We start from the raw sequence: 71,592 nt of genomic DNA on the forward strand, positions 1-71,592 counted from the left end.
TGCCTGCAGGCAGCTCCCCTGCGGTGTCCCTGTGCTATAGCGGTGTGTGCCTCGAGGTGCCTCAGGAGGTTCTCATGGGGACATCATTTCTATTTGCCTGTGAACATGTTTGGGGCTGTTTTTTTTTCCCGAGAAGATCCTGCAACACCTAAAGTGCCAAACCCGGGGTAACGTTTCCCCAGCCCGTATCTGCCCGTGCCGCCCCTCGGGCGGGGAGCTCGGCCTTGCCCGCAGCTGGAGGGGCCCCGCGCTGCCCCCACAGCGGGGCTTGCCCCAAGCAGTGGCGTTTTTGGTGGCGCCGTCCCCTTCGCACCAGGACCCCGCTGCTCGGCTCCCTCAGCGCCGGCCCCGCCCCGGCGCCGTCCCCCGGCGGCCGCCGCCGCGGCGGGGCGGGAGGTGCCTGAGGCGGCCGGGGCGGGCCCGGCGGCGGCCGGGGCCGAGGCCGAGGCGAAGGCAGAGCGGGAGCGGCGGCGGCGGGCGGCGGGCGGCGGGCCGGCCATGGTGGGCCTCAAGGAGGAGCTGCTCAAGTCCATCTGGCACGCCTTCACCGCGCTCGACCTCGACCGCAGCGGGAAGGTCTCCAAGTCGCAGCTGAAGGCAAGGCGGGGGGCGCGGGGGGCGCGGGGGGCCGGGGTCGGACCGAGGGGGCCGGGGCAGCCCCACGGCGAGGCTGGGAGCAGCCCCGTGCTGCCTCTGCTCCGCCTGCAGCCGCCTGTCCTCGGTGCCCCTGTGGCCGAAAGCCGCCGTGGGGCAGCCGCAGGGTCCCGTCTGAAGGGGTTGGCTGCGTGCGAGGGAAATGCTCAGCTTGGCAAGGGGAGAGCGAGGTCCCACAGTGCGCTCTTATTCGAGTATAAACAGGAGAATCAGTCAAGAGGCTCCAACTGTGCCGTTCTTCCCCGGCTCACGCTCTGAAGTGATGTTTGTGCTCCTAAAAGAGCTCTCAGGCAGCTCGCTGAACCCAATCCCATCTTGGCCCTGCTTTATGGGACCGGCTTGGCCTGGGCATAATAGCCAGCATCCGACTAAATAAATATTTTGGATGAGAGCGCAACACCTGTTGACACCCGAGACTGAGGGCCCTTGTTGGGAGCGCTGGGGTTGCGCTGGCTGTGGCAGCAGCTCCAGCCCCAGCCCTGTGGGAGCAGCTCCCGGGCTGTGCTCAGCGCCATGCAGCCAGCGCCCGCAGCCCGCAGCTCCTTCCTCTTCTCCTTTTCTTCACCGTGAGACCAGCCTCGCTCGGCCAGGCGTGCCCGTGTGCGTGCAGGAGCCGGGCGAGAGGCCAGCCCGCACAGCCAGCCTTCGCCTTGTGGTGCTGGCGGGCTGGCCGCATGCAGCAGGTTGCAGAGAGGTTTTTTTTCTCATCACGTTTTTTTTAAAGGAGTCCTGTTTTCCTGTCGTGCTGCCCTGCCTGGTGCACGCGGCGGCGATTCGTGTGCTTGGTGCCATCTCCCAGGAGGTGTGTCTGCAGCACGTGTCGCGGTGGCAGTCGGTGGACAAGCAGTGGCCTTATAGCCCTCGGTGCTGGGGGGAGCGAGTGGCTAAGGCAGAAGCCAGCACGCAGGTGGGCTTGTAGGGCTTCCTCCGACAGAGGCGGCATCATTTCTTCTTTAATATTTTTCTCTGAGCTGGCTGGGTTTTAAACTACCAGCTATCTTTCCAAACAACCACGGTTATCTGTCTCACTAGAGTCCTACGCCTACAAAAGCTTGTGTTTTAAAAAGCTTGAAAAATAAAAAGGAGAGAGGAAATTAAATTTGTCCCCTCATTACCTATCAGACGTACTCTTAAAGCGCTCTGCAGTTCCACAATATTTGTCTCTGTGAGAGAAGAGGCTTGGAAAAAAAGTGTCTCCGTGGATCTGTGCAGTTTATGATATAAAGGTTGCTGATGGAAGTGTCAGCTGGGGGATCTGCAAATGCAGAAGCAGGTCTGAAATGAGGCTGCTGCCTTCCGCCGCCAAGAATTAGTTTTCCAGGAAACCTGGGAAGAGGTGGAGAGTATTCTTGTGAAGCCTTTTGTGGCAAATGATGAATGTGGGTGTTGAGCTGACAGTCCCATTGCAGACAAAAAGGACGTGTTATGGCCACAGCTGTTGGGATAGGCAGGGCAGAAGTTCCTGCGTGATTGATTTAGGGCTGTATTGTACTGTAAAGGTATTTCACAGTAACGTATTCCTCATCCACGTTGCAATGACTAAAAAGTAGCACCCCTATAAGCTGGAGAGAAGAGCCTTGAAGGTAAATGGGTTAGTACAGATCAGCAGTATTAGAAAAAGAAATTTAATAATATAGTGAAACTCCTATTATCAAAAAGCTTGGTAAAAAGCAACTTGCTTTCTGAGAACAGCGTACGGTTTTGTAATTTGCTGAAGTCTTCAGCCCTTAGAAAGGAAGCTTGCTGACAGCTTTGTCTTTGAGTTGTGCAATTCAGTATAAGGAATTGCCATCATCATGCAGAAGGTCCTCAGTATAACACATTGCTTGCTAAAGGCAGCAGCTTCTAGTTTCTCCACCCAAAAGTGATCTTTATACCATCCATAAAAAAGAAATATTTTTTGTGAAATACAGTTATACAAGTGAATGTGTTACGAAGGTTTGCATCATACATTGGTTTTAATCTATTCAGAGGAAGAGGATGGAGATGAGTGAATTGGTTCTCTTTTGTAGCCTGGAGATACAGCAAACACTCGGAGGAAAAACCAGGACTAGCTTGGAATAGTAAGGACTTCAAGATGCCTTTTATGCATTTATATCTTCCATATGTGGTCTGAGCTGCTAAGGAAAGACAGTAAAGTCAGCCCTCTGCGTAATTGTGAATTTGATCTTCTTCCAGAGTGCACTGATTTTTTTTTAAATTAATTTTTGGTCTGATCAGTAATCTCCAGAGGTTTTGTTATTTTGCTGGCTTCAGATCTTACCCTTCTTTTCTGCAGAAACATTTATGTATTCTTTTCTTAAGTTTTGTGTTTAAATATGGACACAATTGTTCCTTTGTCAGCACGTTTCAGCACTTTCAAACACTGATATGGCAAGGTAAAGTATCATTTTTGTGGTTGTAATTATAGCTGCTGTTGTGGTTTGAGCATGAGCTGTGTGGAAACGCTTGCTTTCCTATATTTAAATCCAATTTCACCTTCCTTGCAATCTACTATTTTAAAATTGACTGATTTTAAAAGTTTCTCCTCTAACGTGTCAGCATTGTCTGCTTTTCGTCTGTATCCCAAAGTGGTGGGGTTTAAATGGGTTTAAACACGTAACAACCAATAATGCTCCTCCCTGGTATTATGTCTGTAGGATTGGAACTAATACGTAGCAGGTTTTTTACACTGCCTTTGGCAGCTCTCCCTGACATCGCTTGGAGAATTGTCTCTGCTTTGGCAGTGGGGTTACCTGGCTGTTTTGTTTGCTGTGCTGCCTTTGGGGTGGATTTGCAACGTCTTGGGCTCCTGGCGTGTTCCCCGCAGGATGCGGATGGCGAGCACCTCGTGCAAATGTGCTCGCGTTGGTGCCTGTAGGATGTGGGTGACCAAAGTTACCAGGCAGGCTTAGAAAACCTAAAGCGGTCTTTAATTGTACCCGAGCCATGACAGGATTTTCCTACCTCTTATCTTTGCTTTGCCTTCTTACTAAATGGGAAGTCACCGGCCGGTGGGAAGAGGAACAATGGCGCAATCAGGGGCCGGGGGTGGCCGAAGGGAGAGGAAGACCTCGAACAATGCAGCAAGGCGCTGGAAAGGCTGAGAGGCTGTGACGAGCGGGCAGGACCGCAGGCGGACAATTGGCTTTGTCCAGCATGGAGGGACGGTAGGAAATTAGTCACTGTGACTCACCCAGGGCCCTGCCGCCGCGTTATTCAGCGGGCTGCGGAGCCTGGGGCTCGGGGACCCGGCCTGAGCACACTCGTCCTGGCTGGGGAAGAGGAGGCTGAGCTGCTGAATGGGGGGACACCAAATCTACGCTGGTGAAAAAAGGAAAAGGGAAAGTGCTTGCGAGGAGCCGTCCCTTGGCTGCCTGGCCGCTGACATGGATGTCAGGGAGAGATGAGCCAAGAATGCCTCGCAGTGAATGCACACGGAGCCGCTGAATGGGGCTGGCAGGACCCGCAGTGCCAAGGTCTGCAAATCCGAAAAAGAGATGGGGGAGGGAGGAGACCCCCTGAAAGATGGAAAAGAAGGGGAAGAAAAAGTACTGAAGAAAGTGATAATAGCCACTGCAGGACTAATCTGTCCTCTCAATGGCCCTACTATGAGCTGGGCCAAATTTTTCTCCCTGAGCAAGAAGTAGCTGAGCAGGTCTTCACTTCCTTCAGAAAGACAGCTTGCCTTTCGGGATGAGGTTCAATGGATCGACTCATTTGGTAACAGTTCTCCACCTGCTCAATGTCCTGTGAAGGTCAGTGTTTTGGAAACCAGCACCCAGGGGTAAAACCGCACCGACAGCGAGCGCGCCGTGCTTGGGATCCTCTGCAGACCGCAGGCAGCATCTCGTGGGTGGCAGCCTGGGGCCCACCACCGGGCCCGTTTGCTGCAGCACGGAGAGAAGTCGCTGCCCTGGGACAGGAGCTGGCTCTGGCACAAGGGTAGGTTGCTGAGCGTGGCAGCCAGGGCATAACAAGTGCTGAAAGACAAAGCTGCCTGGCAACCCCGCCGCGCTGCGGAGCAGCCCTCACTGGGGCAAAACTTCCTCGTGGCTGACGGAGCTTCGGCAAGGCAAGGCAATTTTCTGTACCCTAATTAATCTGGTACTTGGCTATTAACGGCGTGGGATTTTTGGGGGGGATTTCGTTTAGGTTTTGTTTGTTTAAAATAAGGTTAATCATTAGAGTATACGATGGTCCAGATAATGAGATTTGGGAGAACAAAAAGAAAGGAGACCTCAGTCGCAGGATTTTTCAGGCTTGCCCCATGAGTGATGAATTCATCTGGCGCTCGGCCGTGTTGGAGAATGGCAGGCTTTGGCAGGCGCCGAGGAATTTCCTGAACCATGAAAGAGCGCTGGGCGCAGGAGAGGCCGCAGATAAGGCAGGTCTCAGAAAACGGCTGGAAGTGGAATTCTTCCCTGGTACTTGGTTGTTTGATGTGGAAAGCACCTAACTTTCTGACAGCCCCAGCACAGCAAGAAGGCCAAGAAAGGGATAAAAGAAATACGTAGAGAGGACATGATGAGAAAGTGTTTCGTGGAGAATTTAGGTGACCTTGGTAATATGCTCAGATCAGCCGTGTTTGGTGAACTGTGGTAGCTGCAGCCGAGTTGCAAAAGTGGGATCACGTTTCTCTCAGAAAGTTGGTTATCCCTTGGTCTTCCCTAAATAGCAACAGAAGCCTTAAATACAAGGGGAAACACGCATGCCAGCATGTTTTTCCCCCAGCAGTAAACCACACGAACTCAACTACCTGGTATAATTTGTTTGTTAAAAATAAGGATAGATTGGAGGGAAATCGGGTGCCCGTGGGAGGCAGCCTGAAATGTGGTAACTTACCAGTACTGTTTTCCTACTCTGGGAAATGCAGCTTTTGGTGTGATCTGCCTGATGTTGTTTTCCTGTTCTGTAACTTCTGGTTGGATCTAGTGGCTTCATGTTAGCATGCAAGCATGAAAATACGCATTTTTTGTGGAGCTATGTGCTTTCCTAGCAGAAAGGGTCACTTTGGCAGTGTGTAGACAGGAGTTCTCTGAATGCAATTCCTGTTTTGGGCTATCTCTGTAGTATTTCATGCGAATTAGTGCTTAGATTCTGCATGTCTCCTTAGCACATACAAAGGTAAATGTATATGATTTTATTTGGGGAAAAAAACAACCATGTTTTAAACACAGGGCACACATTTGATTTCTTAGGACACCTCCCACCAGCCCAGGCTGCCCAAAGCCCCATCCAGCCTGGCCTTGAGCACCTCCAGGCATGGGGCAGCCACAGCTTCTCCGGGCAGCCTGTGCCAGGGCCTCACCACCCTCTGAGTGAAGCATTTCTTTCTTCTATCTGATCTAAATCTCTCTTGTTTTGCTTTGTTTTGTTAAATCTTACTTTCTTAGGAAAGTGTTGGTGGCAGAGGAGCAGCTGTTACTCTGGTTCTGCCTTCCTGTTGGTCCTGAGCTGTCAGTTTGGGTGTGCAAAAGTCGGCCCGCGCCGAAGAAGTTCAGATGTGTTGGCTACCAGTTAGTTTTCAACAATTCTGTACTTCCTTAAAACTAGCCAAGCATGTAGCTTCTTGAGGGCGATTTCTGAAGAACAGTCATGAGAGGTGGTGGGTGTTAAGGTCTTGACATAATTCATGCAAATACCCTTTTAAAATAAAACTTGGAGAAGCACATCTCAGCCCTTCCTCTTTCCGTAGCGTTGCTTTTCCTTTACGGTCTAAAACACGATGAGAATATTGAAAAGTAATCCAAAAGCAAGCAGGTGAGAGAAATCTGTAGTTAATACTGGACGTATTTGTAATCACACTGCTTTTGTGAAACTGGAACTGTGGGAAGCAGTCGCATTCTTGGAGATGACTTTATATACCTTTAGATACCTTTATGTATCTATATATACATATATAAAGATATAAAAATTTGACAGAAACCTTCAGGGCAGAACTCATGCTGATATGAAGGTGTCGCTTTGTTCTGGGGGAGACAGCCTGGTGAGGTCGACAGTGGTGTCACTGATTTCTGTTCTGTCCCTAGGTCCTTTCTCACAACTTGTGCACGGTGTTAAATGTTCCCCACGACCCGGTGGCCTTGGAAGAGCACTTTAGGGATGATGATGAAGGACCGGTTTCCAATCAGGGTTACATGCCATATTTAAACAAATTCATCTTGGAAAAGGTAAGTTTGGGGTTCTTGTGTTTCATTTTTCCCTTTACCGGGTTTTGTGTCATGGCATCTTTGCTTAGGGTGTTGTCTCTGCAGTCGGCCTGTGCTTGCAGGAGGCCTCCTGCTCTGAAGACCTTTGGTTGTGAGCGTCTCTGCTGGGTGGTGGCAGGTCTGGTGATCTGGAGAGCCTGTGCCTTAAAATGGCAGGGTGCACTGCTCTTTGCTTCTTTCCTCTCTCCCTGGTTTCTGTTTCCTGTAACATCTGGTGCTTATCTGAGCTGTGCTCATGCAGAACCGTGTTCGTAAAGCACCACACCTTAAAACGATTCGAAAGTGTCTTGGACCTATAGGTTGTCCCACCTTAGACTATGGCTATAACAGAAAGTTCCCATGGGCTCCTTTGCCAACAGGATGGGAAAAATATCTGCAATGTCTATTCATGAGGGATTTTAATAAACAGATCCCCCCAGGTACTGACAGTGGGTAACGTCAGGGAGTGCTGCTAAGTTTCATCTCACGAGTTTGTTCCCTTGGTGCCTGAGCACTCCCTGGTCTTCTGTGGTTCATGTTGTGTGTTGTTCTGGGGGAAGCTCTGCCAGGCCAGCAGGGTTTCCCTCCCACCGCTCTTCATCTTATTCTGAGTGGAGGCAATCCCTGGGCCAGAGCTGACCTCGAGGAGCTGCGTGTTTCAGATTTAGGTTAAAATTCCTGAAAGTAAAAAGCTGTCTTGCTTTCTTGCTGACAAATTCAGCTGAGCAACTGGTCTGGACAGTACAAAGCAGCCTGTGTTACAGTATGTACATGCTAGCTTCAGTACCACTGGTTTCTCTTACTCTTGGTGGCTGGCCCCTGAAACCCTCAAGCTTTGCTTTTGTGGCTTCAGGGATACACGGATGGTTGCTTTCTTTTATGGTAAGTCCTGCTGCTGAAAAGTCCAGTGTGGCAATTGGGGATTACGTGAGCTCCAAAGCAAAGTTTGCTAATTTTTGCTCTACTTTAATCTACATTTAATACAGGTGAAAAATACGATATGTACCTGAGATGCAGTCTGTCACCCTGGAAACAGGAAAAGCTTCATATGTCTTAAGCTCCTCTACCTCTCTAGTCTGTGCTAATTTGTGTGTGGCCGTTGTTGGCCATTAATAACATAATTAACACTTACAGGGTACCCACTGGCTGCCTTGGCTATTTCCTATTGGAAAATCTTGTTTTGATCTCATTTCCACTTAGTATTGGTGATTTGAGCTCCTGTGATAGAGTCCAAGCAGCTTGTATACAACTCTGGGGGGGAGGAAGGCCGTATTTTATTCTAAGTGAAGGATTCCAGAGGCTGAACCACATTTTTTTTTTTTGTTAGTACCATTTGTAGGCAGCAGCAAGCCATTAAGGCAAATTAAAAAAGAGACAGCGGGCTTTTCCAAGTATAAGCATGCTTTATTGTTAAAAGGCATTTATAGGAAGAAAGTTATGGAAATGAGGAACAATTGGATTTATTAAATAATTTAATTTAATGTAAAAATGAAAGACCTGGTTACATAAAGCAGTCAGTGTGAACTTACAGCATTTGGCTGCTCTGGCCGTCGTCCTACCCCATGGCAGAAGCACAGGGCATGCTGCCTTGCTTTCTTATGAAAGGAAAGACTGCGACTGTGTATTTTTTTATTATTATTCATACCCTAGGTTTTTTTTTTTATTCATACCCTACTCTGGTGTCTCATGATCGCATGATGTACCAATAGCATTGGTTTATCTTAACTGTTAACTGGAAATGGTAGGGGACAGTATTAAATTGCCAGTAACTTCACGTTATTTAATCCTGACTAAATGTCTCAAAACAGTTTATATATGTAGTATTAAAAATCAGAGAAATTCTTCAGACAGAAGGCTACCTTTGTGGACTGGTTGTGGCATCACAGCTGTCAGAGATGACTTCACGTCAGGCCAAAAGGCAACATGCAGTGGGATGAGTCACTGAGTCATGGCACGGCTCCTTTGTTCAAAACAAGCAAACAAAAAAGGCAAACAAGAACCCTCTTCTTTCTTCATTCTTCCAAGGCATAGTCTGTTCTTCTAGATGAGGTGACTGTAGGACAAATGGTATTAATTCATATTGCTGAGTAAAGCTGCTAACGAAGGACCAGTACTTCATCACCCCAGACAGAGAGGAAGTTCTCTCAACCCCAGTTACGTGTTTTCTGGTTTCTTGAGCAACTGGCTTACGAGAGAGCTTGATCTCAAGGCATTTTGCCTTAAAATGCCAGCAAAATATTTGAAGAATGAATCCTTATATTTCTTTTAAAAGAGATATGTAACTGTGACTCTAGGAATTTTGTTATATTTTTATTGGGTAGACTTTGTAATCTTTTAAAATAACCCTTGTGATACTCTTAAATGCAAGTGACACTTTTTATATCCTTTAGTGCCGGCTTACCTTGATTTACTGTGCAATAGAGCCTCTGTATATAAAACCAAATAATCATCAAGAAAGGCAAAATTGCCAGTCTGATGAGACAAAGAGTTTGCAACGATTTTCTTTATCCAAATAGGAAAGTTGAATAAATAATTTGAATAACTCGTGTTGTCTGAATGATGTGCTCCAGTGCCATGCTTCTTGTTACTCAGCAGGCAGATAACGTCTTCACTGTTTGTTTTACCTGGGTTCATAGCTGCATTAGATGTCTTCCAGTGTTTACAATGCGTGTTTTTTAATACCAATTGAAAATGTTGTTTCCTTCCAGTAATGCTGGCCGTGGTGCTTTACAGCATGCCTTATTTAGCAGGGGAGAGTCATGGGGGGGGCAGACAATGAAGGGCATCATTTGAAAACCCTTATATTGTTATATGGGTATTCTGTTGTTATAAGGGTAGGTTACTGATGATGGTCATTTAAACTTTGCCTATAGGTATAAATTTAAGATCTAGAAAATTGTATGGGGCTTGCTGCATTTTTTCTTTTGACTATTTTGTTGAATTTCTCAGAAGGGGAAAGTAGGTGTCTTGCCAGTATGTGTTACCTCTAAGACCCTAAGCAGTTGGCAGCATTGGTTCATGTCGCATGTTCCATCATTCAGACAGATTACTAAATAAAAGCAATAGCTGCTGTGCAGCTGTAGTGTACTGTAGAAGTTTCCAAATAATAAGGTGACTTCAAATAATGTGGACAAACTCTGTGAAGTACAATTAAAATCAGGTACTAGCGCCCAGGAAAAATCTCTTTGCAAGGATTCATTCCTGCATTAAGCAATGGAGTTGTGTGATGTTTGTGCAGGTTGCAAGCAGGGTGAGTATCCTGGCCGAATGGAATAGAAATTCTGGTTTCTCAGCTGAGTTTCATAAATCTCCCATTTTAGTTTCACATCAAGACGGCATCAGCATAAGATTCGTAGTAGAGTCTCACAATAACTAAAGCCATTTGGGAAATTCTTCTTAAATTGAAATTCCAGTGTAGTCTTTGACCCAATCTGTTTTTTAGAAATATGTTTTGCCTGTGTCAATAAAAAGCACCATGTGTATGTGTTTTTGACTTGGGTTTTTTTGGTCATCAGTTCCTCCTGTTTGAAAATTTTCTATTTTTACCGTTTCTTAGTTAAGCCAGAGGGACTTTTGCAAATGAGTTGAAGTATAACTTCAGAAACTGTTCAAATATTTTACATTTTTGAAGCAGTTTAGAAATTATTTCTTATACATCTGGAGAGTAATTATTCCTGTGGAGTAATTATTGTTACAGCCAGCTGGAGTGCAGCATTGCCAGCCAAGGAGCCCAGCCAGGGGTTGTGTGGCGTGGACCTTGCTGTGAAGTTGATTTGGTTTTCGTTGTGGGCTTTTCTCCTCCCTTCCCCTTCCACCCTGCACAAATGAACTTCAAGAATTTATGTACCAGAAACAGACAGCATTGCTATATGAAATTGTTCAGGGAAAATTTTTCCCTTCTTTAAAGAGAAGCATTTAGTTCCACCCCCAGCTCCCAGTAACCCCAGAACAACGCTTTGGTAATTATATCCTTTATGTATGTAACAGCCAGCCAGTGATCACTTCGGAAAAACAAACAAACAAACAAACAAACCACAACAGAGGTGAGCTGGAGGGTTACTCTGGAGAGCTGGGGTTTGTGTGCTCATCTGATCGTGCCGCGGGTGCCACATGGGCACTCTCTGTGAAGTCCCTTTCAGAATCAAGGCTGGATTCTGACACAAAGGCAGACGTCTGGCATGGGGCTGTGGCGTGCTGCCGCCCAGCCAGAGCCGTCCTGAAACCAGCTCAGCCACTGCCTGATCCTGGTGGCAGTAAGTGCTGGGGGTGACTTGGGTTGTGATGCCCCTTTCTGGCACGATGCACAGAAGCTTCTGGCTTTTACCCCAGCTGTGCCCGCGCGTGAGGCACCTCCTGCCGTCTGTCTCCCCGTGGCTGCTGCCGGCTGCGCGTGCCAAGGTGCCCTGCCTGCGGTGCCCAGAGGCACCTTTCAGCCCTGGAAAACTGTGCTGTAAAGTGCTGGTGGGCAAAGGCTTGGCTTCCTGTTTACCTTGGCCTTCTTTTTTTCCTCCACCCACATCAGTCAATCCATTTCCCTCGTCTAACTTTGACTTCAGCCACTGTGGCTCACCCTCCATTATACCTGACCAGGTACCAGCCTGGATAGGAAATTGTGCAGCTTATGATGGTGTCCTTGCAGCATCCAAACTTGGCGTATCATAAAAAAATGGCCAAGAATATGACCAGTGTTGTTCCCAGATGAGGTGCAAGACCCTGTTTCTTACACATGCTTTCCAAAATCTCAAGAGACTTCCATGACAGTGCAGGCCGTGTCTTCGTTAGGTTCATGTCAGCAAAGAAGTAGCATGGCAAGGCTACAGGGAGATAAATATATTTAATCTCTAACATAAACGAGGGTTTAAAAACAAAATAGAGGAAATGAGAGCTTTCGGATATGTAAATAATTCACAGATGCGTATATACAGATGCTAGGTATGGTAAAGGATAACACAGTTGAGGAACTTTTTTATCAGTAAAGTGAAGATTTGGGAGTCGGAGAAAGAGAAAACATTAATGGTCTTTTCCAATTACTGTTCCTATGTGACTTCTGGCGTGTCCACATGTAGCTTTGGTTATAATGGCTTCCAGATTGACTATGTTGTCTTAGTGTTCAACAGAAGGGCAGCAGGGGCTAAAAATGTTTATGAGGATGGTTTGGGAGCTAAGGCTAATGAGCTAGCGGAAACGCAAAGTGCACTGTAGCCTCCTTCACATGAAGTCAGGGTGTTATTAACTCGACCAGAAATTGGAGGTTGGATGCAGATTTGACTGGCAGAAATTCTGTAGTTTGCCCGGTGCAGGAAATCAGATCGGGCTGTGGCAGTGCTCGTTTTGGGCCTTGACGTTTCTTGCAAACCAGAATTTCCTTGGTGCTTTTAGTACGACTTCGTCTGTTAAACTTTGTCTGTCTGTTATCCTGTGCCATTCATGCATATTAATTTTTTTTGGGTTCAATTTCTTCATTTTAGGTTCAAGGAAACTTCGACAAGGTTGAATTCAACAGAATGTGCTGGACTCTCTGTGCTAAAAAGAACCTCTCCAAGAGTCCTTTGCAGATCAGTGATGAAGATGCATTTAAAGTGTGGGTTATTTTTAACTTCTTATCAGAGGACAAATATCCATTAATCATTGTACCCGAGGAGGTAAGAAAAAAAACCTTTTGCCATTTAACATCACTTTGCCTAGTGCCCCAGCTGGGCTATGTTAATGGGTGTTACTCCCTAGAGATTTCAGAGATTTTTTTTCTTTTGATGTAAAACTTTAACTCTCCTCCTTTAATAACGTAAGGCCTCAGGTGCTTTGCTTTGTCTTCTGGGATGCATATGTGGGGATCCTGCAGGATGCTTTAGATACTGATGGTTATTTTTGTCTGTCATTTAAACAGCCCAGAGCAAGTGGGATGTGCTGGCTGGCCCCCAGTACACAGCTTATTTTGTGGTCTCTGACAACTGTCCAGTACAAGCACTTGGAGCTATTCAGGTTCTCATCTCACTCACGAGTAGTACATGTTGGGATAATTAATCACTGCCCTTGCCTATATGTGGTTAAAATTTTGCACAGTGAGTGCATCAGTGTGATTCTAAAAAAAATTCTCCTCTCTGCTCTGTGTTACCACGACTTGCAAGATGAATCTTTAGTCTCATGTCACCCTCCTGATAAAAAGGAGAAGTACAGAGGTTTCAGATGATGTCTGTTTCTGAACAAAAGCAGCCACCGTCTGAACACTCTTGCTTGAAATGGTTGGAGGAATCGACTGTAGTGAGCAAAATGCCAGGGAGATCTTTTCATGCCTTAAGCGCATGAGCAAGTAGGGGCAATACTCAAATAGGTATTTTAAACCTAAAGCAAGATTTTGGAATCTTCACAATTTAAAGCTTTTCCCTCTGGGGAGGGGTGAGGCAAGAAGGAGAAAGATCAGAATTCCAGGCATAAACAGTCTTCTGCAAAACATTTTGCAGGAATCCCGGGGTTAGCAGGACAGCACTGGAGTTACCAATTAACACATTTTTAGAAATTTTTGAAAAGTTAGAGTCAGACGACATGGCATAACTAGGTGACTCTGAGCTGATGTGCCAAACCATGAAGTAGAGAGAGCGCCTTTTGCCTATCGAAGTGAACCACTTGCTTTTGCCTTACTGCTTGCTTTTTCACAGGAGCCTTTCGCTCTGCACATCTGTGGTTTTGCCAGGCTGGTGATGATAGGGTCCCACTAGGCCTTTTTACATTCCCGGGAGAAATAGGACAGTCTTCTTGCTTTCTTCTTGTTGTTCTCAGTTCTAGGAGGTGGAGATCGTGTTCATAAAAACCAGCACAGCTCTTCCCTTTCTTAGTGGTGGCAGATTTGGCCTTGGTAGGAGGTGAGAGCCATTAATGGCTGTTGAACCTGGGACTCAAATCTGCCCGTCTCTGGTTTGTCATTGTGCTCTGGGCTGGGCAGCCTGGCTTGCCTGAGGGCAGCTGTTTCACATCTCCTTCTTTGTTGGCATGGTTGGATGCTTCCGAGCTGCCAGCTCTCAGGTGCTTGCTCATGACCCCTCCACCAAGGCAGCCCCCGGGCTGTGCTGCCGTAGCCAGCTGATGCCAATGGCAACTTGCTGCTTGGTGGCACTCAGCGCTGGGCCCAAAGGAGGTTCTCCAGCTCTTGTAGCTACTGGTGTCTGCTTTTCTTCTCCGTAATGCCCAGGGTTAACCTGTATTGCTCGGATTATTTGTAAAACTCCAGGGTGGATCTATGTCTGCATATCCTTGATTACGGCAAGATTTAAGCTATGCAGTGGTCTTAAAGGACACTTCGAGAGCCTGGCAAAGAAAGGCTGCTCTGTTTTTATCACATACAATGCCTGTATTCACTCTTTAACCTTTTGCCTTAGACCACACAGGTAATGTGGCAGCCAGTGGAGGAATGTTGTCTTTTCAATGCACTCCTTTCTGCTTTGTCGGCCCTCCTGGAGTTGTCTGTGCTTCCGGAAGATTCCACATTTACTCACTCTTTTACTCAAAATTCCAAAAGTAGAGATGCAAAGTTTTACTTTAGGAGTGTTTATCAATATGCTGATAGGTGCTTTATAAATATAAATATATATACACTGCTTTCTGAATATCTATCTCTATATATATTGTTTTCTCTGTGTGACCTTCCATATCTGCCTTTTAAGTTCTTGCGTCTTTGGTTTGTTTATTTCTGTTTTCTTTTAAATGTTACGCCTAAACTCCAGATTTCCAAGGCCTTTTTTGTACAAACTTGCAATTTTTTATTGATACTGAGAATTTTCATCTGAATAGATCTCAATAGTATTCAGAGAGGCAGTGATACCTAATCAAGGTATTTTTCTTTCCATTTACTTTTTATGCCTCTCAAGTTAAAAAAAAACTTGGTTATACATCTTTACCACGTTATAGCACTGCCTGTCATTTAATTAAAAAATGACTTCCACATCACGCATGAATGAGCTCTGAGAAGGGATTTTTGCCAAGTGTAGGTAGAACAGATGGGAGGGTGATGGAACCCTTGCTGTTCTGCAGTATTTATGTTTGGGTAAGACAAATGTAAACCTCTCATGAGTCACTGTAACTTCTCAGCCAGGGAGCAAGCCCTCCTCCAGCCCTGTTTGTTTCTCTTATCGTTGGCTGTGAATATTGCAACACGCAGCTTCCTGCAGTTTCTGGTTGGCTTTAGGGAAACAGTAATTGGGAAACTTGCATCATACTTCCAGGTTGGAGAGGTGACTGCTTTTTGCAGCCACCTCTTGCGGATGGCAGGATTATGACAGAGGGAACTTCTTACACCCGCAGTGAAGGTGTTGATACACCTTCATGTGGCTGTAAGGATGCCTTCTCATCCTCCTCCTCCTCAGAGGACCCGCTCCTTGAGATCTGTCTGCACATCTGATATTTTATTTTCTTATTTTAATGAGATGAACTCTTTCTGCACTCGCCTGAGCAGTCTTATCTGGAAAGCTCCCTGCCTTGAGTGTGATCTCACCTTCTTTGTGCTACTTCGACTGAAGGTTGACCCTGCTGCCTTTCCTTCATACCAGCGTTGTGTACATTTGCACTCGTGCTGCTGCGTTAGGCCTTTCATATCAGCAAGCTAACAGTGGAGGGGCTGCCCCCACCTGCAAAGCATTAGGGCTCGATTCCCTGCCCAGGTGTTGATAAGGCAGCAAATTGGAAGCTGCTGTCACAGCTGCTCAAACAGAGAGTGGGACACAGTCTGCTTTGGAAAGTTTTCAGAGCTGCGAGCTGAGGAGAGCTTTAGAAACTGAGAGCAAGGAAAGCAGTTACAAAGGGGAAATTTAGAAGCAGCAGCAAGGTGGTACAAGGGCCAGAAGCTGCCCCAGTTGCTCGCTCAGCAGAGGCTGGACAGAAATCCAGAGGCAGCGCCTGGCCTGGGCTCCTCACCTGCTGTGGAAGGTGGGATGGCAGCCGGGCCTTCGAGGGGAGTAAGGTTAGTGAAACCCAGCATGGGGAAGGGCCTGGGTCAGGGTGTGTGGTTTCGGGGTGTGACCTTGTGCTTACAAACAGATGCTGGGTCACAGGCACAAGAGCTTTTGCCCTCCGTGTGGGCTGTGGAAGGCCCCAGGCTCAGCTGCTCACAGCTTTGGACTGCACTGTGGCTTTTGCTGGCTGCTGGTTGGCAGCTGGGAGCAGGCAGGAGAGCTGGGAAGAACAGAGATCCATAAGTGTCCCTAGGAAATGCGAAATGGCATCAAAGCTGGAAGCTCCCTCTCCTTTCAAGTGAGAAGCTGGGGTATGTGCAACGTGAAACGTTTCTGTAAACTGAGCAAAGGCGGTATTTCAGCTGGACTGGAGAAGAACAACGCTGGATTTTATTTGCTTGAGTTAAAATTAGTCCTGATGGACAGATTTCAGAATTAATATCATTCTTGGCTAACAGCAGAACTGTGTCCTGTTGCAGTGGGCAGCACTTTACCAAGCAGCTCGTGTGCCCAGAAGGCAAGAGCCCGGGTGGGAACTGCCTCCAGCCCCACAGCTGGTCCCTTCCACTAGATCATCTGAAATGCAGGCATCCAAATATGTGCTTGCTTCAGCTCTCACAGGGCTTACCTCTGCCACAAGAAGGTAAAAATTAACAGGCAGAGATGTGGAGAGAGCTGCTGGCATAGAGGAAAAATATTTCCAGTCTGCTATGAGCTTTCTTTATGTCTCCCCTTTTAGTTGTTGCAGTCTTGTTTGTGTGCTTTCGTGTTGTTTAACCAGATGTTTTCTGTTTTACAAAAAGGTTTCCAAACACTTCCCCTTCTTTATTTCTGAGCATGTGGCTGCAGTCTGGGGAATGCTGTATCGCCTGGAGCTGTGGTATGTTGTTAGCTGTTACAGGGCCATCCTTAACGGTGAAACTTGCCCTTGTGCACTGCAAGCAGTGTTGCAATACAGCATTTGCATAACTTGTTTTAAGTAAGCCCAGTACGTTTGCTATCTTTGCTTTTTAGGCCTGACTTCTTGAGGAAGCAGGATTTGTACAGTCATCTTCTGTTCATCCTCCAGCTGTATTAACATGGCATTTCTAATCCTTCCACTTAGTACAGAGAGGATCCAAATCTTGTGTGTTTTTTTTTTTTTTCTTAGCCTGGGAGGTGGAAGTCTAAAGCTGTCCAGTGGTGATTCCTCTGGAGGAATTTTTTGCAGAAATGTTTTTTGTGGCCACTTTTGCTTTCTTGTTTGCATTCTATCCTCAGAAACTGATACAACGAACAAAATATTGGGAATTGAAGCTTAGCCATTCAGAAATAAAAGCAAAACTGATGCAACTAGAATAAAGTTTTGTGTGTGGTGCTTCTGATTGGGCCTCCCACTGCACCAGCTTACCCAAAGCCCCATCCAGCCTGGCCCTGAATGCCTCCAGGGATGGGGCATCCACAGCTTCTCTGGGCAAAGGGAAACCTTTGACTTGTATCAGTTCTTCCTGTTTTTCCTTGACTGCTGTGGAAGCTGAGAGAATTCTCAGGTTATGCAGCAAGTTGCCCTTAGGACTTTCCTGGGCACTGTTTTTTGAGTTGAACTTTATACTATTTAATTTTAATTTCAGTTGAATAAAAAAAAAAGTTTTACACTGGATGATGAACACGGTTCTCACAAACTATTGTTCCGGAGTCGTCGTTACCTGGGAGGTTCAGTGAATTCTGTTACAGGGATTATTTTGTGGTTGTTGGAAAGGCAGAATCGAGCATTTGGCTTCAGAGTATTGGAGTACATGATGGGGTGGGGAAAGGAATCGATGAGGGCTGTGAAATGGGATATAATTGCTTTCACATCTCTTGCCCAGTAACATGTGCTTCCACATAATTTTGTACCGTGTGGATTTTTTTTTAAATTTTTTTACATCTGCACTATTAATGTCACAAACCCTATTTGAATAGCATGAACCAGAATAGTCTTGTCCGACATGCTCTGCTGGGCATGAAGGCCTCCTTGATGTTATTTTTCCTTTTCCATTCTCTAAGAGATGCACTTATATATCAGAAAAATGTGAAACATCTGTGGAACTTCATTCCTTGTGGCGAGTAGTGCCGGGAATATCTGGAAGGGAAGAACAAATAGGTACTGAAACATAGGAAAAGAAAAACTGTCCTCCGAAAGAAGACATCGAGCAGGTTGCACAGCTTGCCTTCCAGAGCCTCTGCTCGTTATGTTCTTTTTAGTTTCCTCCTGACAAAGTTCTGTCTGAAAAACGTTGCTTTGGGATGCAATCAGTTTTCCATTCTGCAGAGCCAGTTGGTTCCTAGCAGCGGGTGCAGTGTCAGTCCTTCTGAAATGACCCCCAGCCGTGTTATGTCTGTCCCAGTGGGTAAGGCCCTGTCAGAGCAGCAGCAAACGTTGCTTCACATTTGCTTTTTAACGCTCTACTTCTTAACCACAAGAGCAGATTATGCGCCAGGCAGCGTGCTTCGTTTGTCAGTTATTTGCTGAGTGGACGTGCCCCTGTGGAGGAGGGGAAATGTCACTTGCTCTCTGAGCTTCCTCATTTGAGCACGCAATGAATGGTCTCTTGTCTGCTTCCATGTTTGCCAGATCCAATTTACTTGCTTGTACTTACCTCGCACCGATCCGTATTCCCAGCCCACCCCAAGGCTCGTTGCTGGTGAGCAGGTACACCAGAAATAATCTGCATGGAGACCTGGGTTCGCCCTGTGCATAGCTGAGGGAAGATAAAGCTTGAGATGTTTTATTTCAAAAACTAGACTGTAACACGCACGAGTCCCTTTCATACAAGATGAGTTAAGACAACTCATTATTTTAAAATACACACTTGACTGGGATTTTGGTATTTTTGGTGATGTTAGCCACCTGTAGCTGGGAGGTTAGCAGACTGAAATGCTAAAATCTGTTCCAATAATTGAAATAAAAATGTGCACAAATTACATAAAATAATATTTTGAGTGCATTATGTTTAGTGCATTATGTGATACCATGTAATAGCCAACAGTTTGGCACAGTTTTGCATTATTTCTTTTCCAGACCATTAGTTTGGTATGTGCATTGTTCATATGGTTTGTGCAAAGAAGTGGGAAAAAAATCTGTTCAGGTATGGTGTTTTTGTTGTTGTTCCTTTCTCTGATAGTGAGTCCCAGTACTTGGAGAAAGTAATTTGAGAATCGCGTGCCTCAAGGCAGGGTAATAGCTTGTGAAATCAGAACAATAAATTTTAAAGGTTTTTTTAATTGCTATCTAGCATTTTGGCAAGTACAACACCTTCTTAATTACGCCTTAGTTATTTTAGCTTCCCTTTCAACTGAAGCACAGACTCGCAGCTCGGAGTTCACGCTGCTCGCAGGGCCAGAACCTATTTCTAACATGAGAAGAAACGATTCCTGTATCGATTATCATTTCAGCTCATCAGCATTTAGGTTTGTTTTGAAACAAGTCCGTGGTGCTGCCGTTCTTGCATGCTGTGAAGCTTTTGCTGTTGCTATTTTTTGCTTTTGCAATTTGTGAGGGCGTGCCTCCGAGGGAGAGGCGCGTCCTGCCAACGGGAACTTTCCCCCCTGGCAGTGCTGTGGCTTTTTGGTAGCCCCTGTGTCGCTGCGGCGGCGTTAATCCCCACGTGCTGGTAGAATAGGGGCTGCAAGGCTAAGAACAGCTACTGAGCTGAAATAGTAGTGAAACCTCACCCATCTGTAGAAGGAGAATTTCAGGTTTGGTAATTTACTGCTTTGTGAGATGAGTGTGCCCTGGTTATGTGCTTCTTGATCACGGGGGTGAGGGGAGAGAAGGGATTTGCCTGTACCAGCTGTGAGAGGGAGAAGCAGCAGCCACAGTCAGCGTGTGCCCTGCACCAAAAGCTCGAGGCTTGGCAAGCCCTTGTCGTGAAATGTGGCAGGGGAAAAACATTTCTGCGTTTCTTTGTACTCCCAAACCTCTTACGCAGAAGAGACTGCTGAGTGCTCAAAAGCCTGCTGGGCCAGCTGAAAGGTGGCTCTGAGCTGTAGCTGAAAGGTCATTTGTTCCGTGCTGAAACATCCCCAGCTCTCCTGGCTGGGGTTTTCCTTAGCCCTAGGAGGAATTGCCATCTGTGCTCAAGCCGTGCTGAGGAACAGAGGTGAAGCAACATCAGGGGTGAGAAAACCAGTCCTGGAAAGCATTCAGTTTTCCAGTGAGGCACATTCACACCATCCACCTGAGCCACTTTTGCTAATGGCTTTCAGACTCCTGAGTCACTCGGTGTTTCCAAAACCATCCCTAGCATAGGTGAGCTGAAAGTGGAGCGGGCCGTCCATCAGGCCTAACCTTCAGAAACACAGCACATGAAGCAAGCTGCTCCTTTCTGTGCGCACAGACAGCACCTGGAGGGCTCCTGCTGCTTTCCCTCCCCACCTCTGCCTTGCAGCGTGCGGCTTCTGTTGGGAGGGATGCGAGGAGCTGGTGAGGAAGCAGTCAGCTGTCACCCAGACCTGCAGGAGGTGACGTTAGCTTGGGCTGTCTTCAGCACTGGGTTGAGCTTTGCAATGGGTATCGTATGGCCTCACAGAAACTCCGAAGTGTGGTTTTTACTTTGAGGTACAGAGGCCTTTGTAGAAAGGCTCTCACTAAGTATTTTGTTTAAAGAGCAATTTTCCCCATGCGTAAAGCTGTAGATGGACTCAGCTAAAAGATATTGTGGCGCTTGAAAAGCAAAGAGTGATGAGTTTAAAAATGAATTAAAAAAAAAAAAGAAACCCAACTGTCTTCCCGTCTTCTACATTCTTGCATTTGTTTGAGCAGTGTTATTAGAGGTATTGCCCTGTGGTAATGTGTACAGAATGATGAAAGATTAAAGGCGGAAAGAGAGTTCATTTTGGAAACAGTAAAAGCAGAGGTGAAAAATCCATTCTTTTGCTTCTCTTGGCACCTATGCCAACGTTATGTCCAGTGGCGGAGCGGCTGGAGAAGAGGAGCCAGGTGAAGACTAAGAGATGCGGTCACAGACTGGTGGTTTTTCATTTGGCATCTTGTCCAGACTGTCACTTTACTGTTATTGTTTGCAATTTGTTTGCTTTTTATTTCCCACAAACGCTTCTTGAAACTTCCTGCTTTCTCACCCTTTTGTGGTCATGGCTCAGAAGGGGCTGCAGGGAAGGTCCCGTGGGTTCTGTGGGCAGCTGAACGCTGCCGGAGGCTCACAGGTTCGGTTCTTTGTTTGCCATGAAGAGGGTAGCTGCAGCTGGGTTTGGCAGTCAAAAGTTCAGCTGTGACAGAAGGCTACAGGAACATAAAATCTTTGCTAATTAAGCTGTGCACATTCCGAGGCCTGAATGTGAACGTAGGAACCTGGCTGTAAGGGAGAGTCTCTAGAAGAAGCTTAGTTTGTAGCTCTGAAACGCTTGATTTTCATGTCTGCTGAAAATGATTAATTTCTGTGTATATTTCTGTACAGATCGAATACTTACTTAAAAAAATCACTGAAGCAATGGGAGCAGGCTGGCAGCAGGAGCAGTTTGACCACTATAAGATTGCTCTCAACACCAGCCGGGAGGGTCTTTCTGCGTGGGAGCTGATTGATCTCATCGGAAGCGGGCAGTTCAGCAAAGGGATGGACCGACAGACAGTGTCAATGGCAATTAACGAGGTCTTCAATGAGCTCATATTAGATGTACTCAAACAGGTAAGAACCACTGAGAACCAATGTTTTAAGATGGAACAAGTTCCTGCATCATTACAAAATGTTAAACTTGTACTGGCATTTCTTTGCCTGATGGATAAAGAGCAGGGAGAAACCAGATAAATTCTTTGTAAGGGTTCTTTAATATGGCTTTACTTCTACTGGAGAAACTGCAGCTTTTCAGAGTGCTGTCATTGTTGCAGTATGGTAAATGAGTTGCTTGTTGGGAGAAGTTGCTTTTAGAAAGGAAGTGTGCTCTGTCTTGAAATACAACCTTACACCATAGCATGAATTCCTTGCGAGCTGACAGAACAGCTGCCACGCACTGTCAATTCTTATTTTTGTGACAACTCTTCAATCTTCGAAAAATATATATTGTACTCAAACAGAAAAACTCATGCTGGCCTTTACATTCATAGCAAGCTCCTGTCAGTCTCTGGTTTCTCCAGGTTTCCAGTGGCAAGATTATCAGCATAGTAATGGCTTCAAAACTGTATTTCTTTCATGGGAAATACAAATATCTCTGTGTGGTCACAGCAGAGCCTACTTAGCTATTTAAAAATGACTTTTACCTGATAAGATGTTTTTATTTGTCTATGATTTCTTGGCTTCTTGGAAAGGAGAGGAGGAAAAAAAAGCTTTCTTGGCAGTGTTCTGAAGAAATCATCAGAAGGTCTTGGAACAGGAAATTCCTTCAGAATATCCACAGAACAATGCAGAGGTCTATTTTTGTTGAGACCTGGTTGCCTATTGGAGGTGAGGGCTGGGGTGGGCTCACACACACAGTTGAGTGCAAAATGAAGTCATCCTGTTGCACAATACCATGTAAATAAAATAACCTGTGTCATATCAGTCCTTCCACTTGAAAATTGTAAGGAAATTGGATTGCTTTCTGGTTTTAAAAGGGCATTGTCTCTCCCTATCCCCCCTGGTTTTTGTGTGACTGTGGACGGTAGCAGTCATAACTAAATCCGTCATATTTTAGTTTCCTGAAATAAGCGTCCCTCGTGAATGCTGGTTTGAAAATACCTCCTGAAACTGTCAGAAATGAAGCTGATGCGCAGAAATAATAGATGCAGATTCTGCAGAAATTGCATAGGGGAAATATCAGCGTGGCTTGGCTTTGAAAGAAGATTGTCTCAGTATGTAAGCAAGGGGGAAAAAATGGATTATGACTTTGAGTGTGCAGGGTGTGCAAGAGTGAAGCTGTGGGAGTCCTTCACACGCCCTTGCGACCACCCAGACCTCGGACCCAAGTACAGAGGAGGCGAAGCTGTTTTGTGCATTCCTGTCCTAGAGCAAGGAGGTGGAATATCAAGGGAATAGGCACGGCCTTGGCTCTGGCCACACTTAGCAAGCTGGAAGAGCAGAGCACAGCCGAGCCATGTGTGTTGAGGAAAGGTTTTTGTTTTCTGTGTCTCTGGTTTTGTTTTTTTTAAACACAAACAGCTCCTCCAACTGTTCTGATTCTTTCCCCCAGGCCTATAAAGAAAGACACCTTTGGTTTTGTCAGAGCACATTTGTTTGCTTATCTCCAAAATTGCTATAGCTAATAGACATTAGAGAAAAATGTTTGTGGTCTCCTTTGCAACTTTTCCATCCTCCTAACCTGACATATTTTGGGTACAGTGCTTTCTGTATAGTTTTTTCATAGTTTCATCAATATAGGTGGTCCAATTCCTGCTGAAACTGAAACATCTTGTGAAGTTAGGAGTCTTTTCCAGGAGATGGCTTTGGAATTGCCATCACTATACAGGGTAAAGTATAAAAGGGTAACTAGTACACCTGCACTTAGTAGCAGTGCTTATATTTTAGGTAAGTTAATATTCAGTATTCAAAGCTCAGTGACAAAGTGTGGCCTTCTCTTCCTTCTTTTGAAAAACTTTCTAATAGCAAGATTCAGGACTTGCTTACAAGTGTTTCTCTTTTCCTAAAAGGTGACCGAATCAACTTTCTGTAAAAGTAAAATACTGTGAGTCAATACCTTGATGTCATGTAAATCAAGGTACAACTTGGTTCTCTCTTTTTTTTTTTTTTTTCCTTTCCAGGGTTATATGTTGAAAAAAGGTCACAAAAGGAAAAATTGGACAGAACGGTGGTTTGTACTAAAACCCAATATTATTTCCTACTATGTAAGTGAAGATTTAAAGGACAAGAAGGGAGACATCATACTGGATGGCAACTGTTGTGTAGAGGTAAAAAGAAAACAAAAAAAAAACAAGAACCAACCAACCATGACTGTCTCTAAAGATAGGAATTTATTCTTTTTTGTGAGCATGGTGGACCTCCTGAGAGCTTTAATTAACAGAATGTTTTTTACTTCATATGAAACAGTCCATACCCACTCTTTTGATAAACATTATTAATAGTGGAATTTGTAGATATGTAAGAGGGAACTGCAGAAATAGGGCTCGAGAATACAACTTTAAATTTAAAGTTTGTGACAACAATCCTGTTATCCATTCTAGGCGTTGCCTGACAAAGATGGAAAGAAATGCCTTTTTCTCATAAAGTGTCTTGATAAAAGCTTCGAGATCAGTGCCTCTGATAAAAAGAAGAAGCAGGAGTGGATTCAAGGTAAGGTTCCAAAAATTTTAAAGTCCTGTCAAAGTAAGCTGGAGTCTTACAGAGGTGCTTTACTCAAACCTAAAATTCTCAGTCTTGGGATTTTTGGTATTTCCATTTTGTGCACGTGAGAAGTGATCTGTAAGGAGCTGGTGATTCAGGAAGGACTAATGATCCACGTAGTGGGGATCGGCTTCTTTCAATCAGGTGCCTCAATGTCAGCAGCCAACTACCAAAATGCAACTGCTATTACTGTTTGCTTTTTCTGTATGGCTGTGCATGTGGGAAAGGGCAGGGAGTACATAGAAAATTGTTAGTGTGGGGAGAAAGGGAAAGCTTGTTCGCTTCAGCGTCATAAATTGGCTTTAATTTTACAGTTTTGCTTGAGGTAGTGTGGTTTGATGAACTGAGGACAAGGCTGTAACTGGGGCTTCCCTTTCTGTTTCCACAAAGGAGTAACTCCGTCTGTGAGACCTGCCCAGGTGATATGCTGAATGATGGTTACATGCATCTTTTGCAGGGTGAGGCAGAAGCCTTTGCGAAGCCACTGTTGCCAAGACCATTGAAATATGTACAGCATTTTAATACTTGGAGCTGTGTGCTTCCATTCACAGTGCCCTTTTTACCTGAAGCACGTATTTAATTGCACCAAAGTCTGATGTACGAAGAATTACTTGATTCCAAACTTCCCAAATGGAGATATTTTTTCACAGCAGTGGCAGATAAAGCATTGACTACTCCTCAGCTTTGCTCTGTGTGTATTTCCTTACTTGAATATAAGTAAATGAGAAGTTTTTAAACTGGGAGAATGTTTTTCTTGTGAATAACAGAATAAAAAGGGTTTAAGGTTGGTTATAAGAAAATAGGTGCAACTATATCTTTGATGACATAATCTATTTATTGATTAGAGTCACCAAATCTAGGGAGTGGGAAATCCTGAAGTTGTTTTTGCATAGCTAGGCATACAAATGATTTGTATATCCACTGCTTGTTAGAAATCAATATTGGAATTGGCAGAATGCATCGGGATTACCTGACCTTGTGGCACACAGACTATTGAAAACTAAGTGTCTTTTACTAGTGGTTTCTGTTGACAGCTAGCCTGGTGAGAATTAGGAGAGTCAACAAGTTATTTCTGGTTTAAAAAACATTAAAAACAAACCAAAAAAACAACACAGGTATTCATTTGCCTAGGCAGTCCAGAAAGTTTAGCATCTTCCTTCACCGGGGTTCTCTTACAGTTCCTCCCCCTTTGCCTTGCATGATCCCTTCCAGCCATACAGACCACCGTGAGCCTGCTGAGAGCAGGGAGCCCTCCGCCTCACAAAGAAGCACGCCAGAAACGGAAAGAACTGCGCCAGAAGCTGTTAGCTGAGCAAGAAGAGCTGGAGCGACAGATGAAAGAACTGCAAACAGCCAACGAGAACAAGCAGAAGGAACTAGAGACCGTGAGAAAGGTGGGAGTACAAGCTGCTGGCCTTCACGCTTTAGGCTCAGTCTCTGTGGTTGAGATGGGCTTCTTGAAGTATATTTGGCATCTGTTTCCTGTTCAGGTGTTCAGATGCACGAAGCAAGCTCCTGCAGAGGAGTTGAGCTTATATCAACTTGAGCTCCTAAGTAAATAGGTCTGCTGGGTCAGCTTGCCATAAAGGCTTAAGCACTGGTTGTTTCAGCTTCTAAGGTCTGACAAGTGGCCTTGGGGTTAACTCACGTGGCCCAGGCCTGTACCTAGGAAGGTCTTGTGAAGCTGCTGTGAAGGACAACTGCAACTGTGCTGTGGGTGGGGTCCAAGACTCGAGAATCTAGTCGTGTCAGTTACTCATTATTGTTTTGTTGATTCTTTTTTTTTTTCTTTTCCCCCTCCTGTTGGGAATGTCTGCCAAAATTGGGGCTTTCCATTAAGATTTTCTTAGGTAGTTTTTCAGAGTTGTTGTCTGAACTGTGTGGAGGAGTCTCTTCAGACAGACGTAGTTTTCAGAGATATAAATTGAATTTACAGAGAATCCAAAGATGCACATTGATTTTTGTGAGTATGTATTGGCATAATTTTATTATAGTAGTTAGGGAGGGATTTGTAGAGCTGAGAAACATACCAACCATTTATAAACCCTTTAAATGTATGTTCCTTGTGAACATTAAATTGACTTCTAGAGACCTGAAAACTGCACTAGAAAATTCTGAGTATTAGCAGAAGACTCTCTCAATAAATTAATTTCCTCATACATGGAGATAGGTTTTATCCCACATCTAATGACCAAAGGTGCCTTTGCTGCTGCTGCACACTCTAACAGTAGTAACTGTTAAAAAGTAGTAGCAAGTAATTGAACTTGCTGATGGATCTTTGTATGTTGGAACAAGAGGTGCCTCTGTAATAGTTCTTCACACAGACTTCATTATTCAGATGTACTTTCTACCTTCTATTGCTGTGATACCTTGTAATGAGGAGCGTGTACTGAAATAGCCTTGAGTGCCATCGAATTCCTCATTGCTGCCTAACATCGTGGCTGCTAGAGCAGTCCCCATCTATGCTCTGTGCTTACTCCAGAGTCTTGCTCACTATCGTCCTAAATTCTTTTTTTTTTTTTTTTCCATTCCCATTTAGGACAAATCTGCCTCAGTGCTAAAGTTTTTCCTAAATGAAAAACGCTAGCTAAAACACTAGTTTATTTGAAGAAAAAAGTGAAAAAAAAAAAACAAGAAGAAACACTCACAAATATTGTGAGAGTGTGTTAAAGGCGGTGAGTCTAGAAAGCAAATGCAAATCACCCAAAATGTATCTTTGGTTTGACAGTAGGGAAAACACTTTTTAATTTCATTTTAGCACCTATATTCTACCATGTGTGTAAGATTCATAATGCAAAATATGCTTTAAAGGGTAGCCTGAGTTTACCTACAAGTTACTGGTAATAATGCCTGTTAGCAGAAATCATAAGGATGACTTTCTGTGTTGAGTCCACTTCATGGAGAGAAAGTGGGGAAGATGACATGAGAGCAACCCCAAAGGAGCAGTAGGATGTTGACAGGTGCCAGGGAGTGTTGCTGAAATCCCAACAGGTAAACTACAGGGAGGAAGATAATTTAGTCTCTGACATGATTACTGGGGAGCTGCTATGCAGGAAGAATTCAGACTGATTAATTTTTGTTGATGTTGTTGTTTTGTTTTTGTTTTTGAAAAAGTAATCTTCAAGGAAAAGGCTCTGTAAATGGTTCAGGAAACTGTTGTTCTGTAAAGTTCAATTTGCTCCTGATGGCTGAGAGCCAGCCCTTGCACAGCAGCTGCCAAAGTGCAGCCCAAGACTGGCTTTTATCTTGATAGCTCCTGCACTTAAAAATTTCAGAAGAACATGCTCCTTTGTCTAAAATAGTTGTTTTTTCATATCTTTAAACGGAATTTTGAGCTATGCATGCTGAATAGACTGAAAGGTAAGTTTTTCGTACCAAGAGAGCATGCACAAGCCTTGTGTACTCTTTCAATTCGGAGTCTTGAATAGATCTCAGAGACTGTGCGAACTCCTCCTGCAATGAGGTGTTCTTGTTGACACCCCCTACCCCCACCAGTTCTCACATGTTGCAACTTTTCCCTAGTTGTCACGATAGCCAGATAACCTTACCAGCCAGCAGCTGATGTGCTCAGACGTGAACTGAACAGGAAACTGCTGATAAAAGATAAGAGTGGACAAATGTGTATTTTCTTGTTGAACTGGCTGGCAAAAGCCTAGCACTCACTCTTGCCGGTGACCGTGAGGGGTCATTTGCCATCTCAGCTCAGTATTGGCAATGTTTATTTAATTTGAAGGTGGGGAAGGAAATTGAAAGGAAATTTCACTTAAATAGCATCTGAAGTTTGACCACAATTATATGCTACCGATTACAGAAGAGCAATGAGACTTCTAAAAGACTTGTAGCGTAATTTTTAGCCTTTCAAAGGAGAACATTTCTGTACTATGTTCTGTGGCTTAAAAAGAGAAACTAGGAGCCTTCTTCCCTTCTCCCCATCTATTTTAGGCTAGAATAGGATTAGCACTTAAAGGAATTCCTTTGAGTTTTGGCTTGGTAGTTTTAGTTATTTAGGTCTCTGATTAGTTCACATAGGCTGTGCGAGAGGAAAATGACTTAAGTGTTGGACCTTCCCAAATACTGAAAAAGGATGGGTGTTCCTGTCTTACTGAGGGGCTGTGGAAGCAAATTCACCAGCCTGGCACGTTACAAAAGGGTGCTTGTTTTCTGTAAAGAATCTGATCTCTGGAAAAATCTGTGAAAGAATTATTTTGTTTTCAGTACTGTTAATGTTTTGACTGCTACTTGTACATTTCTAACCTTCTAAGCATTCTAAACATACACACTATTGAAGCCTAGATGAAAGGAAAAAACACAATGGCTATCTCTTTATTTGTAAAATCAAGATGCAAGCAGCAGCTGTTTACATGTCTGTAGTTTTGAGGGTATTTTTCCCCCCTAGTGTTCAAATGGTAATTACTGACTATAATGTCATTTACCTTACATGGCAATTTAGGGGATGTTGAAGGAATGTGATTCACGATAGCACAATTGCTTTATTATAGCCAACCTTTGTGGCACTTCTGCATTCCCATGGCAATTTAGTATGTCTCACTTCTGTTTCTGTATGAACACTATACATGCTGTCATGTTCTCACTGTTGTTGTAACTTTTGTGCAGTCCTGCCTGGAATGTGGTTTTCTATAGCAATAACAATTTTTTATCCTGTATGAGATAGAGAAGTAAATACAGTCATTTCTATTGGTTTTCCAAAGTAGAACTCGAAGTGTGGAGGAAATCTGATAATCGATTTTTCATTTGTAAATTGAAAATTGTCTTGCAATAAGACTGAAAATTATATTTGGAGATTGACAGTAACCTCAGAGAGTTTTTTTTTTTTTTTTTTTAAAAACAACAGTTGGCACTGTAATACTTTTGAAAGCTTCTTCCTTTTTTTTTTTTTTTTAATAAAAATAATTAAATTCAATTTCTTCCAGAGGCTTAGTTTTTACAAATTGTTTTTTCCTTCTTTTCTTGATCCTTTTTTCTATTCCAGCAACTGGAAGCAGCAGCTGCACGTGCTGCAGAGGAGGAAAAGAAAAGACTTCAGACTCAAGTTGAATTACAAGATCGCTTCAGTCTGGAGCTGGAGAGAGAAAAAATGGTGAGTAGTGCACATGGCTTTTTGCTATAATTCCACATAGCGAGCAGTGCTTCCAGCAATGACTTCCCTCATAGGCAATCACTGAAAGGTTTCAGCAGAATTTGCAGGAAGTTGAGTGCAGTCTGCATTACATTTACTAGAGACATAAGATGTATTTAGTAGTGAAAAAAGAATTGAAACACCCTGCCTACAACTTGTATAGCATTCAGAACTTAAATATTATTGGAAAAATCATGAATAGAATGAACTGTTTATAGGATAAAACACAGACTGAAGTTATCGTTGCAGTTTTCAGGGATGAAGAACGTGAGACTGGAATGTGTTATATGAATATACAAAATGAACAAAGATATAATTATAGTGTATTTTAGGAATTTTCTGAGTTGATTATATTCCCCAAACTGTTCTTTTTTTTTTTTAAATATACTGTTTGTTCTTTTGTATTTATACACATGCAAAATTAATTAAAGAAAAACTGCAGCTTTAAAACGCTGTTATCATGCCAAGGATTTATAAAACAACTAATTTTTGATCTTCAAGGGTTTTGTCAGGTATAATAGGCTCTTCTGTCAGTTGCAGAAAAGAAGTAGGAATAGGCTGATGTAATGGAACATCTCAGGACAAATGCACGTGCAGTGCTACTTTGTGGGATAAGTGTGAATCCTTGAATGCACTCGCTTTCTGGGTCAGTGGGATTTGGGTTAGCTGAGGGAAAGCAGCCCACTGAGCAGTGGAGCAGGACAGGACATCCTATCACACTTGAAACAAGCTATTTTTTTTGCTAACTTAAGGAGCAGTGCTTACCTTCTGTGAAGTCAGTGTTATGCATTACTAAATGCTGAGGTTTTGGTGCTTGTAAACCTCAGTTCAATGGCAGTGTGAGCCAAACAGGAGGACGGGCGGTTCTGGTGCCACAACAACCCTAGTTTCCTGCTCTGGTCAGTGAAACAGGGGAAATGGGATCAGAGGCTGAGTGACCATGGATATTCAGCTTCTCTTTCACCTTCCTCTAGCACTTACCTTCACTTTGTTGTTATAGTTGCTCTTCTCTTAGCAAAGCCAACATCCCTAGCTGGTGTCCAACATTTGACAGCTCAAGTTGCAGTGCCAGCATCCAGATATGTGTGAAATCTGCTACTGCCAAGGGAGGACTTGCCTGAGGAAACAAGTTGAGTGTAATTAAATGAGCTTGATCTTTGTGTCTAGACACTCTACAAGCTTTTTCTTCCTTCGGTTTAGCGTGTATTTGTAAGTTAAGTGATGTGATCGAACTGATTGAAGATAGGTTTAAACCACTGTACAAATCCTATGCAGCATGCAGTAGGCCAATGCAAGTGACTGTTTTTTTTCCCTTACTTTCTTACTTACACAGCTACAAATCTTGACTTCAATTTTACCGGTTTTGCTCTGCAGGTAGCAGGAAAAGGTCTCTCTGAAAATGTTATCAGAGAGAAACCTGTTAACTCCTTCAATATTGGAAACCTGAATGGAATGGTAGCTCATATGTGTCCTCAATTTACTTTGCTAGGTGAGACAAAAAATGGAAGAGCAAGTCGCTCAGAAGTCATCTGAACTGGAACAGTATTTACAGAGAGTACGTGAGCTGGAAGAAATGTACAAGCAGCTACAGGAAGCTTTGGAGGTTGAAAAACAGGCACGTCAAGATGAAGAAACTGTAAGGAAACTTCAGGCCAGGTATGCATTTTACCTAGTAGTGGCTTATTTCCGTTTCACTGCAATATTAAACAACTGTACTCTACTTTTAAAGATTGCTGAGCATTACCACTGCTAATTGAAACATACGTGAAAACCATAAATACCACCTTTAGTCTTCGGATCTTAAGAAAAAAATATCTACCATCTTTGCACTTTAAGCTAGTCTTGCCTCCCAGCAAAGTGTCCGAAATGCAAGCAGTTCCAGAAAAGCAGGCTCACTTATTTTTCATCAGGCGTTGTGCCTGTCCATGCATCCAAAATTGAGATCGCTCTGCACAAACTTTCAGTTATATGTTTTATAAAGCACTAACTGTAAATATGACTTGCTGTTACGTTTTATTGCAGGTTTAAATTTTAAGTGATAAAAGGTTAAGTCTTCTCTTACTCATATGGGCTTCATTTAGTGTGATTTCTTTCTTCATATAGTCAGTCCTCCCAAGACAGTTAAGATAACTCACGCGCGTTTGTTTTGTCTGTGGTTTTCAGTGTGTGCATTTGCATTATTGACTACATTTTCTGAATAGCCCTTTGTAGCAGCGAGTCTGCTTGCACTTCTGGCATGATTTTCGGTGTTACACTGAATACAAGCCAAGAAGCAGTAATTTTTTCCCTCCTTCCTGAGTCCCGTCCCCCCCCCCTCACTCCCCCCCCCAGTAATTAGCTTGGCTTTCCTCTGTGTATGCTACATGCTGGATACAGCTTACTTTAAAGTGCAGTTAACATCACAATCCACAATCCCCATTGCAGATTACTGGAAGAAGAGTCAGCAAAGAGAGCTGAACTGGAAAAATGGCACTTGCAGCAGCAGCAGACCATTCAGATGACAGAAGCAGAGAAGCAAGAGCTAGAAAACCAGAGGATGATAAAGGAACGGGCTCTTCAAGTTGCTATGCAGCAACTGGAACAGCTTGAACTGGAAAGGAAGGAGGCCCTTGAGCAATATGAGGTGAGCTGTTCTGTTTATCTACCTCTCATGCTTAGCCAGATATGCAGCAGTTTAACTGAATTTGAAGTTTGTCCATTTCTTGCTTGTTTAAGGATTAGTAAACAAAAGATTTTTAAGTAGAGCTAGGATAGTTATGTCTTTTTTTTCCCCAGACCAGTAGATATATGTGAGGAAGAGGTCGGGTTTCAGACATAACCCCCTCTAATATTTTATCCCAATTCACGTGCAAGCCAGCTTGATAATAGCCTGCAATATTCTATATACATTTGTCTTCTGCTGTAGACTAACTATCCATGTGCAGTCCAGTTGCTGTCATAACCCAGTGCCTTATACTTTTTAAATTACTGAACCTTGCAATATTTTGATAATGTAATGGGGCAATATTGTCTTCTACAGACAAAAATTGATGTGCTACTGTAAGCCCTTGCTCCTTAACAAGGTATTTAAGCACTGAATTATGTCAAGGATAGCTGGGAATTAGTCCAGATTCTCAAATGGGCAGCAATGCCTGATGTCCTAAGTGCCAGGGCTGTTCTCTGTTCCACTGAGTGTTTTTGGTGTAGGCCAGTAGCTGTATTCACGGAATAAATATAAAGAATTTGTCAGAATCCTGTGACTACAGAGACTGAATTTCTACATACTTTCTATGGCTAGGGAGGTATTAATCCTGCATCTGTTTAGGTCAGGAAACAAAACACAGCTAGATTTCTGTTTAACGTGGGAGTGTGTTTACGCTGTTTTCTGTGCCCTTGGAATGAGTTTCTGTGAAGGACAAACTATTGATCTGTCTTGACCAGCACAGAATACTGCAACGACTACAAGAACAGGCCCAGATGTAGTATTTTTTCCAGTTTTACAACTTACCCTGTTGGTGTTACATCTGGCACAATCAGTAGAGTTGCTTTCAGATAATACTCAACTTGTTTTTTTTTTTGGATGGCTTTTTGTACGTAAGCCATCTCAGGCTTTTTGTATGTAAAATAAAATACCACTGTTATCTAGACATCTAGAATACATCTACCATTATCTAAACATCTAGAATATACTACACTTACAAAACAAACAAGAAAATCAGAAGAGAAATGGTGGAGTAGGTCACTGCAATAACTGACATAGTATTTTAGAAATCGTTACGCATTCTAGTCTTTCATTTGCAATAGACCAAAAGACCAATTTAGACAGAAGAATCTCTCTTCTGTGCTTGGGCTACCAGCAGTGGCCTACTTCCTAGCTTATGTTTTATGATTTGTTATAATGTCTACTAGAAGGTTGTAGATCAAATGTAGTAGTTCTAGATAGCCTCTAATTTGAAACTATAGTTTGTGTGTGTTTTTAGTCTTCATGAAGACTAGCCCTAACTGTGCAGCTAGACAATCTTATGAAATCTGGTTTGAGGGCTTGCTTTTATACCATTGGTGACTGACTATATTAGTTAAAATGTTAATCTGAAATGAAATGGTCCTGTCCATTGCCCTAAACAGAGGGCAGGCTGACATAGTATCATATAGTCTTTAGGTTTAAAGGGAGGCATTGTCTTTTTATATAAATTAAATTGTTCTTGTTTGCAAATGGGCTGTATTTTATTTCAGGAGGTTAAAAAGAAGTTGGAAACAGCAGCTAATAACACCAAGACTTGGAAAGATAAAGTAGCTCATCACGAGGGATTAATTCGACTAATAGAGCCAGGTATGTTATCAACAGAAAAATAACCAAAACACTGTATTAACCCCATCTCATATACTTGCATCACCTAGCTATTTATTGAAGTCTGCCTTTTGTTGTAGCTTACTGGTTTCAATACAGCCTATAACTACTACGTTTGTCAGAACTGCTGATCATAATAGGATCTTCCCTCAGAATGGTAGAATTCTGCATTCAGAACCCAAATAGAAGAAGAGAAAAGGTTGCAACTATGCAATATAATGCAACATGAAAACACTGTTGGCACCAGACCTTCAAATACATTTTGTGCAGTATAGTGCAAGCACTGAAGTATCTTTACTGATAAGATTAGTGCCCCCTGAGGATTTGGTTTTGCTTGAATTAAATTTAATGATGGTGGTGGGAACAAATACAGGCTCATAGTTGTTTGAGAGAAGGATTAATTAGCATTAAAGCCTCATACCTAGGATGTGTTGAAATCTGAGCAAAATTAAACATAAGAAACTTTCAAGTCTTTACTGTCCCTGATAAAACTATTTATTTTTTAAATTTTTACTTATTTTTAAACAACATAAGGATCTACCTGAACATTGCATTTTTGGGTGTTTAATGCAATTAGCCTAAATGCTGATTGTCAAAACCACAAAGTAAAGGTATCTAAAATATTTGCTGAATTTTTAGAAGTTGTTTAACTTTTTAGCTTAATTAATACCATGCCAGCCTTATACAGGAAAGCGTCTTTGTGATGCTGTGCTGGAGAGATTGCTTTCCCTTAGGGACATCTGTAACAGCAAGAATAACGGAAGACAGTTACTTCTATACAACTATTTTGCAGGGGCAATAGGACATAAAGATGGCAGCAGCTGGACTTTTCACACTAAGCACCTTCACTGACTGTGTGTCCCAGGCATTCCTCCCTCCTCAGTTAGGCAGGCCACCTTTGTGAGGGATTCCAGTCACAGAAGAGACAGCACTTACCGAATCGTCCTGTGGCACCTCCAACTCTGCCCCACCGATGGTGTGTGAGTGATGTTGCTGTCAGAAATGCCTGTTTCAAGCATTGCACTTTGTCTTCCAGGTTCCAAGAATCCTCACTTAATCACAAACTGGGGCCCGGCAGCCTTCACTGAAGCAGAACTGGAGGAAAGACAAAAGAGCTGGAAAGGGAAGAAAGCCACTTCTGAGTAACAACGGTAGCTGACATTCCGTTTGTGAATAGAAGCACACCTTTGTTCATTCTGCTTTGCACAGAACAGCTCACTGTTGCTCTTTTGAAGATCTTAGTTTACCCTACAGGTTGGGCCTTTCTAAAAAGGAAATACTGTTTACCACATAGGAGTGTCTAATAAGAGCTCAGTAACTATAACGTGTGGTGTCTGACAGTCTGTGCTGTTTTGCCTCACATTCTCAGATACTTTGTTCTTTTATGCAAAACTTTTCAACTCAAGATTTTTATTCAAACATAGCCCGTGACAGTATTGTTTCTATACTAGCCTGTAACAATCTGATAGCATCTAACCATCAGGCAGCATCATTTTCATTCCAAAAAGCAAGGGAAACAACTGTTATATTGGTTCAGTTAGTAATAATTTAAGCCCATGCTAAGTCAATCCTGAAGGTTCTGTCTGACTCTGAGACAGAGCATTACCTTTCCTTCCTTTTAGTCTCCTTTCATTTTTCTCTGTGCCTGCTGCTCTTCACATGGGGGGTTAGTGCTTAATATCTTCTTCCTTACTGAGAGCAGGCTGACATCACAGGGTGCCTGTTGCTGCTGTTTCCTGGCTGGGCTGATTTTTGTGTCCTTTGTTTGCAGGAATCCAAACAAAAGAATTGGAAATAGGTATGTTCAAAATGCTGCTGTAAAACATTTGGAAAAAGCAGTCATGCAAGATTGAGCTTGGTACTGGCTTGTACATAAGAAGTTCTTAAAAAAACCAACAGAATTTAGAAAACCATAATGCTTTCGGTTTGTGGTTTAAAAGATGTACAGTTTTGACTTACAGATTTCTGGAGTGGATGAATGGAACTTGAGGGTATGTACAAGCCTTGATGCAGGTGATGTTGTTGGCCACGTTTATGCAAGACATTTGATTATACAATTACTATCGCTATAGATGCAGCACGCTGTTTTGTCTTATTCTTTATTGGAGGCCAGAATCCAAAAATGTAATGCAAGAGGAAGTCCCGCCTTGCAAAGAACAGGTGCCCATTGAAGTGGTTTGTTAATTAGTTTTGACCTTTGTACATACACGAAACATGTAAAACCATCTTTTCGCATGTGGTTCTTAGTTCAGCTAAATGTTAAATTATTTGTAGTAAATAAGAAGTGCCTGTTTCTAATGGATAACCAGTGCCTTTGTATACACCATTGTGATACTCAGCTCTCAGAAGAGCAGAAGCTGTATAGAAACAAACTTTGGATTTGGAATTCCATAGCATTTTATTTGCTTGTTAACTAAACCTCACTCAAATACTGAATCTTTGCAGTCTTTTAGTCTTTAGTTATATTTTTATACTAATTGAAATCTTTAGTATTTTGGCAAATGGAATACTGATTAAAGTGAAAGGTAAATTGAGGCTCTTCCTATTTGTATTTACTGTACAGGACAGCAATAGTTCCTTAAGCTTGCTAACAAGGCATTTTTAAAATTGATTTTGTTTACAATGAAATGTGAAAAAAAAACTGTAATGGAAATACTAATGTATACGTTGTTAAACGTTGCTAAAGGAGGTGGAACAGTATTTATAACTACCCAACACCTTTTATGTGGAAAGAAGAAGGTGCCTTGGGACTAAAACTTTTTAATTTTTCTAACAGTCTTTACTTTGGACAAATATTTTTTAAAAAAACACCAAATGATGCATGTTTTCATATTTTTTACTGTTCTTTAGAATCAGCTATTTAATAAAGTAATACAAAGTCATTTACATTTCTGAATGATCTGCTGGCTTTTTGTATCAGTTTCTTTTGGGATTCTTTTTGCATTGGTTTCTTTACACATTGTGGAACAAATACACCCTTAAACCAAATCCCATTGATCATACTGTTAAAGCCATAACGGTGGTAGTCAGAGAGACAGTATATGTTAAGAACAGCAACAGTTATGTGAGAATCATTACACTCTGACATATTAAATATGAACATATTTGAGACAGCAGCACTCAGTAACAGTATTGTGAGGGTGCAATTTAGGTAATTTCTGGAATGCAAAGTGTGGCAGATGGGAAATTAATTTATACGTCCTCTTATCAGTGAGTTAATGAAAATAGCTGCACTTAGGGTATGATGGCACATATAGACATGTGCCTCTGCAGGCAAAACAGGCCCTTAATTAAAATGTCATCCATATACTTCATTTTTTCTTAGTTGCTATTAGCTGAGGAAATGAGCCAAATGTCCTTCACTTTGTGTGAAGTGTTGCGCAGTAAAGGGGGGGGCAAGAGGGAAAGGACTTAAGAGCTGACCAATTGCATTCTGAGCAAAAAAAATTCCACTTCAGAATACGTCCATTAAAGCTACACCTCAAACATATTGTTCAAAGAGAGAGCAGTGCTGTGAGTCAGCGTCACCGCATCTCATGAAACAGCGCAGCATGGAAAAAACTCACAGCCCCCTGCTGCATGATCATCTCTGAGGTTACATCAGTCTTACTCCAAGAGAGAAATAAGTAAGTCTGATCAGGGGGAGGCTATCAATGAAAGGTGATGCTAAGTAAGTCTCATTCCATCCCTGAAACATGCCTTGCAAAATCTCGTGTCGCTCATACACAGCGGATTTACCTGTGCAGAAAGCAGTAGGATGCTGCTGCTTCTGCTCTTGACACCTCAGTACAATGCGCTGGAAGGCTTCATCCTGGCTGCCCAGTTCTGGTTTACCTTCTGCTGATGGAAGAACATCCTGCAAAACAATAGTACAGGCTCATTCTTCTCCCAAGCCATGACAGGATTTTTGTTCTGTGACCATTTATGGTACTGGTGTATGAGACTTCTACCTTTACTCATTCCCAAACTGCAACAGCAGTTTCCAGCAACTCATTTCTTCAGTTTACCTCTCCTGCATGCACAGCCACAAAAGCAAAGCCTGTGTGGTGAAGCAACATGGTGTTAGGACACGAGCTGTATCCTGGGGAGCTCCAGGGGGTGGGGCGTGTGGGGAGATTTAAAACAAAACAAACAAAAAGTAAATGTTCTGTCTTTCTTGCAGTTCCTGCTGGCAGAATAACCACACCATCTATCGGTACAAGTGAGCCGAAAATAATTGCTCTGAATTTTATCTTGATAAAATAAAGCATTTTTAGGTAAATAACTTTTGAGTAACTAAATGTGTGGCTAATACACCAGTGGGTACCCCAGGAAAAGAGATAGCCATGAATTCTTTTTATCATGTAGCACAGAGCAGTAATTCCGTACTTATTAGGTAAAGGACCCAAAAGAGAGGGATTAAAAAGTGCCATAAATTTGTCACTAATGGAATGAAAGAACTCCTGCAACACTAGAAAGGTTTTAGTCCCCCTCCACCTCCTCAGCTAGGGACTTTCTGACACTGGCTCCACCATGCCAGTTAGTTAATAACTGTGGCTGTCTTTTTTTTTTTTATTTAATCTTTTCAACTCAAGGTGGGAGGCCCCAGAGCTCCTTGTCTGGCTGTACCCTGCTGGGACTTTGGCCCAGGCTGCCCGCTGGGTCTGGCGGGGTGGCCCTTAGCAAACCAGGGCAGCGCTGGGGCCTGTCTCATATTTGGACTTCCGCTGCCATCTGGTGGTAGTTCAGCCCTGAAGCATCTCAGCTGCCCCAGCCAGCATGATGAACAGCAGTTCTACACCGTGACCAGCCTGAGACAGTGAAAACCACACTTGTGCTTCATTCCCCTTCACCAACTCCACCAGACGTTTACAAGAGCAGTGATGTACCATGGCCGAAGAACTGCGGAGTGGCCCAGTGCTGCTGTGTTGTGATTACCTCGCTGCCATCACCATTGTGTTCTACCTCGTGTTCTGTTCCTCGACTTCATGAGCTAATTTGGTTCTTCTGCCATCTCAGCTCAGTGAACATGATCCCACAGTCGCCCTAGGAAAAAAAAAAAAAGATTTTACAATATGAGTGTTACCATTAGCTGAGGATAAATATGTTCAGAGCCTTAAAGCTAAATCAGAAATATTGAAACAAAACAAAACAACAACAAACCCACCCACCACTGTACTGAGGAAGGATGAGGCATGCGGATACATCATTCAGTGAGCTCTCAGCTGCAGAGCAAAGCTGAAGCTGCCATATGGCTCTGCTAGAGACTAAGGCCAGGGTCAAGGAGAAACATGTAAGGAAGGTTACTTGCCTGTAACTAAGGTTTTTCCAGATACCTTGTGGACACACCTCATTTATCCTTTACCTTCACCCTGTTGTCTCTCATCCTACTGAACACTGCTCATTGACATGCAGGATAAAAACGCACTTTTAAAAAACACTTTGGGGCTCCCCACCTGGAAGGGTAAGCAGCCATGCAGACACCTTGTCTTAGGGACTCCTCCTGTTACTGCTAATGGGACCACAAAGTACTTCAGGAGTCCCAGAATGAAACAAAAAGAGAAAGCTTGTAAGACTATATGAATTTAGAGGTAATAACATTTACACTTTGAGTCTCATCGTGCATGTTAACCAGTTGGAAACACCAAGGAAAAAAGCAGAAATAGCATTATCTATGTCAAAACTGGGCAGCCTTTGAGATAATGGCAAGGCCAGCGGTTGTTTTAGCACTTAAAATGAAAAGATTTGGAAAGTGGTGGCTGCTTCTCACCTCCAAAATATATCAAAATTGGAACAATATGATACAAAACAAAAGATAAAAACATCCTGAAAAGCCTTAGAAGGGAAATTTAATGACCCTACAAGCACAATCCTAGAAAGGCCCCTGGATGAGAGCCCCTCTTGCCCCTGATTTCTCATATTTAGCCTAGTGGGCAGAGGTAAATGTAAAAGGATATGAGCAGCTAGTCAGACAGAAAGCCTCTGACTGGCTGAGCAGAATCACAGAATCATTAAGGTTGAATAAGACCTCCAAGATCATCTGGTCCAACCATCCCCCTACCACCAATATCACCCACTAAACCATGTCCCTAAGCACAATGTCCAACCTTTTTGGTAGATATGTTGATATAAAGAAAACAAAGCAAACAAAAAAACAGAACAACTGCACTCCCATTTTCCCTCTGGTCATTATTTTCAATACATTAAAAAAAAAAAAAAATCAAGCAAGCATGCAAAATAACCCATCCTTTCCACTTTCATCAGTGTGCTCACTGCTCACGTAGCTTTTCTGCCTATCCGAGGAACTTGCTCTAGCACCAGCTTTATACACTGTTATAAAATTAATAGAGCTGCTTGCCACAGTTACACCACATTTAACTGGGCCGCCTCCTATCTTCGCGCAAGTGCCTGTCTGCTGTTATTCCTGTTGCCTGTTTCCTAAGCACACAAGTGATTTGCTCATGCTGTACAGATGCTGACGTGGGGAATATAGGCGTACGTATGAGTGCAATTTGCACAGGCTTGTGTTGGTTGCTTTTATCTGTAGCTGAACAAGGAACCTGTGTCCTTTCACCTAACCCGACCAACAAATCTAATTAGAACACACGAGTATCTCAGATGGGATTTAAAACTTGAACAGTGCTGTGAGACAGTTTCAAAAGCCCAGGCTTCCCCAGTGTTGTCATTTATAAGCTGTTTCAATGCCTACCAGAGTACAGGGGTTTTTCTTTCTGCTCCAAAGAGGCTCATGGTGCTCATCTCTGACACATCACACAAGTGCTGGGGAGTCCAGGTCCTCTGGGGCACTGGTTCCTCAGCCCTGTTTAAAAAAGGAAAAAGCATTTAAAAACATGTTTAAGGACAGACTCTGCTTAGAAACCCTTAGAGATTTCCTCCTATGGCATAGCCTGGACTGAAATCTTCAGTTTGGAGGAACCTGAGGTTTCCCAACTGCCTCCTTTGCCAGGGACACTTTGGGCTGTTCTGCTTTTTCCCAACCATGCAGTCAACTGCCACACATACCTGCAAAAGAGGAGCATGCCCCATTTCACAGCTGAGTTTCCCCTGACTGCTGCCCCTGCCAGAAAGAATATGTTGGCCCTGAGCTGCTTTTTCCCAGAGAGAAGCCACAGAATGGTGGGAAATTATGCTAGGGAGGCGCAGCCTGCTGTAACACAGGATGCCCCTGAGAAGCTGGGTGGGGCTGCAGGGCCTGCACACTTGGTGTGGGACTGATCTCTGCAGGCACGCAGGTGGCATCTTCTGCGTTTTCTGCTTTGTATTAGCAAGGACTTTGCCTGCCCACAGGGGCTGCAAATGCCCAGTGGGTTGCTGCTGGCCCATGGAGCAGCCAGGGCAGATGAGATGTACGGCCAGAGACGATGACCGCTCCAAGCTGCCACAGCCCTGCAGCCCCACTGCATGTGCCTGCTGGTGGCACAGGCCTTCCCACAGAGTCCCCAGGCACCCCACTGGACCCTGCTGGGAGCCACTATCCCCTCGTGCTGGTCCCACTGGGTTAAGGTCCACTGGCTGAGCCCCAGCGTGACTAAGCAAAGGGCTCTCCGCACTTCCTCCATCCCTGTTCTTGTACTGTGTGGAAAGCGGAGGCAGCGAGGCATAAATCACATAAATGACTGGTTGCTGGTCTTGCAATGTAGCCGCACACAGTCATGCTTGCAAAAAATACTTGCCTGCTCGTGCTCCCACATGCTCTCTTCACTGTCACCTTTACGTATGGTGAGAGCCAAACCAGCAACTGCTCTGAGGCTTCCTCCGTGTGGGAAATCTTCCCTGCCAGCAGGAAAAGATCCAGAACACATATTCCTTGAAATTGTATTTCCAAGGGATAAACAGCCCAGGGCTGGGCACTGGCATGGGACACAGCATGGGAACCAGCTTGGCAGAACAGCTCACTAAAGGAAAAGGGAAAAAGAAAACCATGCTGGGTGCCACACGCCCTCACCAGGCCAGGCCGCTCCCTCTGCTCTCTGCAGAGACCCCCCCAGTCCTGGCTTTGACAACAGTTCTGGCTCTGTTTCCCCTCTTCACCCAGCTCTAACCAGTCACTCCTACCGACATCCCTGCTTGTCCCCACAGCGTACCGGTTTGCAGGCGTTCAGCACCCAGCAAACCAGACGCGCTCTTGCTGTGTATTGGTGCAACTTTAACAGGGAGCTCCTGGGCCCGGGACAGCACACACCACGCGTGCACCATCTCTAGGCTGGTGGCGTGGCACAGCCACTCGCTGCTCTTCCAGCTCTCCATTCTGTTCTCCTTTTACCCTCAGCCCTCCTGACTAGCCCTGGCTCCCTACGTGCCGAAGCAGGGCGAGAAGACTGACACAGTTTTTCCAGAGCCGCCGGCTAGTTCTGGGACCCGCAGCACAGGACTCCGCCAGCTCCTGCCCCGGCAGGCCGGCCAGGCAGCTGCAGCTGCTCCCCCGGAGACGGGGAGAACAATAAGAAATACCAGATCCGCCGCAGGAATGCGGGAGATACCGTGGCGGGGGGCCCTGGTGAGTCTGCTCAGGATTTGCTCACGGCTTGGACGTCAACCAGAGGTTGCCACTTGAGCAGCCCTGTCGTCAGGCTGGGGTGGCCTGGGGGATGCTCTGTGGGGCCCTCCCTGCCGCGGCCCCCACTGGGCGCTGGACGCCAGATGGCAGCCGGACACCGCCGCACGGCCCTCCGCACAGGCAGGCTGAAAGCAAGAGCAGAGCGTCTCTTCTGCAGCCTTGTAATTAATCACATCTGCGGATCCTGTTTTGAAAGGCAGATTCGCACAGATGCGGTGCTACGCGAGTGCTTTGCAGCTGAGCTGGTGGCATGCTTCGAGCTGCGTCACTTGTGGACGTGCAGCAAAACACTGCTAGAAACCAAGACAAACTCGGCCTTTCCTTGCAGGGAAAGCACACACAACACCAAAGCAAAACCCTTTCCTATGGTTCATATGACTTATTTCACTGAAAAAAAAGCAAGGAGAGCAAAAGGCAGGGAGATTATGAATGACAAGGCTGTCAGCTCACCCAGCCATCACAGCTCGGTGGGCTTCCACCCAACTGCACGGGCTGAGGAGCAGCAGCGCCCCTCACCCCTCACGCACACCGGGCACAGCACTTATCTTGATTTATTCAGGTGACTGAAACCAAGGTCTTGCACCCACAGCTGCAAAGGCCCAACTTTACTTTGAGTCATGTAGTTACTCTGTTGGGTAACATTTTCCCTCAACAACTTATGAACTTTAATCCAATTTTGAAATGTAGGGGAGGTTAAGTTGGATTACATTAGCTTAACTGCTCATGTCATAAACTTGAGAAGTGGGACTAGAGTTTTTTTTTTTTTTTTTTTTTTTTCCCCAGAAACCTTTTGTTGGCCCCCAAATCCTTTTTTTTTTTTTCTTAGTTCAGACACCAAAAGGGGAGGAGGTTCAACTTCCAAAAATAAATCAAAGACACCATGATGCCTGCAGGGTATTTGTTTTTCCGTAGGAACGTGAACCTGGTGGTTTAGTTTAAGAGAGACTAAGCTAACTCTCACATTTTCTACATTCCTTGTTTTCCTGATATATCAAGATCGACAGGTTTGAACTGTTGTTTTAATGAAAACCTACTACTCCTGGGAGGGTTTCCTGTTTTAGAAAGATGATATTTCAGAGCTACAAAATTCCAAGCAATCTGACTTGCTATCACCTTCGTCAGGTCCCTTAACCTCCTTATGCCTCAGTTTCCCACTGACGAAATGTGACTGATACTTGTCCACAAAAAAAGCACAGAGACTAATGAGTGTCTGCAAAATACTCAGCTATTCCTAAAAAGAGAGCTCTTTAAGCAATACCACGGTAAGCTGAAACTGTGTCCGCAATGTGCAGATCAGAGTTTGCTGTCTGAGGCCTCAGGAAGGGCCATTCCAACCAGGGCAACCCCTGCACGACCAGAGCTTTCTGGCATGACCATCTGCCAGCCACTTGCAAAGAAACCTTCAGCTCCTCCACTTTCAATGCCTAATCCCTGGTGGGCTGAAAACCTCTTGTGATCTTGGGTAACAACCACAAATTGAAGCAGCCCTTGAATTTCTAATTAACAAGGTCTAAATCACCATGTAGCTAGCCCCAAAGTGTCATGAAAACTCATGGCAATGGTCATAAAGTTATGCCACACTCCAGCCAAGCCCTCTTTCATCATCTCTAATTCAGGCTGCTGACTCAATCCCAGGTAAGTTTTCCCCTCCCTTTTGCACTTGGAGACCAGGAACATCCTGGTAAACCTAAAAGGACTGACCTTGACACTGTCTCTCCAGACAGTTTTCAGAGCTTAAGCTCTGCAAAACAAAGCATTAAGTTTTGCAGGGGGGTGTAATTCGCTTGCTGAATGCTAGAGTATTTCTGTTAAACATGAAGTGCAACAGGAGTCCCTGAATATGTTTTCAGTCTTGGAAACTGATCTTCAGCTCTCACTTTTGTAAGTTCTCCAATACACAATGTTATTTTCACTGTTTTTTCTTGTCTGTTGCAGATAATTTAGGATTTTCCAACTGTTCTAACAATTTAGAAGCTCTTCTATGTAAAAACACTTTCTTGTATTACAAAAGTTCCCTCTGGATTGTAAAATGCATTACAAAGGGGAGGGAGTTAGTCCCTCATACATTGCTTGGGCTGTTCTCTTGGCAGAAAATAACCACTGGCAGCTTTGTAAGACATGGAAAAAAGACTTATCTCCCAGATACTGGAAACACAGTCAAAGCTGCCTTAGCTGGGCAAATAGGCACTGGTTTTTCAGCCCTATTCCCTGCAGGTGCAGGTCTGCTGACGTCAAGGCTGTCATTGCAGGGCTCACAGCCCTTGAAATGTTTTATCTGCAAGCCATTGTCCAGCCCACAACATAGAAAAGCTCCTCAAATGCTTCTGATAGGGACGGCTGGGACAGAGAACATCGCGTGCCCTCGATGCCTCCCCACTCACCTGCTCCAACTCTGTAGCCAAAAGTTTTGGGGAATCTCTGAAATATGCACTTTGAGAATCCGGTTGCTTTCCTGTTTGACTCAGAAATCTTCCTGGAACGTTGCTGCTTCCTGTCTGAATTCCTTTTCTGAAGTCAGGTTTTCTTCCTTCTATGCCAAAGCAGCCTACAACAAAGAGGAAAAGATAGCAGAGTTCAGGACAGCACTCTTCTGATAATGCAAAGACTCACAGGTGCAACCTGCATGAATGCTCAGGATTACACAGTCATTAGGAAACTGGGAAAGCCACTAACGAATTCCAAAGCTAGACTCTCAGTATTTCTATCTGGTTATTGTTTTTTGGGAGATTGAAGATTCCTGTTATGAGGCAATGTTTCTTGTTAATTTCTTACCCTTTTCTATGCATCAGTGTTATTTTTTCTCATCTATGTATGTTTTTAGAAAACAAAGCATTGCTCTTATCCCTTTTCAGGTATAGGAAGCACTTTGTAACCTGTTCACTGAGCACTGCTCAAGGGCAGTTTTTTTTTTTTTTTTTTTTTGGGGGGGGGGGGGGGCAGGTGGGGGAGGGCAAGGAGGGAAATGAAACTGAGACATAACAAGTTGTTGGAAGAGCTGGAGCAGAGCCAGCAGCTCTGCATGCTGGTGGCAGGATGGCACATCGCTGCCCCAGAGAGCTGCCGACGAGCTGCTTCACCTTCTGGTGCAACAGAGCGGAGCTGCATGAGGACTCGTGTTCTGTTTTTCTGTGCTCTGCAATGCAGACGTCCCCTGGGGTCCTGAAGTCGCAAGATGAAAAACTCATCCTTCCTTTTGGCCCAGATCCTGAACAGACATATGCACATGCTTAGTGCTGACCATGTGAGTAGCAACGCTGATCTCTGTGGAGCAATCCACACGCTTGATTTGAGAGCTGGGGAGAGAAGGACACTTGGTTCTTCGGTTGCCTGTTTTACATACCACTGGTAGAGATCCCACCCAAGAGAGAGCTGTGCAGCAGGATGGCGCTGAGCTACATACATGTAGCTATTTTTATTTCCATCACTTGTGGCCTTGCTGAGACCTGCTACGAATTATCTGGGATATTACACCCCAGACAAGTCGAAACAACAGGTCTTGCTGCAGACTGTCTGTGTTTAGTGAGATGATTTAGTTACTGCTTTCCCCCCACCCCGTCTTCTTCCTTATTCCCATTAGTGACACGTTGGCTGCAGAGAAAAGTTATTCATGCTCTAGAAATGTAATATTTACTCAAAACAATTTTTATTTGGCTTGGCTTCTTCCCAGTGCCATAAAGTGATAGCCAGCCCCAAGTGCTTACATAGACAACATGTGCATCTGAGTCATATTTATGATCCTAGTTATAAAAAGCACACAATCTTGTTGTTTGGTGCAATGGGATGGGACTGAAGGCATCAGCACGTCTTGAGCATAGCCTGTCTCTGGAATCTGCAGAAATTTGCCATGCTCCAAATATAGAACTTGTGGGTGGAAGCTCAGACAGGAGCCAACTTTTTATACCATTACATCACAGGAATTGAGGGCTTCATGCCAAAGGATCCAAGGAAATTAATAAAGAGCAGAAGCTGTCCAGCTGTTTGAATTTAAAGTCACGGCAGAGAGGTAATTATTAATAAAAGCGGCTTCATTCAGAGCATGGTAATCTCATTGCTTAAATTGAACATATCCCCTCTTCACTGCAGCTTACCATTCTGTTGGAACTTGTAAAGATAATAGTTAGGAATTAACATCTGTAAGAGATAGGCCCAGCAAAGCTGAGATCATTCTAGATAGAGGACACGCTTCAGTTATAACTTTCCAGCTAAGTAATGCTCAGTGAGTATATGCATTTGCCAGTGGCATCACTGCTCCCCTGGCTGGAGGAGGTGGCTGGAACGTGGCATGCATTTTTCCAGTTAAAACACACAAGGTCTGAAATGGACAACGATCAAAGCTGTATCCAGCTAATTTGAAGAGTAATTCAATTTGTTTGACCTCCGTGTGCTGGGGCAGCCAGCATAAGCTCAAATGTTGCAGCCTCCGAGGAGCTGCCGGTAAGCACCAGGGCCTGTTACCAAGAGGCAGGGGGTGCCCTGACCAAACCTTGCAGCCTGTCTGGGAGGTGCTGTGCGTGCCTGCAGCCCCAGACCTGACACAGCACAGCTGGGGGCTGGGTCAGGGCAGTGCTGATAATGGTAGAGGGCTACCACCTGTGCACGTAGAGGCTGCACCTACACAATGCAGACTACAGGTCTGCTAAATGCTGCTTCCTGCACTTCAAAACGTAGTGCACACGATAGACACTTTCCCTGCTCGTATAGTCCCCCAAAGCAAAACCTGGGCCTTCACATGGAAAAGGATCGTGGGGTCTAGGTGCTGCAACTGTGTGCCAACGGCTGAACTCAGCAGGCTTGTCACAAAACACATAGCCAGGAGAATACAGCAGAATTTTCAGAAGAGGGGCTCCCCTGGTGTTTAAATCACAGAAATGTTGGTATAGCTTCAAAAATTTCCAGCTCATGCTCTGTTCGATGGTACACAAGGGCTATGAGTAATTAAAAAATTAGCTCTGAATTCTCTGGGAAGTTCCTTATTCCTGTTTTGAAGATAAACAAGCTGAGGTGGGAAATAACTAAAAGTTTCTTCACAGAACTGCTAGCATCAGCAAATAACAGAATCCCTGAAGAGATGATCCTGTACCCACAGATACCATATTGTGCTTGCATATGCATTTTCTGCAGCAGCACATACCAAACAGCCTTGCACGCCCATGCCTCAGTGGGGGCAATCGTGGCAAAGACCAGGACATGCAGCTACCAATACCTCTGTTTCAAAGCACCTACACAAATACGGCATCCTTCTCTCCAGGGAAAGCAGATAAAAAATATATATATTAAAAATAAATCACTTTAACCAGGTGGCCGCAGGGTCATGATTTCCATAATATGAAGAAGACATTTGCTGTTGGGGAAAGGCAAGTGATAAATAGAAGAAATCAAGTCATTCTCCATTTTTTAAATGTGGTATTTCCACCTACAACACAAGCATGTGCATGTAGGAATTATTATGAGACTTGAGGTTGCTCTGGATTCAACGGGCTCTGTTACTAGATAAACTAGAACCATTCACTCATGCCCGAGAACCTACTAAGATACCCTGGCTCTGTTCAAGGTTTCCAAGCACTATATTTTCTTCCTAGTATGCAGCTAATAATGGTAGTCACTGCATTTTATTTCTTGTGAATAATTGTGAACATCCAAAGATTAAAAACCTCAGGCTTACTGAACATCCCATTTATAATTAGGAGATGCCTGCCCATGGTGCATGACTCACAGAGGTAAGCTGAAGCACTGCAGTGGGTGAGGAGAGCTTTTGTCCGCTACTTTGCTATGCCATTGGAGGAATCTTACTGGGAACCTGGAGCTGGACCGGCTTTTTGGGACTGGCTCATCCATGTAGTTGCAGATGAGAGGCTCTGACATGGCTCTAATACATTTCTCTGAAAAAAAAAAAAAAAAAAAAAAAGCATGAGGAGACACAGAGGAGGGACAATGCAGGGTTTCCCTTAACTGCTAAAAATACCTACCACATGGGACTTAAAAAGAGGAACAGATTTTGGTAATCGGGTACCGTGAAGGGGAATTTATTTTAAAAGCCAATTATTAGGGACATCCCCTAAAACTACCACCAAATATTTTCCATTGTGTGATCTGCAGAACCTGAAACACTCTAGTGCTTTAAAATGTTAAGTAAAAGAGGAAAGACTCACAGAATCACAGAATTGTCTAGATTGGAAGAGACCTCAAGATCATCAAGTCCAACCCTTGACCTAACACTAACCAGCCCTCCACTAAACCATATCACCAAGCTCTACATCTAAACGTCTTTTAAAGACCTCCAGGGATTTTGACTCCACCACTTCCCTGGGCAGCCCGTCCCAATGCCTCACAACCCTAAGTAAAGAAGTTCTTCCTAATATCCAGCCTAAAACACCCCTGGCGCAACTTTAGCCCATTCCCCATCGTCCTGTCACCAGGCACGTGGGAGAACAGACCATGTGCAAGGACTCCTTATTTCCTACTTTGAATCTCCAATGTATGTTTAAGGAGTGAAGTTATCATTTTACCTGCAGTCTCATACTGTCACTTCACAGCTTTTCAGTGCATCTTGCACTAAAGAGAGTCTGTAACCATATGCCACTGCCCCTCTGATAAATGAACAGAAGGCAGAAGAAAAAAAGTCAGTAAAATGAACAGACTTAGCATACCATCAGAAGCTGGAAAATGCCTTCCTGTCAGGTAGTGAATACTGATCATCGTCAGCTCTTCCTTTCAGATACTGCAGGATACCAACCTCGCTTCCAGGAGCGCTGCATTAGACAAATAATTATAATAAGCAAGCGGGTCTATGGAAATAGATGAAACAGTTCAGCAGAACTGACTGCAGTTATAACCAGTCTAACCCATGGCTAATCTCCAACTCTCTTCCCACTGAAGTCAGCAGCAATCCCTCCCCACCACATCTAGAGTCATTAGAAATGCAGCAAGCATTTCAAAATTTGGAGACCTTGGCCTTTCTTAGATCTGGGCAAGAGTCAGATTTCCAAAATACTATTTATGCTGCATAGAAACTTCCTTCCCAGAAGTCCCTTTGTTTCCAGCAGACAAACCCGTGTTTCACTACTAGTTCTGGACACAGCCAACCGTCATCCTATTTAAAAGTCATTCCTTTGGCCGTCATCTTCCAGCAATGATAATAAATACGTTTGATCAGATAATTTACCTTCTCTAATCATGACATTTACCTTCTCTTCTGAGATCACGAAGAGAACAGCTAGACTAAGAACCTGCTTTTTCTTCTGATATTTTTTGTAGCTTGTAAAACCAACTCAAACTAGTAGCACAGAAATTGATGCAAACATATAAAACATGGAAACTAGTTTTATGAGAAGATGGATTTGTGGCTTCTTGTTTTGACTTTTTTCCATGAGATTCTTAAAAGTCTCAAACCCTGAAATTAAGGAACCTCGGTGGTGCCTTATTTCCCAGCAGTTTCTTTAAAAGATGAGTCATTTGGAAAGCATGGAAAGTATTGGAGTCATTGCTTTGATGTCTCTAATAGAAATTTGGGATGGATTTGAAAGAAATGAGGAAAGTGCTGTTATTTCCTTTTGGAATGGCAGACTGACATGACTGGTGCTGTTACACAACTGAACAACCAAACGGCAGTGTGCACGCTAACCCAGCAGCGGGCTGAGATCTTGTCCTCCTAATCAAGTTTATAGTTGGATGCTAATGGGCTCAGCAAACAAACACTCGTGTTTATTATAGCAGAATGAACAGAATGTACTACACAGAATATGACTCACTTTTCCATAGGACGCCTGTCTATTCTCTCAGTTTGAATAATGAAATATTGCACCTCTCACTTGTGTTTTGTTGTACAAAGTTTTAATGAGTTCATCCCGATGAACTGTAGCCCTGCCACATAAAAACTGATTGATTTGCCTTGTGAAAATAAGTGTGCTTTTTGATAGGACACTCTGCACCAGGCCCTCCTAAGTCAGCCTGAGAGGCTAGACTCTCTCACAGGTGTTTTTAGTCTTGAGTGCTTTTTGAAAATGAAAATATGCAGTCAGCTTCAGCAGTATGTTGGCTATTTTCCCGTGGGTGACATACTGTCCTTCTGCATCCAAAGTACCCGTTCTCCTTAGTATGGTGTTTGTCTTATAAACTGGGGCTTTAAAACCATTATTTTCTGTAGAAAAAAAGTTTGTTTTAAAGCAGAATTTGTGAAAGGAGCATTTAAGAAATGCTCGCATTTTTATTTCAAAACATGCAAAAAAAAAAAAAAAGAAAGAAAAAATGCCTATTAACTCACAGGAAATTCTGAATAAAGCTTGCTTGCGAAAAGTAGGTGTCCTTATAAGACCCTCCTGAAAGAAATTCAAATGAAGGGCAGGGGAGGGAAAGAGATTTTAAGTAAACAAATGAGAAGAGCCAGGGAAAACAAGAGCAATGAGCAGAGTCTCAGGTGGCTGACTTGGCAGAGCGGGGCGTGAAGGAAGGAAGAGGCTGTGGGACAATGAACCGCTGGTGTTTACAGTAGTCAAGGAGTCTCGAGAGTTTGTGACTTTAACCACAAATTGCTTAACAATACTGTATGCTCCTTTTCTTTCACATCCAGCCCCAGTCATGCGCGCAAATTCCCTTTTGAACAAAGAGGGTGGCCACAGGTGCATGGGTGATATTAAGGATGGTGCTGGTGGAGAGAGGAGGGCCTGCGGGGGATGTTTCACTGCCTCTTGAAGTTACAGGAGGCATGATGAGAAAAGATGGCTCCTGATCCAGACCTTGGCCCTTGGAGCCTTGTTAAGGATGATATTCCTTAACATATTCCTTAAAATATTTTTCTGAAGACAGTGAAGGCCTTCAAGTGCCAGAAGAGTATGATGAGAAATGGTGGATCTGTCACTTCCCAGCAATGGATGCAGGAGAGCAGAGGATCCATGAGCAAAGGGGCAGATGTAAACTGGCACTTTAGAGATCAACCTGTCTCTGTGGCTGTTTACCAAGCACAGGTAGTTACTGCTAAAATGAATTTGACTCATGCTTGCAGAGGAGATTAACCTTGGCTGAGACTATGTAAACTAGAAAAAACACTTCAAGTCGAGAAATTAAATATTCCACAATTCAAAAGATTTCTCAGGTTATGTCTCATCCCTGTAGGAATTCTTAGCATCAATCTGAAAATGCGTAATTTCTAAGTTATTTAAGTGCCCTCTTGCAGCCTGAAATGTTAGCTGTAATAATGAATAATGGAGAAACTAAATGAATGACAGAAAAGCAAGCCCTAAAATAGTTACCATTAACACCAGGAAGGTTGGGGGGTAGTTATTCTGTGGTTTTCTGTGCTCAGTAGCAATATGTCATCATAGAGAGCGCGTACATTTAACGGATGAACAATGCTGTGCATGGTATCATTTCCCAAGGGCTAACTGTGCAACAGTTTCTCCAAACTGCTGAATTTCACTGGTGGTGCAGTTCATAAAAACATATCTTAATACAGCTGGGAATTTAAAAGCTCTGCAAAAGCCTGTGATGCCAAGGATCTTCCTTTGGAGGCACACCTAAATTTCTAGTGCTTTGGAAGCTGGCCTTTTCCAAAAACCTTTCTATAGATGCTAAAGCAAGGACAAATCTGGCTGCAGTCCATTCTCCATGAGTGAATATATCTTAAAGAGCCATTCCCCTCTCTTTCTTTAAAACCTCTAATTCTTCACATGTTTCTGTTTAAAAAAAGAAACAACAACAACAAACACACACAAAAGAACCAACCCTTGTGCCTATGTCAGTGTCTTAGCTGTATAAATTTAAACATTCCATTGTAAGCTAAGATTATCTTGCCTCTTGCCCACTGAGACATGTGGGTTTGGCTTTGTAAGACTCCATAACTGGCCTGCTTGAACCCTGTCCAGTAAGTTTTCATCTAAATTGATTAGGACTTGGAACATATTTTCTTGGACAAATTGTGTTCTAATGAATAGAACACTCCCTCACAGCTGTCCTGCCAGAAAGCCAAGATTTTTTCTGTCTAGAAATCATCCCAAAGTGACCCTTAGATAAAGTTCAGAATCCATTTTCATTTTTTAATTAAGAAAAGGTTTGCTTAATTCCATTCCATACATTTCAGTGCTAGGCAGCTGACACACGATTCCCCCTAAACATTTTATTTTAAAGAATTTGGTTATGATGTCAGATCTGCCCAGACAATGCATTTCTAAACATGCTGTTTATATTAAGTGCAGAGCATAAAGATGGCTTCAACAGAGGAAGAAGTCTCTGTAGATGGCACATAGAGCAAACTCAAGGTTGACTCTGTTCTCTACACTGTAAATTTATATAGTACCAAAAAAAAAAAAAAACAGGGGCATACTAAAGCCTCACAAAGACACAAGGGATTTCCACAGTGCCTTTCCCAGGGACACAGCTCCCCAGTAGGCCTATCCTCCCACCCAGTAACTAACTGCATAAACTTGCCTTTAAGTCCAAGCGTGGACTTGTTGGGAAATCCTTTCATTAATTAACACTGGCCAAATGAAGAGGGCATTTCTCCTCAAAAAGGAGCCCTGGCCACTTATACAATTTCAAAGGGAAGAGCTTTCACTAGGATGAATCCATCCTTTCTTTTTAGCATTTTGCTCCATAGTTCTTCTCTCAGATGCCCCAGCTTGAAACCACGTTAAGTGTCTGCTTCATGATCAGCCCATCTGGAGTTTTTCTTCTATGACCATTCCCATGGTTCACTAGGAGGATTTCATTCAATCCAGAATACCCAGTGGACATCCATGATTACATCATTTTGCTTATCTTTTAGCAGGAGTATTTCTAGGAACCAGAAGTACATTTTGAGGCAAGCTCGGATCCTTTCTAGTCTTGCAAAAGATGAACCTGACCCGTGCACGTTGTGTGGCAACAACACACCTTCAAGATGGGTTCAGGATTTTGCTGACACGTGGTGCTCAGAAATTACAATTCATTTACAGGAATTCAAAGGAACAGGTCTTTCAAGGAATATCAATTCTCAACTCTTTAAACATCACCTGTATCTTTAGTTACAGAGGAAACCAAGGCAAAGTCACTAAGTCGCTAATCTTGAACTGAATGTGACTCCTTCAACTAATAATTATACTTACAGAAGAAATAGGTAAATAATGACCAGTTGCTTGGCTACAAAAGTATGTGGTATTGCTTGTGGAAAACCTAATCACTAAAAAGTTCTCACAAGCAGGTTCAGATGAAAAAAATATCATATACTTTGCATATAGGCCTTGACACTTTTGCATGTGGACTAAGAAAACTGGCTATGTTTGAGGCCATTGCTTTGAACCCTTGTTTCTTTTCTGTGTTCTCTTAAACTGGCTCAATGTAACCTAACTGTAATGACAGGGAATGAACAGGAACACGAGTTGCTAACGCTTTGTTGCACTGTACTCTGCAGCCTGCTATTGTCTGCAAATGTGGTTACAATGAACAGATTATACAACATTAAACCCTTCTGAAAGCATACACAGAAACCGTGATATAATCATGCTTGGAGCAGTTATCTTTAAACACAAGCATGAATTCAGCACCCAGTGGAGAGCGGCAAGCAAAGTTATGGGCCCAAGGCAAAACAATGACCAACTGCCAAGAAACATCCTCATTAGTCTTTGTTTGAATTTGTATTTTTAAAGTCATTGTGCAGTTCAATTAAGTTTGTAACACACAGATGAGAAAGTGGAAAAAAAATGTGAAGACATAGGGAGATGAAATGCTAAAGCACTGAAAGATGTCACCTCCTCTGTGAAATGCTTACATTGTGAAATAAAAAGAGAAGAAAGAACAAGTCATTTCAGGATATGTCTGGAATGAGAGATAAGAACAGAAGATTACAATCTTCTGGTAGTCTTCCACAAAATCTCTTCATTTGCATTCTGCATCGTGCGGTCTGATTCTGAGTACATATCATCAGGGCACTAAAGGGAGAATAGACAAGATGATGAGCCGCAGTCTAAGAAATAGTGGAGTTTCAGGACATGGTGGCACTTTCAAGACTAAAGCCTGGTCCACACATTCGATGTAGATGCTAGCAATGTTAACTGATGAGCTCAAGTTCTGATTAAGCCTATGTCATCACAGAATGATTAACTCAGAGATCAAGGATGTAAATGGGATAAGAAAGCAGAAAAGAGAAAGAGAGAGCAGAACTCCAATCAACCCGCGTGACCATCCCTGGTGGTCCCTGTGTGCTACCAAGTTGATCACAGGCTTTAAGCATTTCTGGTTGTACTCCAGCCTGTTACACACACTCATCTCCTCTCTCTGTTTATCTGCTTTGCAGTGCTGGATGTGTGAGTAGTTTTGTGAAATTATATAAGGCTTTTAAGCAGAGACAGCCAAAACTGTTTAGAGAGACACAGGCAAACTATTTCTTGAACCGAAGAGGAGATTTCGGGCCAGATCCCAGATATCACGTCCAGGTTAAGTTCCCCTTGCACCATTCCAGAAGAAGAGAGGACTTCAAGCTGTCCCTGGAAGCAGCTGGGAATTTCCTTCTCCCAGAGGGAGCCACAAGTGGTGTCAGGCCGGATGAAGCCAGATTCATGCTGTCCACTCTCTGCCAACAGTAGGTGCTCCCCAGCCGTCCAGACACAGGGACAACTGGCATTCAGTGCTGCAGTCCCGTGAGGAGAAGCCCAGCCAGCTGAAGGAGCAGAAATCACATGAGCATTTCCTGCCCTTGCTTCACATAAAGGCCCTGATGGAGAGGCAGCTTTTGCTTCTTGTTTCCAGCTGCTTTGGCAGGTATCAAAACCAGAGAAAGAAGCGAGTTACTACGAGGTGGCCTGCCCCTCATCTTTGCAGGAACCAGAGGATTTTGCCCTAGCTTGTGCTCTTTTGCACACAAGGCTGCCCTCATCCTGCTGCAAAGCTCAAAGGCTGGCATGCAGCAGTCCCCCTTCGTGCACGAGCAGACAGGTAAAAGGCGAGTCTCTGACAGCAAGACCAGACATTTCATCACCTTTAGCTCTTAAAATACCTAGTAACTAATCAGCACCCATTTCACAGAAGTCACGTGGGTAGCCATCATCCTGGAGCAGCCCTGGCTCAGCAGTCTACTTGCACGTTGAATTTCCACTGTGCTTAAAAGACAGTTTTGCCTAGTCTCCACAGGGAAAAAAAAAAAAGAAAGAAAAAAAGAAGTGCTGAACTCCAAATACAAGCTCTTGGTTGTTAGTATTTTTCAAGATCTATCCTTGTTGTAGGACTGCAGATTTGTGTTCTCTATGGTTAAATCGAGGGACAGAAAGGTTACAGGAAAGGCACATTTGATCTCTCTGTAGCTAGTGTATAGCACCAAAGGGAATGAGCCAAAACGTCAATGCTATGGAAGCAAAACAGAGAACTGAAGAGAGATGGCAATGGAATAGAAAGCTCAGAATTATGGACACAAACTAATGAACCAGCAGCACTGGAAACAGGAATAACCTGTCAAAGCTTCATCTCTTGCAAGGGACAAAGTGAAAAATCACAATTTCTGATGCTCTTGATGGAAACAGAGTTATGCAAGACTGATACTGTTCACACTGATTTAATTAAGGCTCTGTCAGCACTGTCAAGCCTAATTGGCCTGGTATTTCACATTTATAGAAGTCAGCTATAAAAACGTGCTCTGCACTAAAAATCAGCATTCTATAAATGGTCCCAGTCCTAGAAGGGTCATCTTTTTGGCACAGCAGGCTCTTGAGAGCATCCCACTTATGTGCTAAGATATCTCTAACTGAAAAGATTACAAGCTCATATCGCATTCCTTGCCCACACAGTCCTCTCCTCACAGTTTGTGGGAATCTGGGGTGTCCAAAGAATGCAGAGTCAAGCTTTCTGGCAGCATCCCATCAAGGAAATAATTTCAGAGAATTAGTCCCCAATTTTGACACTTCTTGTCATGTTAGATTCAAATCTCTGCATTTGCAGAGCTGCGATGAGTGTGGAAAGGCAAGGACTAGACAATGGACTTGCACCACTTGTGAACATTTTGGTTTCTGGGCTGGTTAGTGACAGAAGCAGTTCTCTATGTAGGGAAACCAGCTCATCTGGATGTCAGCAGCAGCCTATGGGTACGTACAGCACAAACCTCAGCTACTGTCATGTACAGTCTTGTCCTGCAGGACCACAGCAGCTCCAACACCGATGCCAGCAGTTATGGGATATGCTCTTCTTCTTGCCTTAATGGGCAGCAAGTATACACCAGCCTGGAGTCACCAGGGAAATTGGTTAGGTCTCTAGTGGGCTGCCTCAGGGAATACTATAGATATGATTTAAATAGAGGCTGCAAAATGAAGATCAATGAGAACAAACAACCAACACTCCCAGAAAATCCCATGTTCTGTAATTGTTATTGCTTCATGAGTGACAGGAAAGAGCTGTGTTTTAAAATAGAAGTTCACTTAATTGAATTTCCCTTAAGGCACAGAAAATAAGCTTCCATGAAGCAGTATCAATTGTTCAACAATAACACGCTCTCCTGACTGAAAACTGAGCTAGGAATTTGTATTGTGTTTTCAGAAAACATAATTTCTAGCCCAGTTTCCTCCTCCTCCTTCAGATAACCAGGCAGATTCCACCTCAGTGATCACTGAATTAGACTACGCGGGTTGGTCAATGTGTAACTGATGACCCAGCTTCTCCATGACCCTATTTAATGGAGGCTGGTGGATCTGTTACAGAGCTTTAGATGCACAAAGTGATTAAAGGAACTGGTTGCTTAAATACCTTTGTAGATATGGTCGTTCTCTGTCCTGGGATCTGAGGTTCAAAATTCTATCAGCCTAGGTGAGGTGAGCTGCACACAGGACTCACATCCTTGTCATTCCTGGGTTACAGGGCACGCAGAAATATGAATCTCAGAACACTAAAAAAAGGGGAAGAAAGGAACAAAAAACACAGGACAATGACAGGCCATACCTCTTTCTGATAATCAGAAAAGTGTTAAGAACCAACAGCCGCATATTTACACGTGAAATATTATCTTTCTGAAAGCTTGTCATAAATGTGGCTCACACCGCAGGGATGGTCACGATTTCCAAGTTTGCACAGCAGGAAGAATATTTCCTAGGGAATAAGGTCAAAATATTAGTATTAAACTGAGCCAGTATGGGCCAAATTAATGAAGTTACTACTCCATCATGGACTTCCATACGTGAAATCTGAGAAAGGGGTTGTATCAACAGCACATCAATCCATGGCACTGGTCAGAGAAGGAAAAACTAAACTTCAGCTTCGAAGTTTCATTCAGCTTTGGCACAGAAAAGTTAACTTTTGTTTATGCTATGCTTCTGAACAGATAATGTTAATTAAATGTTTGCATTCAAATCTTATTACACAGTGCAATAAGTTTGCTTTCTATACAAACACTGTACGTCCGGTATGGAACAGAAGGCTGGGGAGGCAGACACTAATGAGTAATAGTTAAATCCCATGGACATTTTTAATACTAAAAGCAAGGAAAGGGGAATGGTTGCCATCTCCAGACTCTGTGCGTGTCTGTGTCTAAGCTTCTTCTCATTCCCCAAGTATTTTTAAAATCATGTGTTTAAATACTCATTTTCTTTCTACTCTATTAGTGCTTAAAACTCCTTTTTCAAGCCCAAGAATGACATGGTCAATCAACGTAAATTACACTTGGTAAAAACAGAAATCTTGTAGCAGCACTGGGTAAGTCAAATGCCAAATTAGCCCTGATGTGAAGCAAGGCAGCTAAATCATCCAACCAGATGGGAAGTGTTGACAGTCCCTTAACTGTTGCAGCTCTAGTTACAATACAGAGAGGTGTGCAATTTGGCTTTGTGAAGCAGACATCATGGAACTATTTACTCTGTCCACAAGTCTAACAGGAAGTTTATTAAACTTGTATATTGCTGGACATATCACCTGGCTGCTGTGTTTTGTACTGGAATGCAAAATTGGACAGTCCAGTTCTGTACTGACGTAATGTACTGCCATGCGAAGGATTTCTCTTCAAGCCTGAGACCTATTTCTCTGACCCTGGGAGCACATTGGATGTTGTGCATCCAATTCCTGACAGGAATGCTTCATTTTTGCTCTTGAGCAACCGCTTCTGAGCAAGCCAGGAGCAGAATCCAGCTCTTCTTGGCTGGAAGAATTGGGATGTCCCAAAATGGGGCTTTTTAACAGATGAGTGAAAAAGCAGAGAGCCCAAAGGACTGTCCCTCTCCAAAGAAAAACATACGAATCAACAAGCAAAAATTCCTCTTTGTAAGTGAGTTAGTCTTTCTAAGATGGTGAAACAGCTGTGTGCTGTTGGGCTTAGCTCTGCTCCAGCATACCCCTGAATATACATCTGACTGTCTCAGCAAGGCCCCACAGGACACAGTGAGACTCTTGGGTCTGCCTTTGGCAGATGCTGCACCAAGTCGATTTTAAAACTCGTCCTAGATTTCTTGTGGGAGACCCATTCAGTTGGACGACAACTCAAAGAAGACCTTCCTGCCACCCCAGAATACTTTTTTCCTCCCTGTATCAGGACACTTCCCCTCCACTGGGCTTGGTTGGGCTGTAGCTACCTCCCCTGCCACGTGGTGGGTTGCAGCCAGCACAGCTGCTGGGGACACGCTGCTGCCACCAACGTGCTCTCTCTGGCAGTTTGGAAAGCTACAAATACAGTGTGGCTTCCTGCTCAGGAGAGCTTTTCGCTTCCCCTGGGATGAGGAACCCTGGCCCAGGCTGCTATTAGCAGGACAATGGTTGGGGACACAGCATCATATCCATCTGAAGGTCCTGTAGGGAAGAAAATGAGGGCCATGACCAAGCTTTTCAGACTTCACTTGCTGAACCATAAAGTCCCCCTGCAAACGTATCAGAGAGATGCAAAGGAGTCCTGTATAATTTTTGTAGTTTCTCATCTCCATGCAGGGAGCTGTTGGGAGTGACCATCCCTTACACGACAAAATAAGCTATGGGGCAGAATTGATTTCTACCCACTTTGGTTGCTTTCCGGAAATAATTAACAATTTAAAAATCAATCCCAGATAATTTCTCCTCACCCTGATCTAAGTTTTCTCATGACAGCACACAGTGGTGTTTCCAGACTTTTCATAACATCCCCCCCTCAATGCGCACTTAAAATTTTGTTGAATTTAGCCACTGTATATCCTTTCAAAGTGGATAGTTTAAAAGATTGCTGCTTGTTAGCTGAAACAGTAGAAAATACAAAAGGTGATTTGTCCAAAGAATCCCTCCCAGACTTAGGGCAGGCCAACTGGACTCAAACTGTTCACAGACTAATCAGATTTAAAATAGGAAACTTTCTCCTCTGCTTATGCTTATTTTTTGAAAGTTATATGACAAATACAACACCAGAGCACTGTAATGTTTAACAACTATAAAAAGCCTCTTCCCTGACACTTCACTTTTCATAGCAGCTTGCAGAAGATAATTTAAGGTTTACGATGAAGGCACTGTTTGAAATACGAATTGAGACACACTCATCGAAAGCACAGCAATCTTTTTGGCCTATTCTGAACAGAGAAACTAACAGCTGTGAACATTTCAAGCAGGCTGGATAGCTCTGGAAAATTACACCTTTACACTTCTAGCTTAATACAGGAATAGGCAAACCCCACAATACGTACAGGCATGTGAACCTGCTGTCCCTCAACACCCCTTTGTGGCATGGGCCTAACACTTCTGTAATTACACACTTTGGTTCCTCACCCTTTCCTATATGCTTGGCTTTAGGTGTTACTGAACCTCAGCATCATCTCCACAAGCTACCACAAAACAGCACAAAACACGGGGTGGCAAGGACCCCTGGACATTAGAGCCCAGCCTCCTCCTCAAAGAAGCTCTATCACCAACACCAGAGCAGACCAGCGCTTTCAGCCCAAGAGGCTTAGGCATAAAACCCACAATATTCAAACTGCAGTACTGCCTGAATTGGTGACTACTGCAGGGACCACTTAAATCTTCAGAGATGTCAGGAGTTGTCTTCTGTGAAGAATACAGTGGGGAGCAGGGGTCCCCAGCTACATAGAAATCAGTAGTGTTTCATCAAACCTAGAAACACTGTTATTTTTTATTTTTACAAACTATTGAAATGAATAGATTCCATCTTTGAGGGGAAAGTAAAGCTAACTATATACTATAACTGTTCTTTTGGACTTATCTCTCTGTACCCAAAAGCTAGGATTGAAAACATTTAGTACATCGCAGAGAGGAACTTAAAATATGCTCACTTACTTCAACCAGCTTCCAGCATTCTTGCTCAAAATAAATGCACAACAGATATAAAGTTTCAGTGTAACAGCGATTATCTTTTTCTGCAATGTTTGTTTGTCTGTTCCCTTTCCAGAACATTAATGTTCATCTGTATGTAACCTAGGCTTAGGACAGGAGCTAGTAGGGTAAGACCACAAAGGACACTCACTGCTCTTGATGTGTTCATGCAGCTGATAAGTTCCCCTGATGAAGAGGAAGCAGAACTGGTGTCCACCACAATGATCATCACTTCTCAGCATGTTCCTGATGCAGCTGCAAGAGGCGAGGCAAAGAGGATGCCCCCTAAGCAGCCTCCTGGGGAGGCCAGGCCCTAAGGAGCAGACCGACTTTACGACACCCTCATTTTGCTCTAAAGTTTTTGCTGTTGGACACAAAGCCCCGTGTGTTCAGTCCACATGCACAGTGAAAAGATTTTTACAGTAAAAGTTCAGATATTTTCTATAAGTTCACTGAAGTTTAGTAAAGTGTTTTTTTTTCCTCATTGCTAGGAATGCGTCACTTGAGCTGGAAAACTTCCTGGCAAAGAGCAAGTGTTTAACAGAGAACTCAGACCAAGCAGAGAGATCCAGAACTCCTTTCTCAGAAAGCCTTACACCTTCACCATGACTCCTAGGGCTTTGCACGTGCCTGCAACTACATGCCCCAGAACCAAACTTTAGTTTAAAAAGGCAAAAGATTTTTTCCTGAGTTTGAACTTTAGCTTTATTTTGAAACCTTCCTCTTTTTTTTTTTTTTCCTGACTAATGGAGCTCATGAAGGAACACCTCCCTCAGGCCAAAAGCATGGAAGATGCTTGTGATGATCTGCCAAGATTTTAACAAGGGCGTCCTCAGCACCTCGAAGTTGCACGTCAGTGGAATGCGGCCCATATTAATAATACTTTAACTTCTCTCAACACGCTCAGAGACAGTCTTGATGCCAACCCACAGGTCCTGACGGCAGAATGACAGCATCCTCACAGGCTATTAACCCAAAACACAAACGTTTGCATTTTTTTGCTAATCCCCTCTAGTGCTTGGTATTTCAGAATCTTTCCTCATAGCTGCACTCACAAGACTATGAAGTTGAAATTACTTATTTTAGCCTGAAAGAGACTAGCTGCACGCTGGCGTTAATTTTGAGAACTGTCACTTGTTTATTACCATAGCACTGTTGGTATATAGCAAACATATTGGATTTAAAAATGAAATACTTCAGGAAACGGCTCAGACACATGCAAAACCTCTCCAAGAAAGAATATTTCTGGGGTGTAGGTGGGATTCATTCACAATATGCCCAGTGAGTGTTTCTCTGCATCTCCAGGAGTTAGCCCAGTAGGTACGAACCCTGCTCTTCCTCCCTTACCCCTGTCCTGGGGCAAGCCCAGGAGTGCGGCATCACTTCACCCAGCACTACAGAAGTATCAGCCTCTTTCCAAATATTGTACTAACATTCAAGCTGCAGGAGTGCAGACTGATTCTGCAGAAATTGGTCCAAGTCCTACAGTCTTTTCTAAGGCAGAAGCCACTCTGGAACAAGGGAGATTAAGAACATCTTCATTTGAATATATTCTTTTAAATTACTTAATCAGAAAGAAAATTATGGAGAATGGGGATTTAAAACAATTATGTAACCAAGCCAATTTTATGCTGGTCTTATCGGAAGATGTCGCAACAAGACACTTTGTGCATTGTGTACATTTCCAAAATGATGAAACCAGAGGACAGAACAAATGAAACCGAAAACCCAGGCTATCTGTTTCATGTAGTTTCTACAGTTTGGGAAATCAAGCACAAAACAAAACCCTAAAACTTCTCCCTGCTCCCAAAGTGGGGAAAGAAGTGCCCTTAAGTGCCATTATAAGACTACCATTTAGCATTACTTCTTCATCTCAGGTTTGTTAAGAAACCACAGTGGTGACCCTCCTTACGCCTAGAGAAGAAAACTGACATAAGAAAGTGAAGAAAATACCAATAATACTGAGAGAAAGAACAGCAAGAAAGTAAGTTTAGTATTACAGACTTGTTGCCAAAGTGGAGGCAGATCTTTCCTTCATGACATGACACAGACCTTACTCTTGGGCTAGGTGTGCTATACAGGAAAGAGCCGGGATCCCCCCCAGCTGCTCTACTGGTCTCTGTCTGGCTAATCTCCACCAGAAACATATTTGCCAGCCCCCTCCCTCTTCCGACCATTGTAAGCGTCAAGGTTAAAGATCGAAATCTGAAAACAAAACATGCTGAAAGACTTGTCTTCTCTGAAAGCGAGAAGAAAGCATGTCTAACTATTCAGACTGCATGCTTCTCAGTACGAGTGTGCCGGATTATCGGAGTTCGTATGATAGCTTTCATCAGGGGATCACACAACACAGTGCAGACAAGCAACGTGTTAACTCTGTAAGGCAGGGATAAATCAAGATTTGCTGTATTTCACTGAGCAGGAGAGTGAAGAGCTGAGAAATGTAGGGATTCACACAGTGTTACATAGAAGCAAGCAGTACTGTGAAGGGAACCACTGACCAAAATAACATGCATGCATAGAAAAAAGTCCAAACTCCACAGTTTGTCTAATTCTCATGGGATTTTTGACTTAAGATTTCATCAGGTCAAATAAAGCATGGCCTACTCAAGAAAAAAAGATATATGTATATACATATATGTATACACACATATAAATTTATTTATCATATAACCTTTATGTGACCTTGACAAAACATTTTTTTTTTTTTTAAACTGCCTTTTAAGGGTGGGGAAAAAGGGCATAAAGACTCAGGTAAGCATAAAATACTACAATCCCTCCAGCTTCAATCTGCTCCACTTGCAAACAATATCAGTACTTACCTGTTTCAGCACTTTATATACTAATTTTATAGGCATATAATTTATATATACTTTTCTGTTGTGGAATGAGAATAATCTTGGGCACAGCATGAAGACGAATTTCACATCAGAGGATAATTATCCTGCCATAGTCACACATTAAGGAGTAGCTACTCTAGTGTACACTGGGAGCATTCTGTCTAGGAAAAGGCACGCACCACTCCAAGTTGAAGATACTGTGAGGGCAGACACCCAGGCACAGAAGGACCCGCAGTCACCATGCACCCTGTAACCACAGGGCTGTGCAGCCTGCTCAGAAAGCTCCTGAACAGTAGCGTTACCCTTTCTTTTCTAGGCTGTAAAGGAGTGGGAGAGATGCAAGAGCAGGTTTTGATGTTGGTTCTAGGAATATAGCAAGATAAAAGCCATGTCTATGCAATAGTGCTGAACAAAAATAAGCTAGGCATCTCACAAAGTCATCCAACACGTCTATTAACACTCCTAGTAAGTGACAGCTTTTACCTTTTGCAGCTACCGACACCAGTAACCGTTATGAATTTAGTGATTCAACATTTCAGCAAAGAGTAAAGAAGATTACAGTCTCTGCAAGGGACAAAAAAACAGGAAATCTGATCCCTAAAGCAATCCTTCCCATAACTCAAAACTTGACAGAATGTACTTAAAAATCTAGCAGGGACCCGCATTCAAGCTTTGGAGAAGTTATGGGAACTGCAGCCCTCTCATTTAGAGCAGACATACATCTTAGGAGATTCATTCTTCTTGAAGAGAAAATGTTTAAAATGCTTTAAATTATGTAAGCTTCAAACTAGCAGGCGTTGTGATGCTTTGTGCAGAAGACTAGATTCTCACTCATTTCCCAATAGGCTTGATGATTACAGCCAAGAGCACACAGAGGCCAAAGAGATGCCTCCCACAAACTTGTAAGAACCCTCCTTGCTTTTTTAAACCTGCGAAGACCTTTGGTCCAAAGCTTTGCAGCGTGGAGTTCCCAGAAATGTGAACATGCAATGAAAAATAATCCCTAAAGAGCTAGCCTCATTAGTAACCTGCTTCTTTCTACTTAAAAGTTGGTTCGTCTAGAAAGCCCGAATCTCAAACCCAGGAAACTATGAGCATGAAATCGTAATGCCCAGAAAGGCACAGGCAGAGCTCCCAGTGATTTCTCACAGTCAGTTCTCAAGTTACAGAAGTGAGATCTGGATTTGAGTCGCATCAACCAAACCCACATATCTAAATCCCGAGGTATCTTCAATGGCTAGACCCAACTCTTATGACCCTCAACTTCTTCCATTAGCACGGACACGTGAGCATTTGAAGGATGAAATATTGCTCTCGGTCTACTTGTGTGACAAAACACACACACACACACACTCGAAAGGTCAGAGACTGGGAGTTCATTCCGTGCTTTTATCATACTTTAGGAGACATGGGTGGATGGAGGACTAACTGCTGCCAATAGAAACATTGTTTTCTATTCACAAGGACATGCAGCAGCAAAACCAAAATTACTCAAAACAAATAGTACTGAAATTACTCAGGTCAAGGACAGTGGAGCCAAGAACACCCAAGAAGGGTGGGACGCAGGTACCTTACATCATCTTGACATTTTTAAGGAACTTTTCAGTGTCTATCTTTGCTGTTTTTATTTAAAAAGTCAGTTGTGCGACAAAAATCTCTCCCTTTTCTCCTGCTCTTGTATTATTTGAACAGGTCGGTCAATATCTCTGATTATACAAAGAGATGATCTTCTTACTGAGGTGGGCTCCATAAAACCTGGCTGCTGGAGAAGTGCAGAAGGAGAGCTGCTTACAGCAGGTGCAAGTGCACCCACTGCACCAAAAGAGTGGGCTTCATCCACCCATCCGGCCAACAAAAGAACTGGACTTTTAGTTTTAAGGTAGCTATAAGTGGTTGAGCCATGAATGTTGAACCAAGAGTTAGCCCAAGCATAGCTGTGCCTCTTACGTTGCAATGCAGTGTATGTACAGATGGACAAGCCAGTTTCAAACTACCATCCCAAGCAATCACACAGAAACCATCCCAGTTGAGGTCCTAAAATTTACTGATTTCTGGGCAGGTTTTTCAAGCTGCAGCGAACCTCTGGCTGCTGCTAGCACAGGGCTACAAAAACAGAGCTACAAACCCCCTGGGGATTACAGGTTAGTTCTCCTGTTCTGGCAGCAAATAATTGGTTGGATTACGTAACTGGATGAGAATCCAGCCCTGCTAAAGCCCATTTAAGGAGCAGACGAGTGGCACTACACACCCGGTCGCACACTCCTCTGCCACAGCAGCCCCGTGGCATGGTGCTGCTCACCCTGTCGCCAGACAGGCGTCACCTGGGTCCCCAACAAGGAAACACCAACCATCCTCCTGTGTAACCCACCAATGCCGTATCGCCCTTGCCCCTTGCTTGGGCACGTGTAAAATGTTTATGGGGCGGTAAGAGCACAAACGATTTTGTGTGTCAACTCCTCTGGGGCTGCTAGCCCCTCTCCAGCGCTGGTGTCTTGTACCCTGGGGGGCCTCCAGCCCGGTGAGTGTGGCTACCCCTCTCCTCCCAACAGTTTGCTGCAAAGCATACCCAAGCCAGCCAGTTCACAATCCCAGATTAGAAAGTGTCACCAGTTAACATCACCTGATGGTATTGTTTAGCTAAGATTTTTTTTTAAAGCCATGTTTATAGCAGTCATTTCGATAGAATAATCACAGCACTTAGTGTTGGCTTTCATCTCCCTCATGTGACTCACTCCTTCCATTTTCTAGCGCTCAGCTCTGATTGCTGTAGTGGTTCAGCTATCTGCACTAGTGCTAGAAACAAGCTTGTGCCACCAGGCTTAGATCTGGATCAGAAATGCTGGAGTCCGTGGGAGTTCGGATCAGGAGGTTTTAATCACTCTGCCACAGGGAGGCTGACTTATCTCTGCAGCTGGCTCTGCTGTGTGTCTGCTGGCTCAGAGGGGACAGGGGCAATCTGGGGCTTAAAAGGGGCAAGATTGATTTGGCTTCGGTCTCATCTCTAACTATGTGTTTAGAGATATCTTTATTTTACGGATACATATAGCTCTTAACACATACATTTAGAGACGTCTTTATTTATAAATACACACAGGATTTTGAAAGTTTCCCTTCTCAGCAGGGAAGAAGACACCTTATTTCGGAAATACCGAAAAGTTCTAGAGGAGTCAGAGAGAAACGTCCCCGCCTCCCTGCCCTGAAAGCAGTGACAGCCTGGTTGCGGAGGGATTTCCCGGGCACCAGGGGTGGCAGTGGTGCAGACTGGAGGCAGTCGCAGCCCTGTGACAACAGTGCCCCTGGCCCAGCCCTGGCAGGGAGGACAACCAAGTGGCTGTGCCTCCTGGCCCCAGTATGAGGCAGCTGGCAAAGGGCTCCCAAAGGCTGCGAAGGGAGCTGCACTGAGCAACGTGTGGGGTGTGTGTGTTAATTTCAGTTCCCTGTGGCGTTCCATCATTTTACATATTTTTGCATGAACCGGTGTAAAACCTTCTGGCTTCTCCAAGCAGCGTTAGAAGCATAGCTAAACATACAGATTTCCAGCAACTGTCCTTCAGTTCACATTCTTGACAGTTTTCAAGAAAAACTGTCCATACACGATTTGCCAATTTTTATGGAATTTTGGCTCAAGTATTTTTAACTACTTAATGTATATCACATTTATTATCATCATCAGTGGAAAATATTATCTTCTCAGATTCCCGTATACTGTAAGCACTGGGAATATAATTAATTCATCCCACAGTTTTACAAATATGTGAAGCCATTACAAATACATCATTGAGTGCATTTTCTCAAATTCCTATGCAGTTTGCAGCTTGGTTTCTGGCAGCACCAATATCCTTCTGCTGATGATCATATTGCCCTTCAGCCCTCGAATACTTCCTGGAACAAACCTATTGATTAATTCTCGTGACTTACTAACTCATATGGCAATAGGGAACTATTTGTATTGTTGCCCCTCATATATGCACACGTTTTCACTTCACATTTGATGCATCTCTCAAGCAGCCCTACGGTTTGATGCTATCCATCATCCCATTGCAGCTCCAACACTTCTGTTACCAAAAATTCCATTAAGCACTAGGGGTCAGTCAACTGTGTAAGAAACATAAAGCAATTTACTAAAATACACACTTAATGAGGCTTCAGGGAGAGAAAGGATCCCATGTGCACGTAACAATTTTAGGAATCAGACCTAAACCTGTAGTGGATAAAGTCTAAACTATGATCAGTCTCTCACAAACCCCTCAATATAACCCCATGCCTGGATTCTGTCAGCAGACCATATAATCTACACTGTATCATCTTTTAGGGCATATCTGTAGCAGTGATTTACCATGCATTGATCAGAGAAACTTTCCACTTCAAACAAACAAACATAACTTACTTCCTATTTCCCCAAACGCTGCTTGTGAATCCAAATTTTGTTGCTGCTACCTGTGAGTCTTCTAGCAGGTGTGCACAAGGGAGGGGGAAAGCAGTTTTCTTCCTAGTAAGTAAAGCTAGACTTTGGTGCCAGCTTGCTGGCAACCCCCGGTTTTCCAAAAATCTGTGTCATTTATTAGCAGACCTGTCGCCATGCTGTCACCATGCCACTGCCAACAGGAGCTCACCTCACAGAGTGCTGTTGGGACCTCCTTTGGAATATCTGGTTTTGAGGATCTCTGATCACTGTGTTGCATTCCCCATCTTGCCTGGTCAAACATTCATGGCATGTGCCCCTGTCCCATGCGGGGTAACCCCCAATCTCAGTAAGTTCAGCCAGAGAAGAGACAGTCTGAAGACCACGGTGCTGGTCAGTGAAACAAGATGCACCCCAGAGCTAAAGGTGGGAGTGCTTCTACTGTGTCACAGCTCCTCTTGCCCTTACAGCGCTATCACTAGGGAAACCTGGTTCCAGGTACACTGTAAGGGCTGCTGTATTCATAAACGTGATCATCACCTTTTCTTCCCCAAAGGAAAAAAATGGCAGCATCTCTCACTCCAAGTAGTCACTATGCTGGAAAAAGCACTCACTTAGCAATGGGTGAGAATGACTGCTTCACTTGCTCAGCCCTACCACACGTGATCTGGATGCTTGCACCATCTTCCTTTGGACACTGTCTTCACCTCTACCCTAAAAGGTCACCTAACAGGGTTGCAGCACTGCACGTACTAACAAATCAGGAATACGTGCTCTAACCATAGTGGCAAAAGAGCTACTAAGGATTTTAAAAAAACACCCCCAAACCAAAAAACCAGCCAGAGATTGCAAAAATACAAATGATTCAAGGCACAACCTCTTTCTGGACTGTTGGGTCACTTAACATTGTTGTGCAATTCATGCTGACTGCAGTTGTTGGGAAAGGTAAAAGAACCAAGAAAGAGCAACCTTGAGGAAATCTAAATTAGGGGAGAGAATTGCACAGCAGTGCAGTTCTCTCAAAGTGACTCATACCGATTGTACCATTTGGAGTGAGCGTTGTCCTTCCACTCCAGTGCAACAGCTACATCTGTCCGATAACTCCTGGAAAACAGATACCTGCTCAAGTAAGGACAGCCAGTGTCAGCACGCATACAGATATCACCTTGCCTTTGCATGCACCATTGTTTTCCTTTGCCACAACATGCTCTGTAAGAACAGACACAGACATTAGCCTGCTTTGCATTGAGTTTTTCTAAACTCCTCGTCCCAAGGTAGACTGATATCTCCCATTCTTCAGGGGCAGAGGATTTTGAAAGTGTCCTGCTGTCTCCAAGACTGGGAAGAACCAGAAAGCTGAAACAAAGGGGGAAGGGGGAGCAACCCAAGCTCTTTGTTCCAGTTGGCATGAAAGCATCATTCTTACAATAGCTCATTTTTTCCTTCCCCCCAACAGCTGACATCTCATGGCAACTAAGGACAGGGCTGCTATTGTCGTTAAGCAAATACTCATCCAATCTACGTAGGAAAAAGAAGAGCTCCAGAGATGACGACACGTTCAAAATGCTCACAAGAATATCCCAGGAGGCGAATAAAGAGACACAGCAGTGGAGGAAAGGGTTCCTGAAGTGAAACAGGGGAGAGAGAAGTAGCCTTGCAGATGCAGCTGCTACAGAGGTTGAAGAGTCAGCAGCAAGTTCCAGCCCAGGCACTCGGATGCTAGGAGTCTGCCACAGCCTGCACACTGCAGCCCGGGCATCCTCTGCATGCCCCTGCTTCTATAACCACCTTCTTCCGAGTATGCTGCACGCTGCTGTCTGGTCTGCTGTCATGCATTTCTGCACGAGGCGAGGGTAAAGAGCATTCTGGGCACTTTGAGAGCCCTTAATGCCATCTCCCTAGGAGCAGGATAGCTTATCCCTAGCATTCAGTAATCAATGTGCATTGAGGACAAACACTTATGAACTTTCACAAATAATTTCTTTATAAAAAACACCAAAGCCAAGCAAGCAAACAACTCACCACACACCCACACAAAATGTGTTTATTATTAGAAATCTTCTCTTTTTGTACAAAGCATGAACCCTCCCCCATATAAAGCATTTCTGCATGTTCACCACTCCAGCCACACACTTCAGGGGAGGACGGAGGCTATACATCACAACATTAACATGTGGGATGAGTTCCAAACAAAGCACAACACACATTTTTCCATGAGCAGTCCTAATCCTCAAAGCAGGAGCATGAGTGACTGTAGTCCAGTCATAGCAACATTTGCTCGGTGTTTTGAGCTACTATAGGATAAGTCTGCCTTCAGGGTCTGCCAGCCTTGGCACCCCATATAGTGCATATGGCTGCAGCTCTTTCTTTCACAAAATGTTGTGTAGAGGAGCTTGTGCAGTTGCTGTAAATGTTGATGGTGACTTCCCTGACACAAAGGCAAAAAGCAAACAAGCTTTTCTCTCCTCTGCAGTAGCAGTGGGGGACACAGCCAGAGGTATTGCAAGGGCAAGAGCTGCACACATGGGTGTACGAACCTGAGCATGGCACAAGGGACTTTTTAGGATCTTTGTGCTTTAATATAGGCATACATAAAAACTCTCACAGCAATTGCAGGCTTGGTGGGTCCTTCTTTGTGGAGTTATTCCCAGGGCTTCAAGCATAAGCAACCACATCATCCAAATCAAACAACCTGGGGACTTACATATGCACAGACTTGCAAGTACCTTTTATGTATTGCTCAGCCTAAAACATCTTCATGGAAGCCACACGTAGCTCCTATGCAACAGCCAAGCAGCTGCTCTACCCAGCACAATCAGCAAACAACTTGCGGGTTGTTTAAGGATGGAGGTGCGTGATGCTCTTGCTGTCAAAGGGAGAACTGCCTTCGTGTAACGAATCCCCTGCTGTCCCTTCAAACAACTTCTGTACATGCTCTGAAGAGGACTTTGATCATGGGGGATTTGACCTTAATTTGGAATATCAGATCTGTGAAACTAACCTGCTACCAGTCATCACTGGTTGCCCAAGACAGACCACACTCCACTGAGCAAGGCTGTCCTGTCAGGGGGCAGTCTGTGTGCCTGGTGTCAGGCTCCTCCTTGGCTGCCCTTATTGCCCTGGTCCTGAAAACTTTGCATGACTTCAGACATGTTTGCAACAGCCTGTTTATATTCATCACCATCAACATCTCAGTGCTTGCCAATGTTTTGAAACTGGTGCTGGCTAGGTTGCAAAAAAAAAAAAAAAAAAAAAAAAAAAAGAGATGGATGTGAGATAAGAAGAACCATGGGAATTTAAATTTCACTCCAAGCCTCAATCATCTTCAGCTGGATGCCACAATGCACAGCATGTGAAGCCTCAGGATCTTACATAGCAGTGGTACAGTACTGCATCTTGGGAAGCCTGCTAAAGAGCTCAGCACTTGTTTGGAAACACTGCAGTGCCAGCCAGTTGTAGAGATACACACCTAAAGCTACTTAGCCTGTAGAATGACCCAGTATCGACTGCACAATGTTTATGGATATATAGTTCAACTACATAAAACCACTGCATGTATCATCTTACTAGTATTGTGGACTCACCCTTAAGCAAACCATTTGCTGCACACATTTGTGCTCTGCCAACAATGAAGTGGGACATGCAGTGCCGCAAGACAACACAGACACAGAGAATTGCTATTATGATGCTGGCCCTCAGCAATGCTTTTACAAAAGCAGCAAATAAACGACCTTTTTCAATGTGATAGATTCCTTCCCAGAACATTGTGGTTTGGTTCTCTTATCAATCTGAAAACCCTACTAAAGAGTTTTGAGCTTCTCTGATTGTGAAATACCTAAGAAGCCAAAGCAGACAGGCACTGTGCAGATAAACAATCTCAGTACAACAGCAGCTGCAGAAGGGCAGTAAACATGCATTTTGGCCTTCTGCAGCTAAACACTGTAAGTCAAAAACAAGAAAGCATCCATGATTAGGGCAATTTATAGCCTAAAATAAACCTGAAGATTGATGAAGAGCACGAGACCAAGAGAAACTATTCCTTCCATTTCACCAGTTTTGTAA

At 43.7% G+C, this 71,592-nt stretch overlaps 1 protein-coding gene across 4 annotated transcripts; it reads left to right on the plus strand.

Annotated features, from left to right (window-relative positions):
• Window positions 1-379: 379 nt before the first annotated feature.
• Window positions 380-36,403, plus strand: SWAP70 (switching B cell complex subunit SWAP70). Of its 4 annotated transcripts, XM_068685302.1 has the most exons (14): window positions 380-597; window positions 1,379-1,561; window positions 6,666-6,806; window positions 12,293-12,466; window positions 21,199-21,426; window positions 23,472-23,618; window positions 23,892-24,000; window positions 25,264-25,445; window positions 29,042-29,149; window positions 30,678-30,844; window positions 31,613-31,811; window positions 33,401-33,497; window positions 34,552-34,666; window positions 35,287-36,403. In XM_068685302.1, the coding sequence occupies exons 1-13, from the start codon at window positions 499-501 to the stop codon at window positions 34,659-34,661; spliced, it is 1,944 nt and encodes a 647-aa protein (XP_068541403.1). In that variant the 5' UTR covers window positions 380-498; the 3' UTR covers window positions 34,662-34,666; window positions 35,287-36,403. The 4 variants fall into 4 exon arrangements, with proteins under 4 accessions (XP_068541403.1, XP_068541402.1, XP_068541404.1 ...); XM_068685301.1 differs by having other exon boundaries at window positions 381-597; window positions 34,552-36,403; XM_068685304.1 differs by lacking the exon at window positions 1,379-1,561 and adding an exon at window positions 6,030-6,152 and having other exon boundaries at window positions 457-597; window positions 34,552-36,403.
• The last annotated feature ends 35,189 nt before the right edge of the window (window positions 36,404-71,592 follow it).

This window comes from Anas acuta, chromosome 5, assembly GCF_963932015.1.
Source record: "Anas acuta chromosome 5, bAnaAcu1.1, whole genome shotgun sequence".
NCBI classification, from domain to species: domain Eukaryota; kingdom Metazoa; phylum Chordata; class Aves; order Anseriformes; family Anatidae; genus Anas; species Anas acuta.

Excerpts from the sequence above, each read along its gene's own strand:
- SWAP70 (XM_068685302.1), top strand. The coding sequence starts at position 499 with ATGGTGGGCCTCAAGGAGGAGCTGCTCAAGTCCATCTGGCACGCCTTC. Across the intron at positions 12,467-21,198 it reads TAATCATTGTACCCGAGGAG|ATCGAATACTTACTTAAAAA; the intron begins GTAAGAAAAAAA and ends ATTTCTGTACAG. Across the intron at positions 31,812-33,400 it reads AGGCCCTTGAGCAATATGAG|GAGGTTAAAAAGAAGTTGGA; the intron begins GTGAGCTGTTCT and ends ATTTTATTTCAG.